We start from the raw sequence: 72,089 nt of genomic DNA on the forward strand, positions 1-72,089 counted from the left end.
TGTTCGGGATTTTAGATGGTTTTTCAGTTTCCACAGGGAGGTCAAAATGAGGAGTGTAGGAATAGGATTTGGGAACCTTGAAAGTGGGCTCCGGGGGGTAATACTAATTGTCGTGAGTCTAGAACATAGGCTCACTGGAGGATCGATGTAATGCAGCGGGTGGAGGTGCCACAAAAATAGGAGTGACTGGTGGAGAAGGGTGCGGGACTTGTTTGAGTGGTGGAGATTGTGATGTATGGGAAGTGGTGCCATAGCACTGTTGGTAGAGGGGAAAGGCCGGAGATGAGTTCACAGTGGGAGGTTCCTGGGTTTGAGCCAATGGCGGGATAAAAGCAGGGTTGGTGGGGTAAACTGGCGGTGGGTGCCCTTTTGCCCATGCTTGTACATTTCAGCCATCTGCTGCTTCAGCTTATACAACTCATCTTTCAGATTAACCTCTAATTCTCTACCTCTTTTGACGGATCGACAATACTTGCCTCAAGTTCCTGGTTGGCCATGTTCAGCTTGTTTTTGGACCGGGTGTTGTAGGAGTGAGTTGCCAAAATACCAATCAAACTAACCACCTGCCTGACTGGAATCTCATCAATAACAAACTTGTTAGCGATTAGGGCTTTAACAGATAGGCAACCACATATTTGAGGAGTGAATGCACCTAAGCAGTTAACCGTTTCTATTATACATTTGATCGGTTTCTTGCGTCATTCCGACTTTTTATTATTTCCATTTGCAACTTCTCTTTTCTCTCTCTTTTTCTATTCTCTTTTTCTTTTCTCTCTTTTTATCTTTTTCTTTCTTTTCCTTCATTTGATTGATTTCCTTTTTACTCTCTCATTTCCTTCTCTTGTTTTGTCATTGTTTCCTTCTCACAATTTCTTTTTCTCTCTTCCTTTTCTTTTCGCACTTATTTTTTCTCTCCTTTTCTTTTCTTCATATTTTTACTTATCACTCTTTTCTTTCTTTTGGGTTATGGTCTATTCCTATAGAGATTGCCTACGTATCATGACCCTGCATGAATCAGACTGAGCATAGTTTTGGAGAAATAAATAACAAAATATTTTGGGATTTTCAATTTTCATAAAAAGAAAAAGTTTTGATTATAAAGACTCAAAACTAATAGATTCCAAAAGCAACTAACAGACTCTGATGAAAAGACGCAATACAGACTCCAAAAATAAACTATCATAATCCAACAAAAGAAAATACAGACTTGAAAACAACTGACAGACTCTAGCGAAAAAGAAAATACAGACTCAAATGAAAATCATGAATACATTAATGCTCCTGGTGCCCGCGGGACATCATTCGGTCTTGCCGCGGGCCTATATGAAAGATCCTTTTGAAGTCTATCCAAGTCACTCATTATCTGTTTAACAAATGCCATCACTGCCGCGAAGAAGGTGGTGCGAGTCATATCCTCACAGGCTTGGTACTTCACAATAATGTAATCAGCAATGGTTCTAATTCTCTCTCTTATGACACGTTTTTCTTGCAACAAACGCCCAATCTGCTGGGCCCTGGCTTCCAAAGTTTGCTCGGGCACATGATTCTACTCCTGAAGTTGTTGCAAATCTATTTATAATTGTGCTAATGTTGTATAACAATGTTCTCTTTCAGCCTTGAAATCTTTTGCCTGTTTGATCATTTTGTTCTCCGTGGTAATGACCTTCTGTTTTAACCCTGCAACCTCATTGTCGTACTTTTCTTTCAATTGCTTAATCAGGCATGCTCGTTCATCCGCGTTCTTATCCAATTGCTTTCGAGCCCTGGCTAGTTCATTTTCTGCTTTGTTGAGATCAAAACTATATTCGCCCACTTTCTGCCTCAGGTTATCTATAAGTTTTTTATCTTTTGCACTTAGGGCGGGGTTTTCTACCCCTACTTTCATTTTCTGAATTTGGGCTCGAAGGGCCTCGTTTTCTTTGGCTGGCTTTTTCTTTTCACCTTCGTCCGCCGCGGCTTGCAAGCTATTCTCGAATTGAAGTTCTTTGACTTGTCTTTCCAACTTTCTGATTGTGGCCCTGTACTCATTCTCCTTGGCCAACCAAGTCCACTATTCTTGCGACGCCTCGACGAATTCCTGAATGAGGCTTTTTGGATGGTCTTTCTGGTTCGGCCCTCATAGTGTTTTTCTTTCTATACTAGGCAAGATAGGCGGGTGAGACCTTTCCTCTAGATAGGTCACGCACTCAAGTGTTACCGTCAAATACTGGCATTCATTCCAAATAGAGCGAACTGTTTCTTCATGAAATTGGCCGTCGGAACTAACCTCGATCGCATAAACACCAAGATCTTCATCTGGGTGCATCACCTGACACCTTCCCAACTATCTCATCACCCGGTAAGGAGTGTAGGGCTGAATACCTCGCAGACCCATTAGGAGGAAGTAAGGACCAGTGACGGGCATATACACAATTTCTTCAATAGGAAGCCAACCCAGTGTACATTCTATTTGTCTCGCAGTGATGGAATGAAGGCGGGATACCCAATCTCCAAACCCCTCTGGCAGCTTGAACCCTGAAATCCTTGTGTCAAACTCTTCAATGCAACTTTTCTCTATGGATCCGTAACTCATATACTGAGGGTAATGACACAGGTGTTCTATCATCCACATCTGTAATAGCAAATTGCATCCCTCGAAGAAATCTGCCCCAGCTTTACAAGCTGTGAGAGCTCGTTATATCTCAGACACTATCATAGGGGCAAAAGTGCTCTTGGCATTGGTAATCAGGACCTTGACGACTCCAGCCACCCACAAATCGATATTCTCATCTTTTTGGGGAAACACCACAAGGCCTAAGTAAGCTACCATGAAGGCGAAACGCCTATGCTCATCCCATTTTGTTCGGTTCCCTATGCTACAAACCCCACTTTCCATATTGTTGAACCCTCCTACATGCCCGTACCTCTGGTATATAAAACGTAGAGTGGAAAAACCAACCTTCAACTTGGAGTACGGGACTCCCTTGCTTATCTTTAGCAAATCCATGAATTTGTGAGAGTTAACGGCTCTTGGAGCGATCAGATACTTATGCCTCAGCGTTCAGTACTTTCCATATAACCTGCTATCTCTTCCAAGGTTGGGGTGAGTTCAAAATCCGAGAAGTGAAATACGTTATGGGTCGGGTTCCAAAATGTAACCAAAGTCTTTATGATATCTCCTCTAGGTCTGATCTTTAACAACCCGGTGAGACCTCCCAAATGTAGACTGACCTTATCTTGCTCCGTTTTTCCCAGATCCTCCCACCACATATGCAACTCCAAAGGGATCTTGTTCCTAATTATTATCGGCAAACTTGGACTCGTGCTCATTCTGCACATTTACTAGGGTGATTAAGTAAAAAAAATCAAGACTCATTTGACTCAAAGACAATGTTGACCCTTTTTTTCTTTTCTTTTTTTCAAATTAAAAATAAAATCTGATTTTGCAAATACGGCATTTCAGCACCTCGAAGACGAAGATTTTAAGGCTGTGTTGGCTAACCGGCGAAAACCTTGAAAAATGACCACAGGCGGTTGTTCTTGCAAAAGCAGCCTTCCAGCGCCCTTTTAGGGATATTCGGCTATTTTTGACAAGAATGGCATCACCCTAATTATTTTTAAATAAAAGTAAATTTTTTGTTCTTTTGGGCTATTTTTGCAAAAAGGGAAGTTGGACCCGATGAGGGTTGCCTACGTATCCCACACCCTGTGAGAATCAAATTGGCGTAGTTCGGGCAATTTTAAAACAAAAACCAACTTTTTTTTCTTTTCTCTTTTTTTTCCAAAATAAAACATTTTTTTTCTTTTCAAAATTTCGGCAGAGTTTCAGTACCATTTGGACATTGGTTTTTCAAAACAGGTGATTATCTCACTTATCCCTCACACTGCTATTCTCTCTTTTTCAACTTTCTCCTATTATTCAAAAATCAGTCAGCATACGACTCCGAAGCAAATAAATGCACAAGTAGCAAGTAAGATGCATCAGGATGGTCTTTTCATTTCAGGTACACCTGTCCTAGACAGACCCAACCCGTGTGTTGAGTCTCCAAACTCAAAATGCACATGATGCAAACAAACGTTCCTACTAGGGATCCGGCATGAGGTATTATTATACTAGGTTTAAAAATCTGTGTTTACTTGTTCTAGACCTTGCTTACCCGAGCGGACAACTCGAGCCGAGGGGGGGCTGCGTACCGGTAACCAAAAGATCATCCGGCTTTACAACTTGTTTGAACCTCGTTCTATTTGGGATATGACACTAACAGAAAGAAGTCACGACTAGCGTGCACTCCTCGGGAGAGAGAAGATAGGGGTTTCGTAGCAGTTTATATATACAGTTCAGATAATATCAAAGCGGTAAAAAGCAACATTTAGCACATTAGGCCCAAACATGTAATAAAATCAGATAATAAATAAAGCCAAATATAACAATTCATCTAAGCTAGAATTTTGAACCCTGAACTAGAGATTCTGTGTTCGATCCCCAGCAGAGTCGCCAGAGCTGTCACACCTCCTTCTTTACTATACCTCCCGAGAAAGGTGTATAAGGGAGTTTTTCCAATTAAAGTGACAATCGAAATTGGATATTTATTTAAAAATTTAGAGTCGTCACTTGGGATAATTTTATGGTGTCCCAAGTCACCGGTTCAAATCCCGAATCGAGGAAAAGATTGACTCTGTATTACAGTCCGCGAACACAGAAATTCGGGCAAGGAATTCTGTTAACCCGGGAGAAGGTGTTTGGCATTCCCGGATTCTGTGGTTCTAGCACGGTCACTCAACTATTATAATTGTCCTATTATCTGATTTTAGTACATGTTTTAACCTATGGTTCAATGTTAACTTTATAACCACTTTTATTTACATAATTTTAAGAAGATTCAACGTCACATAAAATGCGTCTTAAACCACGTCACATAAATGCACTTGCGGTCCACGACACATTTTATATAACGTTGTTGAGATTTGGATTTGGGTCACATAAATGCACACCCGAGTTTAAGAAAATTAATTTAAATTAAGCACCTAAAGCAACTACGCACTTTCAAGTTTGTGAGGGCCATGGAAGTTCAACTAAATGGCATGCCTCGAATTCTAAAAGATTAAAATTAATTAAACGAGGGCCATGCAATTATCATTTTGTTCGGCATGGCGCGCCTCAATTCTAATTTAAAAGGGAATTGAAACTATATTTGGAGGGCTATAAACTATTTATTATCTAGTATGGCTCACCCCCACTAATTATAGTAGCTAAATTACCCAAACAATAATGGGCAAGGATCCTACTATGGTTCAAGCTAACAGAATGTATTTTTTATAAAAGAAAGGAGCTAATGGTTTGAAGTTAAAATTTGGGCCCAGTGTGGAGCCTAGTAGACCACAGACGTAAGGCCATTCTGAATTACAAATTAGCATCAGTCCAGGCCGGGCCCAAGAGAGAGCCCAAATTGAACAAAGACCAGCTTCAGCAAGCGATGGGGTATTTAGTTCGAGTCCACACTTCAACACAGGAAGTCAATCCTTTTCGAGCCAACTTTGCCATGAAAATGCAGCAATCATATTAGACTAGTTATTTGTTTAAAGGGCAACCTTAAATGATCATTAATTGTCTGAAAAAACTAACTGGACACGGAATAATAATAAGAATTCACATCCCAATTTTGAACAAGTTATATCATCAACATAGTACATGAAATTCGAATCCTAATCGTGATCCTGCCAATGACAATGCAATTCCCACATAATTTATTAGGTTTCGTGACTTGTCAAACCGTAAATTCATTGTTTGAATCATAGTTTTTTAAGAACACAAATGCCTCGCTTGAATTTTACAGGACAACGCACTAGAAAGATGTGATACAAAACTCAGATTCTGAAAGAAGAACTAAGCTAAACATGAAACTGATTTAAACTAGTTCTAAAGAAAATTAATGAGGCATACCTTGATCTTTTCTCTAAGGAAGCAGACATTTTACAGTACATGTTTAACAACCTAAAAACAGGACCTTAAATCGACTACATTTAAACCAGTCCAGATATTGACCTTAAAACAAACAAGTAGTGCAAATGACTACCTATAAAGGGCTATACTAAGATGGACATTCGACCAAGCTACCATGTCATATGATATTCAGAGGCTTAGTCTTTGATCACATATCCATAGTTTGAAAGGCAGTAAATGAAATTTTCTAAACAAAAACAAAATAGACAAGTAAGCTAGACTATGAATCCAACTAAGGGTGAATACAACTCAAAGCTCCGGATTTCTATTGTTTGATTCTCAATCAAGCTTTACATTTAGGTGGAATGCAGAAATATACCTGAATAACAGCAAAAGATACCAAAATTATCTTGAAACTTAAGAGGAAGCAACAGTAATAGATTAGTAGCAACAGAAACAAGTCCCAACTCTTAATACAAACCACTTTTCAGCCCAGATGAATCAGAATAGCCTTCAGAAAACGAAAAACTTTAAGAATTGCAAAAGATTTTAATGGAGCAGTAACTTTCAGTATTTTCTAGCCGTTTTTGCTTTTTGCTAAATCTGATACCCTCAAGAATTTCAGCAAATGTGGCTTTTATAGAGGGGTGTTAGGGCAGCATAAAGATTTTAGACTTTGCTCTTTAATCCATTTCCAATTTTTATTTTTGCTACTGTGCCCTTAGTGTAAGACACACATTTTTAGTTTAATCCCCATTCCCCTTTCCTAGAAGCTTCTCACAACAGTTACTAAAGATTCCCTGCCCTAATTTCCCCAAACACCCTTTTAAACCTCCATTATTTACCTTCTAAAAAACAAAAATGGATCCAAATACCCCACATCCAGTCCTAAATCATGGGTTGGTTAAAAAAATTTCCCTTCCCCACTTTGGGCTTCTACTTTACATAGCCCACATGTATTTTAAAACCAACGCAACTTCACAAAAACCTTCAACACTACCAAAGCTATGAATGAATAAAACAGAAAAAGGAAAAGAAATAAAGGAAAAGGAAAACAAGTAACATGAACGAATAATCTTTGTACTAAACTATTGATTCTGACTTAATCAACCAAGAGCTAATGTGACTAAAACTAAACTAGGATGACGAACAGCAAAAGAAGAGAAAAACAAAAATTAAAATAAACAAAAAGGAGAGCAATATACCAGGGTCTGCCAAAAGGATCGATGACTCAGAAAGATCGATGACTGATAGGAGTTTTCGGTGAATGACGAGAATTGTAACATGAGCACTAACCGAAATTTCTTCAACGGCTAGTGCTCCATATCACAATCCTCAACATCTACTTTGAAGTGAGGTGAAATAGAAGCTCGAAACGCGGGTTGCTTGACCAAAAGCTGGCTGCCATGACATGCCTTGAAATTGAGTGAATAAACAGCTAATCACGCGTGATATTACCAAAAAGAAGCAAATAAAGAAGAAACACAAAAAAATCAGGAAAGATAGAACAACTCGAATTTTCTGCCTTCAGAGATTTAGAATTCGCGAGGACTGGGCGATTTTTGGAGAAAACTAATGAGGGATTTGGAATGAGGAAGCAACGAGGATTATATGGTCAAAATTTGGCTGAGTTTGGAGACTCGTCGTCGGTAGAAAATGGTGAAGAATTTCAGGGCGGCGGGTCTTAGGGTTAGGGATGAGGGAGTCGAAGTACAGAGATACGAGGTTTGTCTGTGAGTTTCGGACATGTATATCAAAAAAGGGGGCGTTCCTTGGCCATTGGATTGAAAGAGATTAACGACCCAGATCTATTACCTTATGAACGACGTCGTTTGGTTGGGAAGCGGGGCTTGACCGGGTATTGGAGCGGAACACGGGCTGGACTGAACGGGTTATGCACTGGGCTGAGTGAATTAACCTAAATGACCCAAAATCAGCTCCTCTCCATTCTTTCCTTTTCTTATCAATTCATTTTTCTTCAAAATTCTTTTTTTTTTCTTTTTTTTTTCAAAATTAAAATTAAAACCTAAATTAAATCCTAAAACTAAATTAACCTATCAAAAACACTAATTAAACCTAAATACTAATTATCATAACTAATTAAAAACCAAATTTAAGGAAAATCTACCAAAATTCAAAACTAAAATTAAAAAGTGCAAAAATAAGTTATTTTTTGTGACTTTTCCATTTCTTAAAACAACTAATTTGCTAATTAATCTGAAAAATATCAAATTAAATCCTAAATGCAAATACAAAATATTTTTTGTCTTTTTCATGATTTAAATAAAACTTAAACATGCAAGAAAAATGCAAACAATTAATAAAAATCCACGAATTTGCGAATAATGGGAAAAATTTATATTTCTTGAATTTATGGGAGTACTTCATATAGGGCGAAAATCACGTGCTCACAAGTGCGATGCCCGCAGAAGCGGAAGGCAAGCCGCAGATGCGGCCAAGAGGAAGGTCAGGAAGAGCCACAGAAGCACACATCTGGGTGCACCTGCGATGGTGCAGGTGCGAGAGAGTGACCGCAAGTGCGGTCCTAAGGATTTTAAGTCATTTTCGCAGGTGCGCACCTGGGACCGCAGGTGCGGGTCTGTAGGTGCAACCATTGAACTGCATGTGCGGTTTGCTGGGCCAAAAAGTATATAAATTGTCCTTCGCTATTTTCAGCCTTTTTCACCATTTTAAATCAATTTTGGAGCTTTTTCGGAGATTTTGAAGAGGGAATCCAAGGGACCATCATTGAGGTAAGATTTTTGAACATAAAACTCGTCTCTATAGTGTTATTTCATTGATTAGACTTGAAATTTATGGAAATTTGTGGGTAAATATTGAAGAAACTAGGGCTTGAGATTGGAGGCTTTTGATTAAGGATTTGAGGGGCCATTTGTGGTCAGATTTTGGTAATCTTGGTATGTATGGACTCATGGGAGGATAAGGAGTTTATTGATGTAATTTTTATCGGATTTTGAGACGTGGTCTCGGGGGTCGGATTTGGTTAATTTCGGGATTTGTGTTGTAATTTGATTATTATTGCATGGGCTTCATTCCCTTAGCATATTTTGATGTCATGATTCTGATTTTGGATAGATTCGACGCGAGTTGAGGCCGAGGCGAGAGGCAAAGGCATCGCGGGCTAGATTTTGGACCGGATATAGGTAAGTAATGATTGTAAATGATGTCCTGAGGGTATGAAACCCCGTATTTCACATTGTTGTGCTACTTTGAGGTGACGCACATGCTAGATGATGAGCGTTGGGTCATGCACCATTGGAGATTATGACTTAGTCCGTCCCATATGACTGTTTAACCGCATATTTTATTGAAAATTGTTTGCTATCATCAGCTATCATCATGTTTGGGCTCAATGCCATATTTGGGCATCGTGCCAATTGTTTGGACCCTTAGGGTATTTTACTACTATTCCTCACTATTTTAACTTCGTATTTGTAACCAGTCATGCTATATTCTACTGTTTTTGTAACTCAGCCATCTTTACTCGTTTTTGATATTTTAAATGATATTTTGGGCTGAGCATTATGTTTTACCGTTGCACGTGTGGTTGCTGAGATTCTGAATGAGTAAGGCCGAGAGCCTGTGTTGTGAGGATACTATGGGATCAGGCTGCGTGCCGCAGCAGTATTATAGTGATTCATGATTATGAGTCTGAGGGCCTGAGTTGTTATGTCACAAGGTGGCTTGATATGAGGCCGATAACCTGTTTGATTATGCCATGAGATGGCTTATTATTGCGCTTGGGCCGTAAGGGGCCCCTCCCGGAGTTTGTACACCCCCAGTGAGTGCAGGTACCCAATGTGATATGTTATATAGCCCGAGGGGCTGATGTTGATTCATGTTATTGCCCGAGGGGCCGATACGAGTGATTGTGAGATAGTCCAAGGGGCTGATTCTGTTGATATTTTGCCCGAGGGGTTGATTTGTGTATCTATCTTTTCTCCCTATTTTCATTCACTTGTTTGAACTATTAAAAGAGGTTTTAAAGAGGTTTTCACCGAACTAAGGTGTTTTTACGAGCTTTCACTATTTTATTGCATTGTATTGATTTTATACTACTTCGTTGTAGCATTTTGTTGTATTTTACGTGTTTTCTTATCGCTCAGCTGCCTTTACTTTTATTACTTACTGAGTTGGTGTACTCACATTACTCCTTGCACCTTGTATGCAGATTTAGGAGCCTTGGGTCACGCTAGCGAGGGCTGATTGCTTTCCAGTAGGCTGTTTGGAGTTGACTAGGTAGTTGCTCGGCTTTTGCAGCCCAGTGCTTCTCCCTCCTATCTTTACTTTCCTTTGTACTAGCTCTATAATAGACTATGTAGTCCTTTTTCATACTCTTATATGGATGTTTAGATGCTCATGACTGGTGACACCCCGATATCGGGCTATGTTGTTTCCGCAATTGTTCTATTTCACTCTTTATTTTGGGATTTATAGTTTATTTATGACTTAAAATCAATTATTATAACTGTCTTAAATAGTTTGAGGGTTTGTGTTGGCTGGGCTTGTTTCACTAGAGGGGCCATCACAACCTGGTCTAGTGTGGGGGTCATGACAAGTTGGTATCAGAGCCTAGGTTACATAGGTCTCGCGAGTCATGAGCAGGTTTAGTAGAGTCTCGCGGATCGGTACGGAGACGTCTGTATTTATCCTCGGGAGGATGTAGAACCTTTAGGAAAACTTCATATTCTTGAAATTCTTATCGTGCGAATCTGTTGATCCGAGTACTAAACTTCTGTTATCCTATTCTCTCACAAATGGTGAGGACACGTGCTACCGATCAGGATAGACGGCCACTAATACAACCAGTTGGGGCCACTAGAGGTCGAGGACGCGGTCGAGGCCGTGGTAGGGGCAGGGGTGTAGCCCGTACAACAGCTAGGGCAGCACTCGCAGATCCACCAGCCGCCTCAGTTCATGATCAGGTCCCAGTTGTGGACGCTCCAGCAGCACCATCTCAGGCACTAGCTATGCCTATTGTGATTCTAGGTCTTCAGGAGGTCGTGGCTCAGATTCTATCAGTATGCACTGGCCTAGATCAGGCGGTCTCAGTTACTATAATCGCAGCTACTTCTCAGGTCGGGGGAGGCACTCAGTCTCCCATCGCTCGCACACCTGAGCAGGTCGTGCAGGGACTTCAGACACCAGGGGCACCTCCAGTCCAGCCGGTTGTAGTTGTTCAAGACTACGCAGCTCCTACTATGCCAGAGGACGAGCAACGCAGGTTGGAGAGGTTTGGTAGACTTCAGCCTCCAACTTTCAGTGGTACAGAGGGCGAGGATGCCCATGGTTTCTTGGATAAGTGTCAGAGGATTCTTTGTACAGCGGGTATTCTGGAGAACAACGGGGTCGCATTTACTACTTTTTAGTTTTTTGGAGCTGCCTTCACTTGGTGGGAGGCTTATAAAAGGCATAGGCATGATTGTGCAGCACCCCTTACCTGGCATCAGTTCTCCGTTCTCTTTTTGGAGAAGTATGTGCCACATTCTTGCAGAGAGGAGCTGCGTAGGTAGTTCGAGTGGTTGCGTCAGGGAGATATGACTGTGACGCAGTATGAGATAAGGTTCTCGGAGTTAGCTCGTCATGCGGTTTGGTTGGTTCCTACGGAGAGAGAGAAGATTAGGAGGTTCGTTGATGGCCTCACATATCAACTTCGTATTCTCATGAGCAGGGAGAGGGTGTCTAGTGCTACTTTTGAGGAGGTTGTTGACATTGCTCGCAAAATTGAGTTAGTTCGTCGCTAGAAATGAGATGAGAGGGAGGCCAAGAGGCCTCGGGGATCCGGTAGTTACGATGGTGCTCCTTCGAGAGGTTAGTTTTAGCACGGTAGAGGTCGTCCATTCATACATGCTCAATCAGCTCGCCCAGGTTATCGTGGGGTGTCATCTGGTCATGGTTCTCATAGTTCTCATCAAGGACATTCATCACTCAGTGCTCTTCTAGCCCAGAGTTCGTCCTGTGCTCCATCAATTTAGGGATCTTCTATGCTAGGTGCATCTGCTAGTCATTCTGGTGCTAGGGGTTCCCTTTAGTCCCCGTCTCCAGCAACGAGAGTTGCTGAGAGTGTAGAGAGTTGGGTCATATGTGGAGGCAGTATCCTCATCTCCTTAGGAGTTCATCTCAATAGAGGAGTCAGCCATCGGCTTCAGCGCCAGTTACTTCACCACCACCCACCCAGCTAGGGGTGGAGGTCAATCAGCTAGGGGCCGCCCTCAAGGGGGAGGTCGACCAGGTGGTGGTCTGTCCCATTTCTATGCACTCCCACCTAGACCCAATGTTATTGCTTCAGATGTTGTGATTATAGGTATTGTCTTAGTCTGCCATAGAGATGCCTCTATATTATTTGATCTCGGTTCCACTTTTTCATATGTGTCATTTTATTTTGCTCGTTATTTGGATGCACCCCGTGAGTCTCTTGTTTCATCTATTCGTGTATATACTCCAGTGGGAGATACTATTATTGTGCACCGTGTGTACCGATCGTGTGTGATGACTATTGGGGGTCTGGAGACTAGAGTGGATCTGTTATTACTTTGTATGGTAGACTTTGATGTGATATTGGGCATGGATTAGCTACCTCTGTATCACGCTATTTTGGACTATCATGCTAAAACAGTGACACTGGCTATACCGGGTGTGCCACGGATTGAGGGGCGAGGTTCGACTGATTTTGTCCCCAGTAGCGTGATTTCATTCTTGAAGGCCCAACAGATGGTTGGGAAAATTGTTTTTCATACTAAGCCTTTGTGAGGGATATCGGTGCAGAAACTCCTAGTATTGATTATGTCCTTGTTGTGAGGGATTTTCCCGATATGTTTCCTGCAGACCTGCCGGCATGCCACTGGACAGGGATATTGATTTTGGTATTGATCAGGTGTCGGGCACTCAGCCCATTTCTATCCCATAGTATCGCATGGCACTAGCGGAGTTGAAGGAGTTAATGGAGCGGCTTCAGGAACTCCTTGATAAGGGGTTTATTCAGCCTAGTGTGTCGCCTTGGGGTGCACCTGTTCTATTTGTGAAGAAGAAGGATGGCACGATGAGGATGTGCATTGATTACATGCAGTTGAACAAAGAAACAATCAAGAACAAGTATCCTTTGGCTCGTATCGATGATTTGTTTGACTAGCTTTAGGGAGCGAGAGTATTCTCCAAGATTGATCTTCGTTTAGGTTGTCACCAGTTAAAGATCAGGGTCTTGGATATTCTTAAGACGGTTTTTAGGACTCGATATGGTCATTATGAGTTCTTGGTGATGTCTTTTGGGCTGACCAATGCCTCAACAACGTTCATACATTTGATGAACATCGTGTTTCGTCCTTATCTCAACTCATTTGTCATAGTTTTCATTGATGATATTCTGGTGTACTCGCGTAGTCAAGAGGAGCACGCGGAGCATTTGAGAGTTGTGCTGCAGAGATTGAGGGAGGAAAAGCTTTATGCAAAGTTCTCCAAGTGTGTATTTTGGCTCAGTTCAGTGACGTTCTTGGGGCACGTGGTGTCCAGCGAGGGTATTTGGGTTTATCCAAAGAAGATAGAGGCGGTTCAGAGTTCGCCCAGACCGTCCTCAGCCACAGAGATTCGCAGCTTTCTTGGTTTGGCGGGATATTACCATCGATTTGTTCAGGGATTTTCATCTATCACATCACCCTTGGCCAAGTTGACTCAAAAGGGTGCTCCATTCAGGTGGTCAGATAAGTGTGAGGACAGCTTTCAGAAGCACAAGACTGCCTTGACCACAGCTCCAGTATTAGTTTTGCCATCAACTTCATATACCATGTATTATGATGCTTCGAGAGTTGGTATTGGGTGTCTATTGATGCAGGAGGGTAGAGTTATTGCTTATGCTTCTTGTCAGTTGAATACCCATGAGAAGAACTACCATGTTCATGATTTGGAGTTGGCTGCCATTGTCCACGCGTTGAAGATTTGGAGGCATTATTTGTATGATGTGTCTTGTGAGGTGGTTACTGATCATCGTAGCCTCCGGCACTTGTTCAAGCAGAAGGATCTCAATTTATAGCAGCGGAGATGATTGGAGTTGCTAAAGGACTATGATATCACTATTTTGTACCATTCGGGGAAGGTCAATGTGGTGGCTGATGCTTTGAGTAGGAAGGCGGTGAGTATGGGGAGTTTGCCATATATTCTAGTTAGGGAGAGATGTCTTGCAGTTGATGTTCAGGCCTTGGCCAATTGATTCGTAAGGTTGGATATTTCGGAGCCCAGTCGGGTATTGGCTTGCGTGATTTCTCAGTCTTCCTTATTTGATTACATTAGAGAGCGCCAGTATGATGATCCTCATTTGCTTGTCCTTAAGGACAGAGTTCAACACGATGATGCCAGAGATGTGACTATTGGTGATGACAGGGTGTTGAGGATGCAGGGCCAAATATGCGTGCCCAATGTTGATGGACTTCGGGAGTTGATTCTAGAGGAGGCTCATAGCTTGCGATATTCTATTAATTCGGGTGTTGCGAAGATGTATCAGGATCTGAGGTAGCATTATTGGTGGAGGAGAATGAAGAAGGACATTGTGGGATTTGTAGCTCGGTGTTTCAATTGTCAGCAGGTGAAATATGAGCATCAGAGACCAGGTGGCTTGTTTCAACAGATGGATATTCTAGAGTGGAAGTGAGAGCGAATTACCATGGACTTTGTAGTTGGGCTCCCACGGACTTTGAAGAAGTTCGATGCTATTTGGGTGATTGTGGATCAGCTGACCAAGTCCGCGCACTTTATTTCTGTGTGTACTGCCTATTTGTTAGAGCGGTTAGCAGAGATCTATATCCGGGAGATTGTTCGTTTGCATGGTGTCCTAGTTTCCATCATTTCAGATAAGGCACTCAATTTAATTCACAGTTTTAGAGGTCTGTACAGTAAGAGTTGGGTACTCAAGTTGAGTTGAGCACAGCTTTTCACCCTCAGACGGATGGGCAGTCCGAATGCACTATTCAGATATTGGGGGACATGTTGCACGCTTGTGTCATTGATTTTGGAGGGTCATGGGATCAGTTTCTACCACTTGCAGAGTTTGCTTATAACAACAGTTACCAGTCAAGTATTTAGATGACTCCATATAAGGCTTTGTATGGGAGGCGGTGTAGATCTCCAGTTAGTTGGTTTGAGCCAGGTGAGGCTAGGCTATTGGGTATAGGCTTGGTGCAGGATTCTTTAGACAAGGTGAATTTGATTTAGGAGAGGCTTCGTACAGCGCAGTCGAGACAAAAGAGGTATGCCGATAGGAAGGTTCAGGATGCAGGATGTGTCCTACATGGTTGGTGAGAAGGTTCTATTGAAAGTTTCGCCCATGAAGGGTGTTATGAGATTTGGGATGAAGGGTAAATTGATTCCTTGGTTCATTGGGCATTTTGAGGTGCTTTAGAGGATTGGGGAGGTGGCATATGAGCTTGCTTTGCCACCCAGCTTATCGAGTGTCCATCCGGTATTTCATGTTTCTATGCTTTGGAAGTATATTGGTGATCCGTCTCATGTTTTGGATTTCAGTACGGTTCAGTTAGATGATGATTTGACTTATGATGTGGAGCCAATAGCTATTTTGGAGCGTCAGGTTCGAAGGTTGAGGTCAAAGGATATAGCTTCAGTGAAAGTGCAGTGGATAGGTCGGCCCATAAAGGAGGCTACCTGGGAGACCGAGCGGGAGATGTGGAGCAGATATCCTCACCTGTTTGATGCTTCAAGTACGTTTCTTGACTCGATCGAGGATGAACATTTATTTAAGAGGGGGAGGATGTAACGACTCAACCGGTCGTTTCATGAGTTACCGCTCTGTTTCCCCATTTCTGCTTCTTATTGTCTTATTCAGTTGTATTATGTGTTATCGGGTTGGTTGGCTCGGGTGCGGAGAGGTTTTAGTAAGGTTTGAGACATTTAGTCTTTTTTAAGTAAGCTCAAGTTGGAAAAGTCAACCGGATGTTGACTTACGTGAAAAAGGGCTCGGATGTAAACTCTTATGGCTCGAATAGTTTCAGGAGGTGATTTGGGACTTAGGAGTGTGATCAAAATGTGTTTTGGAGGTCCGAAGTGGATTTAGGCTTGAATTGGCGAAACTGAAATTTTGGCATTTTCCGGTTGGTAGGTGAGATTTTGATATAAGGGTCGGAATAAAATTTCGAGAGTTGCAATAGGTTTGTTGTGTCTTTTGGGATGTGTGTGCAAAATTTCAGGTCATTCGAACGTGGTTTGATAGATTTTTTATCAAAAGCGGAATTCGAAAGTTTTTTGGAACCTTAGGCTTGAATCCGATGTTATTTGGTTGATTCGATGTTGTTTGAGATGTTTTGAAGATTGGTATAAGTTTCGATAGTAGTATATGACTTGTTCGTGCTTTTGGTTGACGTCCCGGGGGCCTCGGGGTGATTTCGAATGGTTGACCGGAGAATTCGGAGTTGAGTTTGGCAGCTGAAGTTTATTGTTGTTGTCATAACCGCACCTGCGGTTGGGAGGCTACAGGTGCGATACCCGCAGAATCGAAAGGCAAGCCGCAGAAGCGGCCAAGAGGAAGATCAGGCGGAACCACAGAAGCACACATCTGGGCGCACTTGCGATGGCATAGGTGGGAGAGAGTGATCACAGGTGCGGTCGTGAAGATTTTAAGTCCTTTTCGCAGGTGCAGGTCTGTAGGTGCGGCCATTTAACCGAAGGTGCAGTTTTGCTGGTCCAGAAAGTATATAAACCCTCCTTCGCAATTTTCAGCCTTTCTTCACCATTTTAAATCGATTTTGCAGCTTTTGGGTGGATTTTGAAGAGGAAATCCAAGGGAACTTCGTTGAGGTAAGATTTTTGAACATAAATCTTGTCCCTATGGTGTTATTTCATTGATTAGACTTGAAATTTATGGGTAAATATTGAAGAAACTAGGGCTTGAGATTGGAGATCTTTGATTAAGGATTTGAGAGGTCATTTGTGGTCGGATTTTGGTATTCTTAGTATGTATGGACTCGTGGGAGGATAAAGAGTTTATTGATACAATTTTTATCGGATTCCGAGACACAGGCTTGGGAGTCGGGTTTGGTTAGTTTTCGGGATTTGTGTTGTAATTTGATTATTTTCGCATGGGCTTCGTTCCCTTAGCATATTTTAACATCATGATTCTGATTTTTGATAGATTCGATGCGAGTTGAGGCCGAGGCGAGAGGCAAAAGCATCGCGGGCTAGAGTTTGGACCGGATAGAGGTAAGTAATGATTGTAAATGTTGTCCTGAGGGTATGAAACCCCGGATTTCATATCGTTGTGCTACTTTGAGGTGACGTAATGCTTGATGAAGAGCGTGAGATCGTGCACCGTTAGAAATTGTGACTTAGTCTGTCCTGTATGACTGTTTAACCGCATATTTGATTGAAAAATGTTTTCTATCATCATGTTTCGACTGAATGTAATATTTGGGCCTCGTGCCAACTGTTTGGAACCTTAGGGGATTTTACTATTATTCCTCACTGTTTTGACTTCATATTTGTACTCAATCATGCTATATTCTACTATTTTCACAACTCAGCCATCTTTACTCATTTTTGATATTTAGGGCTGAGCATCATGTTTTACTGTTGCCCGTGTGGCTTGTGAGATTCTGACTGAGTAAGGACGGGGGCCTACTATGGGATCGGGTTGTGTGATGCAGTAGTATTATATTGATTCATGATTATGAGGCTGACGGCCTGAGTTGTTACGCCATAAGGTGGTTTGATATGAGGCCGAGAGCATGTTTGATTATGCCACGAGATGGCTTGTTATTGCGCTTGGGCCGTAAGGGGCCCCTCCCGGAGTGTGTATACCCCCAGTGAGCACGGGTACCCGGTGTGATATGTGATATAGCCCGAGGGGCTGATGTTGATCTATGTTATTGCCCGAGGGGATGATACGAGTGATTGTGAGATAGCCCGATGGGCTGATTCTGTTGGTATTTTGCCTGAGGGGATGATTTGTGTATCTATCTTTTCTCCCTATTTTCATTCACTCGTTTGAACTATTAAAAGATGTTTTAAAGAGGTTTTCACTGAACTAAAGTGTTTTTACGAGCTTTCACTATTTTATTGCATTGTATTGGTTTTATACTACCTCGTTGTAGCATTTTGCTGTATTTTACATGTTTTCTTATCGCTCAGATGCCTTTAATTTTATTACTTACTGAGTTGGCGTACTCACATTACTTCCTGCACCTTGTGTGCAGATTCAGGAGCCTCAAGTCACGCTAGCGAGGGCTGATTGCTTTCCAGCAGGCTGTTTTGAGTTGACTGGGTAGCTGCTCGGCGTTTGCAGCCCAGTGCTTCTCCCTCCTATCTTTACTTTTCTTTATACTAGCTCTGTAATAGACTATGTAGTCCTTTTTCATACTCTTAGATGGATGTTTAGATGCTCATGACTAGTAACACCCCGATGTCCGGATGTGTTGTTTTCGAAATTGTTCTATTTCATTCTTTATTTTGGGATTTATAGTTTACTTATTACTTAAAATTAATTATTATAACTGTCTTAAATGGTTTGAGGGTTAGTGTCAGCTGGTCTTGTTTCACGAGAGGCACCATCACGACCGGGTCCGGTTTGGAGGTCATGACACTATGGTCGTACCCAGAAGGTGTAATAACAACGAGCACCTTGTCCACTGCCGAGATCGATCCATCGAAAAGCTTGTATGGAAAAGTAAATGTCATGATACTTGAGGGAAGTGAAGCGAAATACATTCTAGGGATGAAGGCATTCTGGTTAAGGACCGTTGGACAAAAGGGAATACCAATAATATATATAGGAGGTAAGAAGACAAGAAAAGGGGGCTTCTCTCCTAGAGAGAGCGATAAGAGGTAGAGTAAACCAAGAAAAGGCTTAGATAGCAAATAAAAATCTCTATAATCGTGATTATTGAATCAACAAAGATAGATCTCGTTACTGTCGATGACATTCCATCTTTTCCGTCTTTACCACTACGTTACGGGATAATATGTCAAGAATGTAAGCCTATCATCTTTATTTGATATCTTATAAAACTCCAGAAAATTTATGAACTTGATTATATCTTATTCTCTTATTTGACATGCTTAGATTTAGAGTTAATTATCCTTGGATAAGATTTATCCTCTATTTTCTCATTAATTAGTTTAACAAAAAGTTTAATTCTTTTTGGTCAAATAATTTGGCGCCGTTTGTGGAGATTTCTTAGCCAAATTTTTAGTTTCCTTTAGATCTAATACCAACCAAGTATCACTTCCAAGCTGTCATAGCCTCACCATCTCTGTATAAACACCAACTCAAAAAACGTGGTAGATAAACTTTTGAGATAACCAAACCAATCTAGGTCAGATCTCTCCATAAAATACAAATTATATTTGATGTCTATGCAAAACCCATGCCCCATCTGTAGCGATGGGTTTGGCACGTCATACGTATGTTTAAAGTAGGATCACGGTCACTATGCACTTAGCATGACTGCAATCCCATTTGATGTATTCACCTTATATATCGGCTTGTACTTCCACCTCTTGGGAAGGGACGATAGCCTACTATGTGATTCTTTGAAATAACTGGCATATCCTGCCTTATTTTCGTACCCACATGCACTATGTGATTTATGAACAAAGTATGACATGTTTCCCTTATTGTTTGCCCATATCGGACGGGATTGGATTGGGACTCAATCTCGATATCCCAACGGGCAAGGTAAGTCCAACCCACAAGAAGCCTAGATGCGACTAACGACGAAGCCAAACACGGCTGCCAAATCTAAAACCGTCATTCGAGCATGGGGCGAAGCGAGCGACCCTACAATGTCGTTACCCCTTTCACCTATTTACCAGGCCAAGGTAACATGCAATTTCGTTTAGGTTTAACTTATCATGCTCATTTTTGGTTTAGAATAGGAACACGAGAACTCTCACATGTACACGAACAAGGAACGAACGCCACCAAGACATATCAGAAAATGTTCCATACCATACCATCTCGCAAGCAATGACCGAGCAAGGTCCTCTAAGCCGTACCGTACTTTAAATAATAGAAATGGCTCAGAACATGTTGACATTATTAAGAAACAATCTCCGAAACCGGGGCTGAGCGATGGGACCATGAAATGCATGGTACTCTCCAATGAAAGCAAAATTAAACCAACTGGGACTCACCCCAACACATAGTACTCTCCAATGAAAGTAAAATTAAACAAAAAAGGACTCACTCCAACACACAGTATTCTCCAATGAAAGCAAAGTTAAATAAATCGGGACTCACCCCGACACATGGTACTCTCCAATGAAAAAAGTTAAGCAAATCGGTACTCACCCCGACGCACGCATAAACAATACGGCAACGAGTAATGTTCTCCAATAAAAGTAATACAACAGGTTACAATTTCGACCTCGCTATAATTAACACCCTACGGCCATCGGCCATCACCAAATGAAAGGAAAGTTTGACCTCGCTCGAATTTACAATGGGTTACTACTTCAACCTCGCTCGAATAAACACCTTATGGCCATCGGCCATTGCCAAATGAAAGGAAAGTTCGACCTCGCTCGAATTTACAATGGGTTACAACTTTGACCTCGCTCGAATCAACACCCTACAGCCATTGGCCATCGCTAAATGAAAGGAAAGTTCAACCTCGCTCGAATTTTCCATGGGTTACAACTTCGTCCTCGCTCGAATTAACACCTTATGGCCATTGTTCATCGCCAAATGATAGGCAAGTTCGACCTCACTCTTTTTTACAACGGGTTACAACTTTGACCTTGCTCGAATTAACACCCTACGACCATCGGCCATCGCCAAATGAAAGGAAAGTTCAACCTCGCTCGAATTTGCCACGAGTTACAACTTTGAACTCGCTCAAATTAACACCCTATGGCTATTGTCCATCGCCAAATGAAAGGAAAGTTCGACCTCACTCGAATATATAAGTCAAAACTGACTTCGCCCAAGTTGGAAACTCTAAGTTCGACCTCGCTCGAATATATAAGTCAAAACTGACTTCGCCTAAGTTGGCAACTCTGAGTTCGACCTCGCTCGAATATATAAGTCAAAACTGACTTCACTGAAGTTGGCAACTCTAAGTTCGACCTCGCTCGAATATATAAGTCAAAACTGACTTCGCCTGTTGGCAACTCTAAGTTCGACCTCACTCGAATATATAAGTCAAAACTGACTTCGCCCAAGTTTGAAACTCTAAGTTCGACCTCGCTCGAATATATAAGTCAAAACTGACTTCGCCCAAGTTGGCAAGTCTAAATTCGACTCCATTTGAATACATAAGTCAAGATTGACTTCACCCAAGTTGGAAAGTCGATTTGACCTCATTCGAATATATAAATCAAGGTTTCCGCCCAAGTTGGCAAATCCAAAGTCAACCTCGTCCGAACTTGCAGATCCGAAGTGACTTCGCTCGAACTCACACAATGAAATCTGACTTCAATCGGATCAAGCAAACTAAATCCGCCCTCATTCGAATTTCCAATTAAAAATTCAGGTACTCGTCACGGAAAAATCCGAAGATCTTCACCCCAAGACAGAAAAAACAAAGAAACGGGAGAGAAGGAAAAAGAGAGTCAAAAGATACACAAACAAAGGTGAAGCAACTATTTTATTCAAATGTACATGCACAACAGCCGCACCTACAAAAGGCCAAAACAGGCCCTCAAGAAAAAGATGAAAATAAACAACAAAAGAGCAAAAACAAAAAAGTACAAAAGTTGCAACAAAGTTTCACTCAGCATCATTCCCATCGTCGTTCTCCCCAGCATCATCATCATTAAAAGGAAGCCCATCCTCAATATCAATGCCCTCACCAGCCTCCGATGTCACAGGGTCGTAACTATAGGCAATACGAGCCTCGTGTGCCTTCGCCCGAGCATCTTCAAATACAGCCTCTAGAACACTCCCCGCCTCCCACAAACCCTTGTATATATCACATTGGGCCTCAGCATGGACCCACAGCTCATACATACCGCAGAGAACAGTAGCCAATGCAGAATCTTGAAGGGGATCTTGAGCCAATAATTGCACCTTCTCAGCTTCAAGAGCCGCAACTTGGTCTCCCAAGCTCGAAGCATCCCGATCAAGTTCATCAATTCGCTCCTCAAGTCATGCCTCCATCAGCGTGGTTGTTGCCCTCTTAGACTCTTACTCAGACTTGAGGACGCGGCTAGTATCTTCTAGTGCCGATGCCCTCGCTAAAGCCGACACTCGAGCACCCTCGGCTCTCTCCAACTCGGCCATTTTCTTTTCTAGCTCGGCTAACTTTTCCGCCTATTCTGCACCGAGAGCGTTGACTCTAGTAGCATTTTGCTCAAGCTCTGCTTGTAAAGATAGCACCTTCGCCTGAAGGTCCTCACACTCCGCGGCAACCCTTTTGCTCACCTCAAGCTCCTCGTCTTTGGCGTGAAGTAGCTCCTCAAGCTCACTGCATCTGCGGATAGACCGCATAAGTTCCTAATCTTTTTTCTGCAACTCCTCCATGGGGAATTAGGTACTAGCGCCCGCTCTAAGATGCTCGCACATCTCATGGCACCTGTTGCGATACTATTGATACTTCTCAACCATCTTCAGAAAAATCTCCACCCACGTCTTAGCCCTACGAGCGCTCTCGATCTCCAGAATGTAAGTCTAAAAAAAGAGAGGGAAAAAAGAGTTTTTAAAGACAAAGGTCGCAAAACAAAGAAAACAAAAGGGAACTCACCCTTAGGCCCATCACGGCCACACCACGCGACAATCTGGAGTCGTTGATATCCTGAAGAGATCCACTTTCGGTGGCGGAGCATAGAAGATCGAACTACAACAGCAAATCTACTGTGTCCTGTAGCAGGTTGAAATCCGACGAAATTTCAAGTATGCAAGAAGAGCCTTCCTCTCTTACCTTAGTCTTGGTAAAGCCCTCCTCGAGCAGCCACATGTCCTAAGGGTCGATGTCGGAGTCAGATTCATAATCCTCAACCACGGCGCCCTTCCCCCTCTTATTGGCCGAAGAAGGGGCGTGGTTCTGTCAAAATGTCAACGGGCCACCCGAAACAGTAACGGTAGCCTCGGAACTCCGTACCTCTACCATAATAGCCCCTTGAACGCTTGCAACGGGTGTCTTCTCCACGTCCAGGTTGGCACCATCACCGGTTTTGGGTACCATCGAGGCAAGGTCGACCCTTCGGCTACAGAATACCCTTCCAATACTACCATTCATCTCTTCGACGGGGCCTCTCCACTACCGACGCGAGAAGATTTGCTTGTTAAATGGACTACAGGAACCGGAGTCTTCGATTGAGGAGTAACCTCCAAGCGTATGGCTTCGGCCACAGGCGCAGTTTGACGAACAGCCAGACTCCCTACGCCATCGCATGCAGTAGTTCTCAGTGCAGGCTGGGTAGAAGGCACCGGTTGACAAAATGCGAGTGGAGGAGCCCTCATCCTTCTCACTCCTCTCCGACCTGTCAACAAGAAGGGATCTGATCATATGACAACAAAGTTAAAGAAACTATGAAGCAAAGAACAAAGTAAAACCACGATGAGCCAACTCACCAGTAAGAGGCTTACGCCCAAACTTCTCCTAGAAAGGTGCCCACTCACGAATCCCCATTGTGTGGAAGAGAATTACGCTCACCTATTCGCAGATATCAGCAACTAGCGGGGGAGGTAGTCTCTCGGCTGTAAAAACAAAAGCAAATCCTTAGTGAAGTCGTTAGAAGGAGACGACTGATGACCGTCTTAAGAAAAAATTGCATAAAGTAAACAGGAAAACTCACAAGCGAAGCTCCACATCTCAGGAAACCCTATTTGGTTCGACACGACATGCCTTGTTCGAACATAGAAGTATCTCTCCCAAAAGCGGCAGTTGGCCTTATCGTCTATCTTTACTACCAAACTCTTGGTCCCTCCACGACGTACATGAATCATCGTACCCCGAAGAAAATGGGGGGCGAAGAGGTGGAGCGTGTGCCCTAGGGAGATTCCTCGGCTGGACACATTTGCATACTTGATGAGCATAAGGAAGAGCTTGTACGCATACGGAGAGAGTTGGGTCGGGCACACCTCATAGTAGCGGCAACAATCCACCACCAAGGAAGGAAGGGGAAGCGTGTACCCAATAACAAAGGGATACGCATAAAACGCGTAGTAGCTCAGGCGGTGTAAATGCAATATATCCTTATCTGCCGGCACCATTTCAATATGATAAGGGATCCCTCATTTGGCTTTAAACATCGTGATCGCCTTAGCATCTATCATGGAAGGAACAAGCTTCGGTTCATCTCCGACGGGGCTATTGAAATTGGTCCTCGCCTTCCCCGGGCTGGGAACCACCTCATCCACCAACGGAAACCCCTCATCTTCCACCACTTCCACTCCCTCTTTGAGTAGGGATACATCATTCTTCAGCACCGGAGCACCTACAGCTCTGTCAGAGTGGGAAGAAATACTAGCCATTTGTTTTCTTTGATCAAAAGAAATGAAGATGATGAAAGAAAAAGATAATGGTCACAGTGAATCCTAGTAGAAGCACAAATATGAGAGGTTAAGGAAAGAGGAGAGGACTTATGAAATTCTCTCTTAAGTAATTGGAAAAACGTAACATTCAAATGAGAGGCTCCCCCTATTTATAGGGATATAAATGCCCTTAACGGGAAAACCAAGAGTCGCCAGTTAGAAAGCGAAAGGGCACATGAAATGACACAATACCTAGGAAACATGCTCCATAATGATGCATGGGGGATCTTGATGACATCCTAAACTGATGTGACAGTCTAAATTTGAACTGACGTAACAACCCGAAGCGGTTCTCGAAGCGTCACGTTGCCACCTTGACATGAGGTTCTCTCCCCCCACATAAAACATTCAGATTTCTCCCAATTTTTGAATCAACAGAGTCCGCCCATCGAGCTCACCAAGAGGCGACCTCAACGGGCAGATGGACTAACTGTATAGATCAAAATCTAACCATATGTGGATTAGTGCTGAAAAGAATGGAAAGAGGTCGACTAAGTCGTGGTCGTACCCACAAGCTATAATAACAACGCGCACCTCGGCCATTGTCGATATCGAGCCATCAAGAAGCTTGTATGGCAAAGTAAATGTCGTGATACTTGAGGGAGGCGAAGCGAAATACAATCAAGGGATGAAGGCATTCTGGTTAAGGACCGTTAGACAAAAGGGAATATTGAAAATATATATAGGAGGTAAGAAGACAAGAAAAATGGGGCTTCTCTCCTAGAGAGAGAGAGAGAGAAGAGGTAAAGTAAACCAAGAAAAGGCTTAGATAGCAAATACAAATCTATGTAATCGTGATTATTGAATCAACGAAGATAGATCTCGTTACTGTCGATGGCATTCCATCTTTTTTGTCTTTACCACCACGTTACGGGATAATATGTCAAGAATATAAGCGTATCATCTATATTTGATATCTTATATAATACCAGAAAATTTATGAACTTGATTGGAGTATATCCTATTCTCTTATTTGATGTGCTTAGATCTAGAGTTAATTATCCTTGGCTAAGATTTATCCTCTATTTCTTTATTAATTAGTTTAACAAAAAGTTTAATTCCTTTTGGTCAAACAAGATGGAGTTAAAAAGAAAAAGTAAAGTAAAAGGTAAAATAATAGTAATGGCAAGAAGAAAAAAAAGATACTAATAATCCTACAATACTAAATTAGTTATACTACTATTTTTTAAGTAACAACCATAACAAACGTGTTTAACCAAAAAGTAGAACTTCTATCAAAACTTTAATTTAGAAGAACACAGGTTACTGATAATCAAAACTGAATAAAGGAAAGTGATTTTGCCAACAATAAGATAGACAGAAGAAAACAAAGTAAACCAGTATATTCAAATGATCTTTTGTGTACTTATAAATGTCCAGTTTTCTCATTTTTATAGCTATCTCTAAGATATACGTTTTTCCTTTGTCATAATCAGGCCATTATAGACAATTAAAGACATTAAATGTTACGTTACATAATCATTGTAATTTAATACAGATTGTCTAACGTTTTTAGTATTTAATGTTTATTAAATACTGTATTTGTACTCTCTTGTGCTATCAGATTCATTCTCCTTAATTTGTGGATCTAAATAGGTATGAGCATCGAGTCTTTTGAGTAATTGCTCGTGCCTCTACTTGTGCCTCTGCTCGTATCTGTTGCAACTCGTGCCTCTTTGCTAATCATCATTCTTTGACCAGCCTTCATGTCATGACACATTATCTTTCAATCACTTCAATATGTAAACTCAATTTTTCCCAATACAGATAGTCACCCCACTTGCCATTTATTCATCAATTGAATATTTGGGAAGTGAATTTTATTAAAGCGGGAATTTTTTCCGCCACTAATGCTATTGTAGAATCGACGCTTCAATTGTCACTTTCATTTAATGATTATTACACGTGGCATCTTTTTATTGGTTCTACGACTTTGCAACGCTTTTTAAGGCTCTTTTACAATTTCACCAATTACGAAGCGGCAGTTCTCATTATGACTTTTCCATCATTGCACCTTTTCATTTGACGATTGCTTCTTAATATAAATATAGTTTTTTGCCTTTGTCCTTATCACATAAAGTTCTCTGAATATTCAATTCTTCAATTTTTGTTTGCTTCTTCCTCGTACTATCATGTCTTCATCAAACTCTAACCCTAGAAGAGTCCCCATAGTTGATAACTTTCCTCTTGCCCCTAGCAGAAGCAGAAGTGGAGGTAGACTTCGTAATTTAGGTTCTTCATCCATACGAGATTCTTCTTTTTTCATCTAGTTCCAGTCTTTCTTTTAGAACTAGAGGTTCTTTTTCTCAAAGGTCTTCTTCTAGAGATAAGGAACCCTCTGAACCTGTTCGTGAACCTACAGTAGAAGAAATAGTTCCTGCGAAACTATCTTTCTATAATGATAGAGAGTCCCTTAGGAACCAAGTGTCTTCTTTAGATCGTGCTGATATCTATCCAACTCAGATCATAAAGGGTCTGATTTCTTTAGTTCGTAAAGACTGTCATTGGAGTCATGACTTCCCTATCATATTTCCCAACGCGAATCAAAGAATCACCTCCTATTTAGTTGAATTTTCCTTTGTTTATACGTATCCTTTCACATTTGGATTCAAACCTGCTATTGATCCTGTTATTCTCGAATTTTGTCGTTTTTTCGATGTTTGTTTAAGTCAAATTGGCCCTATAGTGTGGAGGGTTGTTGCCTGCTTGAGGCATTTGACTAACATGGCATGTGTGCCTTTCACTTTTGCCCATTTAATTCACCTTTACTCCCAGACTCTTTTGCCAAGGTGTTTTTACTTTAGTAGCAAGGAGCAAAAGGGTTCTGATCAGTCCAGAAGATGACAGAGACCGTGGCTGGTATGCCAGGTTTGTTGCTGCCCCCACTGTTGGTTTAGTGGGTGATGAAAATGTTCCCTTCCCTGAGAAGTAGAATTTTGCACGTGATTTTTCCTTTTAATAACTCTCTCGTACCTTTTTCTTCAATTTTGATGATCATTATTCAAATTTTCCTTTTCTTTTTCAGCAACCGTGGGAATTGTTGACGAAATTCCCAATTTTCGTGGTTGGTAGGAAAGTTGTTAAACACAGCCCCAATGGAGGGAAGATCTTAGAAGAATATTTCCCAACGATTTGGTTCAAAAGTGAAAACTCATGGTAAGAGTTTTTTTTATTAAACTCTTTATTTTTTTCAGAACTTATTTTAATCCTTCTTTTTATCAGGATTTTCCGTTCGAGGGATTAGTGCTGAGGCGGTCAGAGCTTCATGTATTTCTTTGGAAAGAGCCCATAAGATAATCTTGGGTTCTTCATCGAAAAGGAAAGCTGCAAGTGACCAAGACTCTGAAAAAGAGGAAGATGGGGGTTCCTTGGTAAAGGCCACGAGCTCGTAGGCGAATCATTTCTGATGATGAAGCATCCCCCCTCATTTTGTTCCTCTTACCGAGTTTATTGAAGCCTCGGTGACGATCCCTGATGATAAAGTTCCCGTTTCTGCTCATGATTCAGTTGAGCAACTTTTTAATCGCGGGTTTAGTGGTGAAAATTTAGGTCTGATTTCTGATGAAGCACCTCTTACTTCTTTTCTACTCCCATTCCTGTGATTCCTCCTTTGTTGGTCGTGGCTGTTACCGTTCCTCCCCAGGCTATTATGATTGCTTCCATAATTCCTCCCTCGACTACTCCTTCTTCAACTGTCCCTTACTCAAAAGTTGGTTCTTCAAGTAGGAGTGGTGCTATGAGGCGAGTTACCATTGAAGTCCCCACTGAAGGTAACCTTTTAAGGAAATCAGGTCAAGCTGACGTGTGGCTAAAGACTTTGATTGGTCCAGTTGAGAGAGCTAAGCTTGATAGCCATAGTTCTGTGACCTTGATGAATGATATAGTGCATGCTTCTTTAAAGGTATTCCTTTTTCAAGCTTTAATTTGTCATTTTTCTATCTTCAGGATTCTCATTTTTTTCCCCTCTTTTTTTAGGTCAATCTAATTGGAACGAAGATGATGAAAAGGGTTACCCTCTTAGAGCAATTAGTGCGTGACTACCAAGTGGAGGCAGATAATTGGAAGGAACAGTGTGAAAGTCTTCAAATCGACGTGAAAACATTAGAAGAAAGTAAATTTACCTTAGAGCAGCAAGTACGGTCTTTGAATTCAGAGTTGGCAGTTGAAAAAGCTTCTTCAAATCAAGCAGATAAGGAAAAGGCTCACCTGGAAACCTCTTTTTCTAAGCAATTGTACAAGGAAAGTGATGAAATTAGAGAGTTGAGGGATCTCTTGGGTGAAAAAGAAGCATATGCTGGTGAACTCATGCAGAATTTGACTCAAACTCAAGAAGACCTCCGGATATCTTCTGATAAGGTTTGTTCTTTAGAAAATTCTCACGCTTCTCTTCAAGCTTCTTATGAATCTACCTTGGCTGAAAATAAAAAGTTAAGAAATGAAATTGCTGACTGGGAAAGAGATTACGAGATCCTTGAAGATAAACTGTCATTGAAGTGAGTTGGGCTTTTTTAAATTCTCACTATGATACCCTCGTTGAAGTTAGCCGGGAGAATTTTAACTTGAAATCTGAGTTAGCCAAGATCAAAGAGACTATTGATAAGACTCAGCAGAACCAAGATTTTTCTTCTCCCGTGGCTTAAGTTTCTGAAAATGTTGAAGATGATACGGGTATCCCCACTCCTTTAAGTCAAGTTGAGCCTGCTGTTGTGGATGTCCCTGCTTCAGTTCCTTCATCTTCTCAGTGAAACGTTTATGTTGTTTGAATTCCTTTGTGTTTTTTTTCTTTTGGTGGTATGTGATTGTGACCCTTGGTCTTTTTAAGGGTTTATTGAAAACGTTAAGTCCCTAGACGTTTTATAGGGCACTTTGTATAAACAACTTTTAGTTTATGACTAAGTTCATACTTAGTCTAAACTTTTTAATATTAAGAAGTTTCCGTTGCTGTTTGAACTTCTATTTTGTTTATTCTTGCCTTTATTTTTAAGGACTTACTGAATAACTTGCATTTTTATTCTTCAAAAATGCTTTTGTTAACTTCATGAATACTTGAATTAAGCATGAATTTTATAACATAGGGCCCTTTTATATTCGACACTTAATGAAGAAGACGTCTCAACTTCATAATGGTGTTAATGTACGACAAAAGAAATAGGAATACACATGTTTCTTGAAATAACTTTGACGAGTTTTTATTTTAACTTTTGTCAAGTTTTAAATAACACTTTACATGTATTTGAATTACTTTTATAACTTTCTCACAACTGTTTTCCTTATAACAGATTTCAAAAAAGAAAATGAACACAAGGTTTTTCCTTATAACCCATTTCAGTACATTGCCTTTACCCTAACTATGATAAGGTTTGGCCTTAGCTCGTGACTTTGCTCTGCACTTGACTCATTCAATGAGTGAATTTATCAGGCTTGAACTTTGATTATTTCCCAATCTTCTTTGCCTTCTTTATACACATGTCTATGCATATTATATAGTCCCCCAAGTGTTTGAGCTTTGAAGTATGAAGTCTCGAGCACTTGATTGTTCCGCTCATTTGGTCCTTTCCCTGAAAAGGAAAAACACACAGGACTTGGAGGTGTAATTATAGATGAAGACTGCTTAACCCGTCTGAATATCTATCAGAATAGTTGTAACCCTAGACCAGGAATTTTAATTTATTCCACGTGCCTTGCAGGCCGTGATTCATCATTTAGTACGGGCTAGCTTTTTGCCTATCATCTAAAATCGTTAGTAAAATTTTAACAATTCAAAAATAAAATTTTAAAATATGGATACCTGACCGTGGGTATTCCTTAGAAATAGTATCTCTTTAGGTGAACAGCATTCCAGTGTGAAGGTAGTATCTTGTCATCCATCGTTTCCAGCTTGTATGCTCCTTTTCCTGCGATACCATGAATTCTGTAGGGTCCTTCCCAGGTTGGACTCAATTTTCCCGCATTAGCCGCCTTCGTAGATTGAAAAACTTTTTTGAGCACGAAGTCTCCAATCTTGAAGTATCTTAGACGCGTTTTTCGATTGTAGTATCATTCCATGACCTGCTTTTATGTTGTCATTCTTATTAATGCAGCTTCCCTTTTTCCTTCAAGTAGATCAAGGTTTATGCGCATTTCTTCGTTATTGGATTCTTCTAACGCTTGTGTAAACCTCGTGCTTGGCTCTCCTATCTCAGATGAAATTAAGTCTTTAGATCCATAAACCAATGAGAATGGTGTTTCTCCCGTACTTGTTTTTGTTGTTGTGCGATACGCCCATAAAATACCAAGTAGCAATTCTGTCCATTTACCTTTGGATTCCTCCATACGCTTCTTTAAATTGTTGATAATGACTGTTTGTTGACTCAGCTTGTCCATTACCCACCAGATGATAAGGTGTGGATGTAATCCTTTTGATATGCCAACTTTGAAAAAACTCTGTGATTTGTGCGCCTATAAATTGAGGGCCATTATCACAATCGATTTCCTATGGCACACCGAATCAACATATGATATTTTGCCAAATAAAATCTCTAACTTCTTGTTCTTGCACCTGTTTGAATGCTCATGCTTCCACCCATTTAGTAAAATAGTCAGTAAGTACAAGCAAGAATTTTACATGTCCTTTTGCTTGTGGTAATGGACCCATGATATCCATTTCTCATTTCATAAATGGCCACGGTACAATGACCGGATGTAACAACTCTGCAGGTCTATGCATGTTATTACCATATCTTTAGCATTTATCACATTTAGCCACGAAATTTTCCGCTTCTTCTTCCATTTTAGGCCAATAATAACCTGCCCTAATCATGGTTCTTACCAATGATCTTCCTCCGGCGTGATTCCCACAATGCTCCTCGTGTATTTCTCTCATTACATATTCTGTCTGAGAAGGCCCGAGGCACCTTGCTAAGGGACCACCGAACATTTTTCGATAAAGATTGCCTTTCTTTAAACAATATCGAGCAGCCTTTTTTCGAAGCGCGTGGGCTTTTTTCTTGTCTTCAGGGACGGTTCTATACTACAAAAAAGCAACAGTCTTATTCCTCCAATCCCAGATTAAGTTATTAAAATTTACCTCATTTTGTCTGGATCGAGTACTGAATGAAACAAATGAATTACGGAAGCATTTTCATTGCTTGCCACATCTGATGCAGATGTGAGATTGGCTAAGGCATCCGCCTCGACATTTTCATCTCTTGGTATTTGCATAACTTTCCAGGTTTGGAATTGCCTGATCAGATCCAGTACCTTCTCTAAGTACTGCTGCATCCGTGCTTCCTTGGTCGTATAAGTCCCCAACATTTGATTAACTACGAGCTGCGAATCGCTTTTGATCACAATCTGATTAATGTCGAGTTTTCATGCTAGTTCTAAACCTGCAATCACAACTTCATACTCTACCTCATTGTTAGTTATAGAATGACATTTAGTGGCTTGTCGAATGGTTTCACCCGTAGGTGGTACCAAAATAATTCCCAAGCCTGCACCTTTCACATTAGATGAACCATCAGTAAATAAGGTCCAAATTCCGGGATTAGATCCGTTGAACACTTGTAATTCTTTTTCTGCTTCCAATTGCATTCCTTGGCTAAAATCAGCCATAAAATCTGCTAACACTTGAGATTTTATCGTGGTTCTAGGCTGGTATATGATGTCATATTCACTTAATTCTATAGCCCATTTGGCTAACCTACCTGACAACTCATGCTTGTGTAATATATTGCGTAATGGATAAGCAGTTACTACAGCAATAGGGTGACATTGAAGATAAGGCCTTAATTTTCTAGATGTCATGATTAGTGCAAGTGCAAGCTTTTCCAATTGAGGATACCGCGCCTCCGCATCTAATAAAGATTTGCTGACATAATAAATCGGAGATTGTTTACCTTGATCTTCATGAACTAACACAACACTTACCGCTACTTCGGAGACAGCAAGGTAAATGAGCAATCTTTCCTCAACTTTTGGTTTTGCGAGCAACGGCGTATTTGATAAGTATGTCTTCAAATTTTTGAGTGCCTGTTGACATTCCTCAGTCCATTCGAACAGATCTTGCTTTTTAAGAGTTGAAAAGAATTTAAAGCACTTTTCTGATGATTTGGAAATGAATCTCTCCAAGGCTACAATTCTTCCTATCAACCTCTGCACTTCCTTTTTACTTGTAAACATGTCAGGGATCTCTTCAATGGCCTTAATCTGTGCGGGATTCACTTTAATACCATGGTTAGAAATAAGAAAACCCAAAAACTTACCTGATGCAACACCGAATGCACATTTCTCAAGATTTAATTTCATATTAAATTTTGCAAGATCTTAAATGTATCAGACAAGTGTGATATATGACCCCCTAATTGTTAAGTTTTAATGAGCATATCGTCTATATAGACCTCCATAGTTTCTCCCAAATGTTCTTGAAACATTTTGGTCACTATTCTTTGATATGTTGCACCAGTATTTTGAGACCAAAAGGCATTATTTTATAACAGTAAGTCCCCCTATCTGTTATAAATGAAGTTTTTTCTTCATCTATAGGATCCCTTTTGATCTGGTTGTATCCTGAATACGCATCTAAAAAGCTTAACAGTTCATGTCCTGCAGTAGCATCAATTAGTTGATCTATATGTGGTAATGAAAAAGAATCTTTAGGACAAGCTTTGTTAAGGTCTGTGTAATCTACACAAACTCGCCATTTACCATTCTTTTTCGGTACCACAATAGTATTGGCTAACCAATTAGGATACTTTACCTCGCGGATAGACCCAATTATTAGTAATTTTTGGACCTCATCTTGAATCACCTAATTTTTGAAAGTTACTTGCTTTCTCTTCTTTTGTTTGACAGGCGGATATGATGGGTCTTCATTTAATTTGTGAGTCATTACCTCTGGTGGTATCCCTATCATATCAGAATGGGACCAAGCAAAACAATCCACGTTAGTTTTCAAAAATTCAATCAACTTACCTTTCATGTCCTGGCTTAGATTAGCCCCTACATAGACTTTCTTTCAGGCCATTGTATGGATAATACTATAGCCTCCAGTTCTTCAATTATTGTTTTGATATTTTCGTTTTCCTCTGGTTCTTGAATGGCATCAGGCCTTGAGTCCACATTTGTTCGCCCTTGTTCAGTTGAGGTTTGCGTTGTGGTACCCTCAACTGGATTCTGTAACTGCTATTTTTCTTCGTTTCTCGTACTTGAATCTGTTACAGAGTTGATGCTCCTGGATGTTTGTTGATCCTCACGGATTTGACATATTCCCCATGGTGATGGAAATTTAATTACTTGGTGTAAGGTCGACGGAATGGCATCCATCTCGTGGATCCATGGTCTCCCGAGAATCATATTGTAAGTCATCTCCATATCTACCACCTGAAACTTTATATCTTTGACAACTCCTTCTGTGAATGTAGTAAGTATTACCACCCTTTTCGTCACGACGCTGGAATTGTCAAATCCCGACAAAGTATGCGCCTTTGGTATTAATTTATCTTCAACTTGCATCTCGCGTAGTACTCTTAGCTGAATAATGTTCATCGAACTACCTGGATCAATCAAAACTAGTTTCACATTAGTATCATGTACAAGTAGAGATATTACAGTGCATCGTTATGTGGAGATAATACGCCATCCGCATCTGCATCATCAAACATAATACTTTCTTCCTCTAAGACATGTCGCACCCGCTTCCCGTGGGTAATTGTGACTTTGGAAACTTTATTGGCTACTGTGTACGTCACACCATTGATGTCTTCACCTCCGCTTATAACATTAACGGTCCTTTTGGGAGAAGGTGGTTTAGGGGGCTCCTGCCTATTCTTCATGTATGCTTGCTTACCTTTCTCACTGAATAATTCGGTGAGATGCCCTTGTTTTAATAGGTGATCAACTTCGCCTTGTAACAACCTACAGTCTGCCTTTTTATGACCATGATCGTTGTGGAATTCGCACCAGTGATAAGGATTGCGCCTGTTTGGATTTGATCTCATTTCTTTTGGCCACCGTACCTTGTCACCCATGCTTCTTAAAACAGCTACGAGCTCGGAAGTGCTCACATTAAAATTATAACCACCGAATCTTGCCTTCAAGTTTCTATCATCATCCCGCGACTCTCACATGTTTCGATCATTCCCAAATCTTGATGATGAGCCCGACTCCCTATTCCTCGATCTATGATCGTACCTTGAACTGTCCTGTTTTGATTGTGAATCTTTTTCCACTGGGCCCATATACGGTTCGTACCTGTTTTAACCGGACCTTTTTTCGGTTTTTTCCCATCTCGAACTTACCTTTTCCTCTTTTTGAGACCGTGAGATAATATCATCTTCTATCCTTAGCTTCGTGTTATACTTGTTGTAAATGTCATTCCACGTTGTTGTTGGGAATTCACGAAAACTTTCTTTGAGTCACCTCGTGGCTTCTGAACTTTTTTCATTCAAATTACTAGTGAAGGCTATAGCTGCCCAATTGTCAGGTACACGCGGTAACATCATTCTTTCACGCTGGAACCTATCCACGAACTCTCTAAGCAACTCTGAGTCCCCTTGCTTGATTTTGAAAATATCTTCCATTCTTTTTTCAACTTTTTGAGCTCCGGAATGTGCTTTGATAAATGAATCTGCAAGCTCAGCAAAAGAATTTATGAAATTTTCGGTTAAAAGAGAATACCATGTTAATGCTCCCTTAGTGAGTGTTTCACCGAATTTTTTTGACCAATACTGATTCAATTTCATGTTTGGTCAAGTAGTTGCCTTTTATGCCTGCTGTGTATGCAGTCACGTGATCTAGTGGATCAGTTGTTCCATTGTATTTTGGAATATCGGCATTTTGAACTTCTTTGGAATTAGGAGGGGAGCAACACTTGGCTTCCAAGGTTGTTGTGAATATTTATCCATATCTATCCCTTTGATTATGGGTGGTACTCTAGGTATTTTCTCTATGCGGTCACTTTGCTCCTTGAGCTGTTTCTGCAATGTTAGTACTAAATTTTGTAAATTGGAATTGACTAAGTTACCCGGTTCTCCTTCTCGTGACTCGCTGGGGATTCCACCACTGCCTGAATTAGCAAGCCCAGAACGAGAGTTTTTCAAAGTGTTGTTATTTGGAGTGGGTGTGGGTGGTGTAACAGGTAACTAGCTGACAAAGGCCTCAAGAGCTTTATTGACCTGTTGAGCGATTAGCTCTTGCAAAGCTTCATTGATAGCTTCATCATTTTCAAATTGAGCATTTCCATTTGCATGAGATCCATCAGGAGTGCCTTCTCGAGACCGTCGAGGGGAGCTTTGTGGAGAAGGGATTGGGGTGTGACCATCCTGTGGATTCTCCTGGAGTTGTTGGTTTCCTTGGTTTCCTTCGGTGTTGTCATTGATGTTCGACATAGTTGATGCAACAAAAAAAGGTTAGGCTAAGAAAGAGTAGATTATCAGATTCTCGGCAACAGAACCAATTTGTTTAACCAAAAGTAGAACTTCGGTCAAAGCTTTAAATTAGAAGAACACAGGTTACTGATAATCAAAACTGAATAAAGGAAAGTGATTTTGCTAACAATAAGATAGAGAGAAGAAAACAAAGTAAACCAGTATATTCAGATGATCTTTTGTGTACTTACAAATGACCAGTTTTCCCATTTTTATAGCTATGTCTAATATATACGTTTTGCCTTTGTCATAATCAGGCCATTATAGACAATTAAAGACATTAAATACAGATTGTCTAACGTTTTTAGTATTTAATGCTTATTAAATATTGTATTTGTACTCTCTTGTGCTGTCAGATTCATTCTCCTTAATTTGCGGATCTAAATAGGTATGAGCGTCGAATCTTTTGAGTAATTGTCCGTGCCTCTACTTGTGCCTCTGCTCGTATCTGTTGCAACTCGTGTCTCTTTGCTAATCATCATTCTTTGACCAATTTTCGTGTCATGACACGTCATCTTTCAATTACTTCAATATGTAAACTCAATTTTTTCCAATGCAAAACGTTAGAGAGTACTACTTAAATAACAGCACAAAGAATACAACATGAGCACACAATTCAAACAACAAAGGTGAAGAAATGGCAAACAGAATATTTTCTATTAACTGAGCAATAACTCAGATAAAATAAAACAAATAAATAAACAGATAAGCCTTTCTGCATTATATTTTGTTGATAGGACATTAGGACGGCCAAGGGATAAACCATTTACTAAAAAGATTCTTGTTTGACTGAGTTCTTCTATTTCATTTCTGATTAATTTACTTTACGTGATATTTTTTTTTTCCCTGGTGTCGATTTCCTTCTCTAGCGCATCAAAGTCATACCTATTTATTTACGCCGCTCCAATTAGTACTTGACCTTTTCATCTTTGTTTTTCTTTTTTATGGGAATTAGACACGACTCACATAGGAATTATTAATAAAGCATCCATAAAGTTAACCAATAAAGACAGCCAAAAGTAAAATATACTCATCATATTTACTTGCACGTGAAATCCAATATCCACAAAAATTCCACATGTTATAGGACGGCTGGTAAATGCCGTAGGAGAAACCAATGCAGTTTTGTCAGATATTACTAGACTTTTGCTTATTAACAATTCTTGAATTTTGACGTCATTCTCTATGTATATATAGAGTGAACTTAGTTGATCATAGTTCTAAGAGAAACCATAGTTGGGTTTCAAAATGGGAACTATTGCTGGTCCAGCTTCAGTTCTGCTGTTCATTTTCTATAGTGTTTGTGCTTTTTGGAGCATTGGAGTAAATGGGTACGTAAAATACAATACTGGGAGTGGAATTGTAGAAGGCAAATTGAATGTCCATTTGGTTCCTCATTCACACGATGATGTTGGCTGGTTAAAGACCGTTGATCAGTACTATGTTGGCTCAAATAATACCATTCAGGTCATACATCTTTCTTATGTAGAAATCGGAAATTATGTTTATGTATAGCTGCTAATAAAAATGATTGTTGATGCAGGTTGCCTGTGTTGAAAATGTGCTGGACTCTGTTGTTATGTCATTACGACGTGACCCTAATAGGAAGTTTGTCTTTGCTGAAATGGTAAAGCTGTTTTATTTTTATTTCTTAGTCACAAGTGCATTATATTCTTTTGTACAAATTTTGATAAGGTTAGTGAAGAGGAGCGTTGGAGCAACGGTAAACTTGTTTTTGTGTGACCTATAGGTCATGAGTTCAAGCTGTGAAAGCAGCCACTAATGCTTGTTTATGCTTGCATTAGGCTACATCACACCCCAAGAGGTGCGGTCCTTCCCCGGACCCTGCTTGAACCACGATACTTTGTGCACCGGGTTGCCCCTTTGATAAGGTTAGTAAAAGTAAAATCCTACTGTAGGCATTTTTCCATCGGTGGTGGATACGGCAAAGCCCAGAAATTCAAGAAGAAGTGAGAAATCTTGTAGCTTCTGGTCAGCTGGAATTCATGTACGTAGCTCGCAATATAATGAACTTTCTAATTTTTCTATTCTTTGGTGGTTTTTGATAAAAAAGGAAAACCTGAAACAGAAATGGTGGTTGGTGTATGCACGATGAAGCAACTTGCCATTACGTTGATATGATTGACCAAACAACACTAGGACATCAACTGATAAAGAATGAATTCAATATCACTCCTCGTGCGGGATGGCAAATCGATCCATTTGGCCACTCTGCTGTTCAAGCTTACCTTCTTGGGGCTGAGGTATTTAAGCTTCTTAGCGTTGCTAGAGAGTGTTCCGAAGATGTAGTTTAGAGTTTAATTCTACGCATGATGATATTTATACAATCAAGTCACTTATAAGGTACATTAATTGGTAACTTGACAAAAATGATAACTGAATTGGTATCACTTGTTAAACAACACTACTGATGGTGTAATAAACCTTTATACTGTTAGTGTATACTTAAGTTCTTAGTAAAGTTATGTATTTTGAAGTTTATCATCCTAGTCTGACACTAAATATTGATCCTCCTTTCACTTCTCCCTGATAACTTTCAAAGGTAGGGTTTGATTCTGTTCATTTTGCGCGTATTGATTATCAAGACAGAGCAAAACGTAAGGGGGATAAATCTCTTGAGGTTATATGGCGTGCTTCTAAAACATTTGGTTCTTCTTCCCAGGTTCATGAAGCATTCTTGAGCTTTGTCCATATATTTTATATAATTGTTCGTTGTGGTTACATGATATGTGGGTGATTTGCAGATATTTACCAATGCATTTCCTGTACATTATAGTCCACCAAATGGTTTCCATTTTGAAGTGGACGATGATTTTGTTCCAGTCCAGGTTCTATCAGAATGCAAAAATTAGTCTGTCTTATGGTGTGCTTTATAAAGGGAGAACTAATTTCATATATTTTCCATATGAATTGCAGGATGATCCTTTTATCTTTGATTTCAATGTTGACATACGCGTTAATGACTTTATCAATGCCGCAATCACTCAAGTACACCCCTAAATTGCAGTTCTTTTCAGTTATCATAACAAGTATTTCTCATAGAACCATAATAAGTGGCGAAGGAAATAGGTTTTCATGTAATTTGATGCAATCGGTGATAACCTGGATCATGTGATGTGCAGGCAAATGTGACACGTACAAATCACATCATGTGGACCATGGGAGATGACTTTCAGTACCAATATGCTGAGTCTTGGTTCAAGGAAATGGATAAATTAATTCACTACGTCAACAAGGTATAATTCATGCTCTTCAGAAATAGATAATAAAATCCTTAACAAAATCTATAGACATGTTTCTTCAACTTTAAGAGTGGTTGCTTCAATATTCTAACAACTTTATTCGAAAGAGGCAAGTCTTAATCCAAAATGAGATTCTTAGCCTGCTTTTTTGGTCTTTACTCTTTGTCCAGTATATTTATCGGCAAGCTAGAGGGCTTCATGAAGTTAGATTTACTATAGATTCAGTGAAGTTATACATATTTTTTTACGAGGCCTGCTGCTTTAAGTTGAATGTCAAGTAAGCAAATTACCTAGAATGTGATAGTCAGGTAATATTAGACTTCTAATTAGTCTTATGGATGTAGTACATTCTGCCTCCCCTGGCAACCAGATATCAGTTTACTTATCGAAGATGCTGATGTTTTTACACTTCGGATATTTGCAAAATCATAGAGAATCTAGAAAGAAGACTCACTTGCTTTTATTTTTTTTCAACAGGATGGTCGAGTTCATGCATTGTACTCCACTCCATCAATTTATGTAGATGCAAAACACGCCACCAATGAATCCTGGCCTCTAAAAACTGATGATTATTTTCCGTGAGCACTTGTTTGATATTCTCTGGCTTTTGGTTTATCTTGAACGTTTTATGAGTTCATCTGACCTCTATAACTAATTTCAGATATGCAGATGGTGCAAATTCTTATTGGACTGGTTTCTTTACCAGTCGACCAGCTTTTAAGCGATATGTTCGTATGCTAAGTGGATATTATCTGGTGAGCCAGCTTAATTTCTTTATTCAGGTTCCATGGTTGCATATTATAGCTTTCATGTTCCCCTTATATAACCAACCCGAACTTGATTGGGATTGAGGCGCAGTTGTTATTGTTGGGTTTCAGTATCCGGTGTTATTCACATAGTACTGGCACTGAAATCCAAAAGGTGCATATAGGTCACAGATTCAAACCGTGGAAGAAGCCAGCCAGCCACTAATGCTTGCATTAGAGTAGGCTGTCTGCATCACACCCTTGGGTGCGACCCTTACCCGGACCCTGCGTGAACGTGGGATGCTTTGTGCACCACGCTTCCCTTTTGCCCTTTTACTGGCACTGAAATGATGGTTAGTGGTTACAGACTTGTGCACTCATGCAGTTATCTCACAAAGAACCTGAATGTAGTATAAGAAATTGTGCAACTATGACCTCCAAGTTGAAATAATCCTGTTCTTGTCCTAATATCCACCAGTTTCTGTGAGAAACTTATTTGGATATCCTAGTTAAGGTCGTAGTTCACTGTATACAATGATTGGTAAATGTTCTTAATCTTGAAAAGATTGGATTCTTTGTGGTCCCTTATTGCACTTCAATTAGGATACAAATTGACGTTAGAACTGATTTGAAGCAAAACATGCTGCATATACAGATGCAGTATGGATTCAACAGGTTGAATTGAACCCAACATTTTTCGTGGGAGCACAGATATATACGCGAAAGTACTAAGTTTCATCAAATATTAAATTTTTCATAATTGCAAAAGAGCAATGGGTTCCGCGGGGCGAACATAAAAGTTGAACTCATCAAACTTAAATCTTGGATTTGTCTCTGATAGGCTGCTCGCCAGCTTGAGTTCTTAACTGGGAGGAAATCAGAGGGCTTCAACACTTTTAGCTTAGGAGATGCTCTGGGTGTTACACAGCACCATGATGCTGTGACTGGTACTGCAAAACAGCATACAACTAATGACTATGCAAAACGCTTGACTATTGGAGCTTCTGAGGTGGGCTCCTCTTATTCTTTGAACTTAATCTTTTTCCTTAAACTTTAATTTCAGATTTTTTTGGCTATGTTATATTCTCAGTTCTTTTCATATGCCCGATTTTTCAGTCAGAAACTGTGGTCAATTCTGCTCTATCATGCCTGGTTAATTCCACATCAGGTCCCTGTTCTACCATTTCGTCATTATTCAACCAGGTGAATTTTCAGTCACTTGAGCTTCCTTTCACTATCCCTAAAAGAAAGAAGCTTCAGGGGAAGCTGGAAATCAGGCATGAACTCTTATGTAACTAGGAGGTCCTATCTGACACATCCTTCTTTTCCATTTTCTTTCAATTCATAAACAGTGTCGACTGCTCAATATAAGTTATTGTCCACCAACTGAAAAAGATATTACTGAGGGGAAGAATTTGGTAATTTTTCCTTCTACCTATTAACCTGATTCATACATTATGAGTATGCCGGGAAAACTGTCTTTAAACCAATGCTCCCACTTTCAGGTTATTGTGGCATACAATCCTCTTGGATGGAATCGAACTGATATCATCAAGATCCCGGTGAATGAATAATCCTTTCTGTTTTTCTTTCCTTTTCTCCGTTTATGATTACTAGGACCTGAATATAGGTAGTTGTACATGAATATGGCCTCTTTAATACAATAGCTGGTTAGCAACCGAATGCTATGTATATTCTTGATCAGTGTGATGACCATATATCCAACCATCCTTTATAAGGTTCCCTATACCACATATTTGTATTGCACTTTCCGTTCTAATATCCTAAACCATGTCCACTTCAAGTAATCAGATTTTTTTGAATTTTAGCTTTTATCAGTATGCTTACTGGTAACTTACAAATCACTGTGGCTGCTGAATAGCCTGTTGAAGAAACTCACTAAACATTCTGATTAGTGAAGGAAGAATTACATATTGAGAAGTTACCTTGTTAGATGGCTGTGTAATTAGATAAAATTCATGTCCATGCTGATTTTGAGTAATCAGAAATTACAGAAAGGGTCAGCCAATGAGAATGAATAGGAAATCAAAACAATGATTGTTTGTTAAGTTAGATCCATTGAACTATATCGGTCCATAATGGCCATGAGAATTTTGGAAGAAATAGACCGGATTACGTGTGGAATCACTTAAGCACTCAAGCACCGCAAAATGAAAAAACAAAAAACAAAAATCAGCATTTTCTTTCTCTTATGCTTTTTGGAAATAGCTTATTCGTTGTTGATGGGTATCCAATTGTATTTGCTTTTACAGGTCAATGATGCTAATCTTATTGTACAAGATTCCGCTGGAAATCTGGTTGAAGCACAATTTATAGAGTTGGATAATATTACCAGCAACTTGAGAAAGTTCTATGTTGAGGCGTATCTAGGAATATCACCCAAACAAGCTCCCAAATATTGGCTCATCTTTCGAGTGTCAGTGCCGCCTCTTGGCTGGAACACTTATTTTGTTTCTAAAGCATCGCAGAAGGGTATTACCAAATGCTCTTTCTCCACGTCTTTTTTCATCACTAATGTGCTCTATAGATGACTCAAAGATCAGAAGGCATTGCCTGTTTTCAAAAAGTAAAATGATCACAAAGTCATCCTTCATCTGTTTGCTGAAATTGTACAGGGAGCTCCACTGGCTATGTCTCAAAGATGGAAATTCCACTGAACGAAACTGTTGAAATTGGACCAGGGAATTTAAAGGTGTCCTTTTCCTCAAATTCCGGACAACTTAAACGTCTATATAATTCTAAAACAGGGGTAAGTTCTTAATATATCAGAATGTCAACACTGCACATATGTTGCATGCATTATGCTGGTGTTACGATCTTACTAATTCAAATGACTTCTATCAGGTTGATATACCTGTACAACAAAGCTATCTTTGGTACGGCTCAACTCAGAAGTCAGATCAGGTACTTGCTGATGTTCTTGTATGTATAATTAAATGTTAGAGCGCATTATTAAAGGGGATACAATAAATCTGAATGTTAATTGTTTACCATTGCAGAATTCTGGTGCCTACATTTTCAGACCTGATGGGTCACCCCCAGTTATAGTTGCAAGATCAGTGAGTAACCTTTTCTCTCTTCAATTCCTGTTATTTAACAACTTCAAAATGATAAGAGAAAATATGCTTCATCATCTCTTGCTAAATCAATCAATAAGTTTTACTTGTTCCTCTATGTACTTGCAGGATGCTAAAGTTTTGATAGCATAATCTCGCACGTTATCAAGTTTTCTTCATAGCAGCGACTAATTTTCTCTTTGCTATCAGGTTCCAATAAAGGTTATTCGTGGACTCCTCGTCGATGAAATTCACCAGCAATTCAACTCATGGATATCTCAGGTGTGGTGCATGGTTCCTTGACCAAACTCATTCTTATCCTAGACAGCGTAGAGTTTAAACTCTTACTTCAAAATCCATTTTGTTATCTGTCTGTGCTATGTTTACTACTGCTTTTTGTTTGCACATAGTTCTTTAATCAGCCTTTTCACTGAAGTAAAATGGCATCCTGAAGAAATCGCAATACATGCGCAACCAGCATTTAAAGACTAGTAATACCTATTCAAGATGTATTAATAAAGGGCATTATCTGTTTCAGGGAATAAAGTTTTAAGTTACAACTAGATAAAGTTCTGAAAGTTCGGTCACCCTATTCACTTATAAGATTTTTATAAAAAGGTGCTGTAAATTTATATGCCCAACTAATGCTGATTATTACAATTAGACTCCTTCTAATATTTTTATGGTGTTAAAATAATCGATCTTGGCCCTAATTGAACCCCAAAGCATAGCTCATGCGGTGAGGATTGTCCAAACTTTATATAAAGAAGCTACAACCTACACTCACAACCAATGTGCCTCTTAACATATGGGAAGATTGATTTCCTTTTCTTTTTTTTCGATAACCATGGTGTCCGGGCCAGCTTGCGCGCACCTCGACTAATTGCACGGGATACCTGCCACCTCCCACCAGCAACAGGTACCAGGTAACTCTATCCACCAAGGCTTGGATAGTTGGGAAGAAATCACCTAGTGTGCCTCCACTGGGATTTGAACCTGAGACCTCATGGTTCTCACCCACTTCATTGAGGGAAGATTGATTTCTTTACAAATAAAAAGTTTGAATTAAGTACAAACTAGGGTGAAACACTGAGATTGGATGGTATCAGATAAAATGACATGGCAGGTAACAAAAAAGGGGCATCTCTGCACCTTCATGCCATTTCTACTATTTTTTCCAATTTGTTGTGTTATAAACTGTATGCATTGGTTTGTATTATGTCTTGATATGTCAATGTTTCAGGTAATTAGGATTTACAAAGACAAAGAACATGTTGAGTTTGAATTCACTGTAAGTCAACTCCGCCCTTTTCTTGCCTCAGTCTGTTCTTCTCTCGAACTTCAAGTGTGTCATTTCACATTGAAGGGTAGTCTAATACTGTATATCTAATACACCTCTTTAATTGAAGATTGGTCCCATACCGACTGAAGATAGTGTTGGAAAAGAGGTCATTACCAGAATGACAGCAAATATGGCTACTGATAAAGTGTTCTACACTGACTCTAATGGGAGGGACTTTCTTAAAAGAGTAAGTTTGACATTTCATTCCTCTTTAAGTACAGTAAAGCTCTAGAAAACTGAAGGAGACATAAAAATGCTCTTTTCTTGTGTTTTTCAGTAATATAATCTCTTTTTTCTTGCGTGCATATATCTTGTCAATACACTTTTTCTCCTTCTATAGTTCACGCACGCTGTCTTTACATCTTGATGTCTGACACTTACATAGACAAAGTTACTTCAGCTTACACTAGAAATACTATAAAATAAAACTCTAATAAATAACAAAATGTATTAAATCCTCATATCCATGCAAGGAGTTCTCAGTTGTATTCCCATCTATTCAATCTGAAATTGATAATCCTTTGATGCTGGCTATCTTGCTGACCGTGCTTTTCTACCTGTTCTATTTCCTCGATATAAGTGTTGCTTGGAACAGCAATGTTCTTAGTCATTTTATTTTGGCAATTTATCAACTAGGAAAATGATTACCAGGATTTCAATCCTACATCTTAAGATTAAAACTGGACTTCATCTCTTATTCAACTGACCAAAAATTTTGTGTTTTTTTAACAGCTAGCTTGAGTGATAATTTGTTTACTTATCAGGTTAGAGATTACCGGGCTGATTGGGACCTCCAAGTTACTCAACCTGTTGCGGGGAACTATTATCCAGTTAGTTTCCCAACACAAACTCTGTTGAATTGAAATTGCAATTCTTTTATCGAACTCGGTGAAGTCTTATATGAAATGTTGTTGAATATCAATTACACTGGACTTAGTTCAACTCAATTTGTGACTAATGTTGGGTTGAGATTGAAAATGATGCATTGTGCTCGAGTCCACAGTATCTGTTTGAAATCATCTGTTGCTTCTATGGTCTTCTTTTGTTTGAAAAATTGAATAAGCATCATCTTCAACAGAAAGGCAAAACTGGAATGTACTTAAATAATGGATGTTGGAGTTAACATATATTTCTGTTACTGTGAAAACAAGGCCTAGGTTTGCTCAATCAGTTTATGTAATTTTTTTTTGTTTATAATTTGCGTGTGCCATTCGCTAGTGCGTACGGTAAAATTTTTCCACAAGTGAATGAAATGGTCTAATCAGTTGCATTTTCCTTTAGAATCCAATACATTAGTCTTCTTTTAGTTATCTATATAGCTTTTATATATGGTCATAATGTGTGTAGTTTAAGCTGTGGTTGCACATTTTTTGGACTATTGTAAGTTCTCGCATTTTGTCACTTTTTAATCCTAAGAAGTTGTTTAATCATAATTTTCAGGTGAATCTTGGAATGTACATAGCAGATAACAGATCAGAATTGTCCGTCTTGGTGGATCGTGCAACAGGTGGAGCCAGCAATAATGATGGAGAAATAGAACTCATGCTGCATAGGTTCAATAGCATTTGAAGTTTTTTCTTTTAATTTGCTTATAAAGATTTTTTGCTTAATATAATTGTGGCCTTAGAAAGTTAATAGATTTTACTTTTAACAAGGCGCTTGCTCTATGATGATGCTAGAGGGGTGGGTGAAGCCCTTGATGAGACTGTCTGTGTGGGGACTGCATGTGAGGGACTTACGGTATGTTTATTATGGCATTCCAAAGCAGTAGGCCTATAGTTTTTTCTGCTTTTTCAGTGAAATTTTCTGTATATGCAATACAACTCTAAATCAGAAAATCTCTAAACTCACGGTTGACTTGGATGCACCTAAACAGCTAATTAAGGAATTTGTCCTTCTGAAATATAAAATGTAGCAACCTCTGGCTTGAATTCTTCTTTTTAACTGCTCCGTTGTCGTATCACTTGGCCAGGTTCGAGGGAATTACTATCTGGGCATTCATAAAAATGGTGATGGTTCACGTTGGCGCAGAACAACTGGCCAAGAAATTTATTCACCTCTTGTTTTAGCTTTTGGACATGAGGTAATTTCAACATATTATGAAGAGGACCAAATACTGCAGACCCCATATTTCTTGAAATTAAATGATCAACATTACTGCTTGATGTCTGGAAATTGCACGACTTGATCTTGCAGAGTCAGGAAGAATGGAGAGCTTCTCATTTAACCAAAGCCACCATCATGAATCCCAATTATAGTCTACCTCCTAATGTTGCATTGATTACTCTCCAGGTTGTTAAATAGATCTAGCAGTGATTAGAGTGATTTCTTTCCTTCGATGAATTAATGAAGTCATTTATATATTTATTTTTTCTCTCTAGGAGTTGGATAATGGAGGTGTACTTCTCCGTTTGGCTCATCTATATGAGGTAAAAATAAACTACCTGTTGTTCTTAAACAGACATGAGCATATACATTATAGATGAATTAGAAGTTGATGAAAGTCTTATCTCATTTCCTTGTTTGAGCTGGACTTTGACAAAGAAACAGCAACTTTACTTCTGAAAAATCATGAACTGCTTGCATTTATTTGAATTCTGAAACAGAAACTGTAAAATTAAGAGTGTGATACATGACATCATTATAGGTTGTGTTGAGATCGAAATAATATGGTGCATGCGGAAACTAACAATACAAAGCTTGGTGGACGATAAATAAGACGACAAAAGAAAAATATACTAAACTAAGCATAATAATTTATAATGGTTTGGTCAATTAATCTACATATGATAAAACTAATATAAATGAAGAAAAATTATCGAGAGAAAAATCTCCCCCTAAACAAAACTGTTGAATGACTATATTGTGTATATTTTTTGTTGTACTCTTGTGAGAAGTAGAGATCCTTAATTTATAGATGTGCAAAACTTGTCTTCCAAGAAAAGGATAAGACGTATTAAGGAGATTTAATCCTTTTAGGAGTCTTTTTCCATTCCTTCAACAAAAAGAGTCCTAATAGATTAGAAATTCAAGGCAAAATCCTAACAGGTTGGACCTCTATGCTTGTCCCTTGCTAACTGATATCACTACTTACCCTTGTGGTTTATATGTGTTGTGGATGTGGATAGGCTGGTGAAGACGCTGATTATTCGACAATAACCAAAGTTCAACTGAAAGAGATGTTTGCTGGAAAAACGGTATAACAGCTTTAAAATCATACTGATATTGGGGGCTTCTCTCTTGTCTGTGCTGGTTTAACTTATGAATATTAAGATATTAACCTGGACAGTCTGCTCATCTTGGTCTGAAATAATTGACACATCTTTGCACTGTATTCAGATAAAGGCAATCAAGGAAACAAGCTTATCGGCGAATCAAGGCAAGAAAGAGATGAAGAAGATGAATTGGAATATAGAACATGACACTGGTAGTGAGCCTGCACCAGTTAGAGGGGGTCCAGTAGACATCTCTAGTCTCGTAGTAGAGCTTGGTCCAATGGAGATACGGACTTTCGTTGTTAAATTTTGAATAGAAAATTGCTTATTTTCTACCCAGGAAGTTGAAAAGAACTGCTCCATAGAGCCACTAATAGTTCTTTTAGTCAAATTTATTACTAATAAATTTGATGCCTGCCAAACAAAGCAAATGTATATTCAGGAAAATAATTGGAGGAAAATGTTTTTCACCTCCCACTAGTGATTGTACCACTCTGCCAATAAAGATGATCAAATGGATCATATCCTTGGACCTTGATTTCCTCTATATCAATTCTACAGCGTTCTCTTCGGTCAATTAACTATTTATAGATTTATTTTCTAATAAGAAATACCCAATTCTTTGTCCAAAACATAAAATGAGTGCTAAGACCAGAAGGGATTTTTTTTTTTTTTTTTTTTTGCTGAATAAGGAATTTTTTTTTTTTTTTAGTCTATGACGATGGGATGTCAATGGAGGGATAAGAAAAGAAAACATTACTTCCTTTGTCCCATTTTTATATGATATTGCTACTATTATTGGATTTACACAATTTTCTTTTGATAATAATTTTTCAAATATATTTTGTCTAAAAAATTTATGATTTATAATTTTTTTTAAATATAGCTTCTAACGAAATTAGAAGAAGAAGAAAAAAACATCCAAATGGACTTGCGCGGGAAATCCGACAGTTATAGCAGTTATTCATGCAAACAAATCTTCCACGTGTCTCTTCATGTTCCCCTGCTATTCCTCCAAAACATCCATCTTCTTCTTCTCTTTTCCTCCATCCTCAACATTTTTTTCTCAGCTCTTCAATGGCTTCTCAGAACCCTAATCAACACAAAGCCCCATTGTATCCACAGGTCATTCACAATGATCCAAATCTCCAATCAACCTCTTCTTCTCGTCCCAATCTTTATCCAACCATAGACGAAAAGGACCTCACTGAAAAACTCATCCCTGACGATTACCAAACTACCCCTTGGCCTTCTACTCCATCTGCCCCTCCTGAGTCCCTCGAGGAAACACTTCTCGTTATCCCTGGTGTCCTCATCCATTTAATCGATAAGCATTACTCCGTTGAGCTAGCCACCGGAGATTTATCCCTGGTTCGTCTGCTGCAAGATAAAAATACTGTTGCTATCCTTGCTCGTGTGGCTGACGAGATCCAATGGCCGTTGACTAAGGACCTGGCCGCGGTGAAATTGGATGATTCGCATTACTTTTTCTCGTTTCAAGCTATGAAAGAGGATGATTCGGATTCCAGTGATGATGAGAAAGAAAAGGGTAAAAAAAAGAAAGATAAGGGTAAAAAAGAGAAAGATAAGGAAAAGGTGAACGAGTCACTGAATTATGGTTTGACGATTGCTTCCAAGGGTCAGGAGGCATTGTTGAAAGAGTTGGATGCTATTTTGAAAAGTTACAGCACATTTGCTGTTCAGAAAGTGGAGGAAAAGGCGGCCTTGGCTATGGGAGGAACAGTGGCAAGGGAGTTGTCTCCAGCTGACTTGAAATCGGAAAAGAAGAAGGAAGTGTTGGAAGAACGTTGCGCTCAATACTGGACCACGTTGGCACCCAATGTGGAGGAATACAGTGGATCAGCTGCAAAGTTAGTTGCTGCAGGATCAGGGCAGCTGATCAAGGGGATTTTGTGGTGTGGAGATGTGTCAATGGAACGATTGAAGCGCGGAAATGAAGTTTTAAAGCAGAGGATGACTTCAGGGACTAAGGCCGAGATTAGGCCTGAGACATTGATGAGGATCAAAAGGTATGATACTATGATGAATTCTTGTGATGGACAAAGTAGCCAAAATACAAAGGAAAATCTTTTCTTTTTGTTATCCACATTGACTAGTAGGCAAGAAATACAGGAGAATTTTCTTATTGTGTGGTTTCCCGCTGGCCACACTATTGATTGCATTCCGAAATTTTTCCATACATGATTTGAGTTACCTTTCTCCCTAGGAAGATTCAACTCTTTCTTCTTTGTTTCTACTTTATTTTCTTTTTGCGTCTATCAATTGAGCTGGGATTTTAAAGGAGTAGAGTAGCAAAGTTTGACATTAGGGCACTCTACTTTGTTAAACTGATTACCGGGTAATCACCATGATTCGTTTACATATCATTTGAGTTAGGCATCGAACAAAAATAAGAGGATGAACAGTTGTATGTTACTGAATGAGAAAAAGAATACTATTATGACAAATGCTTGCAGTGTCTCGTTTTTTGAGAGAGTGCAGATTATCCCTACTTAACTGTCTGACTATAAAAATTTCTCTTTGACAGATTTGGCTAAAAAGTGTATTGATACTGTTTTTTCAGTTTGAAATGTTACTGGATCTTTCCTTGTTGTTTCATTGAATAGCTTCAACAACTGAGATAATCTTTCTATTTCGGTACATAAAGTTTATAGAGGAGCTACCACTTTCAGATGCTAGTTAGAGTTTATGGTACAAGATAAATTAAATCCCTCAATACCTAGCCTTCTGTCTTGTTTCCCCACATGGGAAATAGGAAGTATGTCAAACAAGGCATCTATGTTTGAGCTAGCTGTTGCTGATGTACATGTACATTCAATAAGATTATCAGGGATACTCATATGCCTAGCTGTAAATCATTTAGGAGAAGAATAAACTTTTTACTCAGGTTGGGGTGTGTTTTTCAGGGTTAAGAGAGTAACTAAGATGACTGAGAAAGTGGCAATTGGAGTCCTTTCTGGAGTTCTCCAGGTTTCAGGATTCTTCACTAGTTCAGTTGCAAATTCCATAGTTGGAAAAAAGTTCTTCAGCATGCTGCCAGGGGAGATGGTCCTTGCTACGTTGGATGGATTTTGTAAGTCAAAAGTCTTCCCTTTTCCTGACCGATTTGATTGTATGTCCATGTACCATTTGCTTCTTAGCGACTTTTACTTAGTTTTATTTTTAATATCGCTTCAGGACACAAAGAATTGAATGTATATCTTAAATGCGGCATATAGTCTCTGTGCTATCACATTCACAGGCACTTACATTTATCAGATAAGACAGTTTTAGAGAATGTAAAAATTGAAGCATCAAGGACATGTCTGCCAATTACAACGACCCAGTAAAGTCCCACTAAGTGGGGTCTGGGAAGGGTAGTGTGTACGCAGACCTTACCCCTACCCCGATAGGGCAGAGAGGATGTTTCTGATAGACCCTCGGCTCAGGAAGATGAAAATAAAACAAGAAAACAAGAAAAGACAATTCATCAGTAACGTCAGCATAACCATAGAAATAATGACAGCATCCCAAAAACCATAAAATAGATGACATGCAATAACCATAACCCACAACTAAGGTCTAAAGCTATGGAAAACAGTAAGGTTAGTGTGAACTCTATATTAACCACAAGCCTGTCTAGGACCAACCTACTCAAACTCGCTTCACCCCCGGAATGGAGGAGGAAAAGCTCGACTACCACCCTATCCTACAACCCTAATGCTCGACCTCCAAACTTTCCTATCAAGGGTCATGTCCTCGAAAATCTGCAATCGTGTCAGGTCCTGCCTGATCATCTCTCCCCAATACTTCTTAGGCCGTCCTCTACCTCTTCTCGAACCCACTAAAGCCAGCAGCTCACACCTCCTCACCGGAGCATCCAGGCTTCTCCTGCGCACGTGCCCGAACCATCTGAGCCTCGCTTCCCGCATCTTGTCTTCCAAAGAGGCCACACCCACCTTCTTCCGAATATCGTCATTCCTAATCTTATCTATCCTAGTGTGCCCGCACATCCACCTCAACATCCTCATCTCAGCTACCTTCATCTTCTGGATATGAGAGTTCTTAACTGGTCAGCACTCTGCCCCATACAACATGGCCGGTCTAACCACCGCCCTATAAATGGTTACATACTTTTCCATATCTACGGCTTGCTTTATGGCGCCAATCCCACTGTGTTTTGTTTTAACTGTCAAATAACAACTTTAACTTTGAGTATTTGTTCCCATATTTTGAGTGTAGGAGAAGCACTACAAGTAGTTCCTGCATTCAGATAGAGGCTCCTGCTTCTGACCACTCTTGCGCGGAGGCCTTGTAACATTAGGGGAGGGTAGTAACTTCTTTATGTGTCTTGCTGATGTTCTAGTTGGAGTTCAAATGTATACCAGGACTCCAAAGATGTTTTTTTCCCCACATTGCATTTACTATAGCAAATTGCAATTGGTCTGTTGTCTACATATATATAGTATTTTCTTATGACAGGAGCCTAATATTTGTCTTTGTTATAGGCAGAATATGTGATGCTGTTGAAGTAGCTGGAAAAAATGTAATGTCAACATCGTCCGCTGTGACGACTGAGCTTGTTTCGCACAGGTAAAGCTCTACTAGTGTAGACACGCATGGACTATGCTGAAGAAAACTGGAAAATCTTTCAAATGTACAACATAGGAAACATTGAGGAAAAGCAAAATGTTTCCCCCCTCCTTAACTTTGGTGGCACTTATGCTTCAGTATGTGATGACTTCTCCTGGCTATATGCCTTTTTTCCTAAGTCTAGTCTTACCATTAAAATACATTGCAACTTGTTTTGTCATGTGTCATCAACAGATCCTCAACTAATGGAAATCACACTATGTTACAGTTAGATAAATATATGCTGCTTAGATCTTTTGAAGTTAATTTAGAAGTGAATGTGTTTTGTAGGTATGGAGAAGAGGCAGCAAAAGTGGCAACCGAAGGGCTTGACGCGGCAGGGCACGCTGTTGGGACTGCATGGACTGTATTTAAGATCAGAAAGGCTCTTAACCCCAAAAGTTCCTTTAATAGCGCTACCCAACTTAAGTCTAGTGCTAAAGCTGCTACTGTTAAGAAGGCCAAGAGCTCAAAGTACTGACCTTGTTTATTTTTTTTTGCTGGAGGATCTGTCAATTGAGGCCCTCTTGTAGAGTTTTCAGATTTCATATATGTTAAGTATATGTTATTTTAAATGATAAGATTATAGTCTTTGTAGTACGTAGATTGAATTTCCACACCAATCCACCTCTTTTCACCCTCTAGCATTTATGTGTTTTCATAGAGGAGGCAATAGACGCCAGAAAACAATTCTTGTTCTGATAGTAGCTTTATTCATTGGCTAAAAACACATGTGATTTGTATTTGACTGTATATTTAGTTGCAATCATGCATATAATGATATTCTCCCTGCTTTTATTCATTTCTGCACATTTTGTTACTACTGCTGTTGTTCAGATTCATTACCTCTGACTCTGAGAATGTTGTTCTGAAAGCAGGATATGTTCATAGCATTAAACTGGAAAATAAAGATACACTAAATACTGGTACATATGATGGTAACAGAACGAGGGCGCTAGGGCAGAGGGTACTTTTTTGGTGATAGCTGTGAATAATAAGGCTTAACGAATACATTTACTGTACATTTTAGTAGGAACAAGTGGTATGGAAAGTGACTTATTCCCATGGGCAGATTTATAGGCAAATATATGGGGCACGTGAATTCATGGTCTTTCTGTCAAACTGGGTATTTTATATACATATTTTTTAGAATTGATCTAGTATTATCTGCTGGCACAAAGAGGTTAAATAGTAATCTTGGTTGAATGTTGAGTTATTTATCGAGGGCTAGGGATCAAATCCCACTTAATACTTCTTTCATTTTTCTAGTGGTACATCCATATTATAAAAATCCTAGATTCGCCTCCGTTTATTCCAATAAAGGACACATGAGTTGCTTTCACCTATTTGAAGAAAGCAAACAATTTAAGACAATGAGACATTGAAAAAATCAGGAAAATTATTCTGAATCATACCAAACACACCTAAAAGAAGAACTGATACAAATAAGTGGACTTTTTTCTATGAAAGATTTTGGTAATTTCTAGCTGTCCAGTTTTATGCTGCACAATTGGCTATAAGAAAAACTACCACTGTTCTCATATTCAGGGGGCTTTGGACTAATCATTCGAATATTATATTTGCACCATCACATAAAGTTAAAACGACTTTACTATGTTCTCATCTCCATATTAAATTATTAACTTTAGTGCGATTATGAAGATTTGCGGCTATCTAATGCTTATTTTGCTCAAAGTAAGATTACCTTTTCTTAAAATAAACACAACTATACTCGTCCCTCAGCGTCTACTAGTTATTAGCTTATCTGGGCTATCACAATATATATACTTGGCTTAGACTTTAGAGCATGGATATTATGTCACAAATCACTCTCCTTTTTAAAATGTACGTCTCTCATCAGTTTGGTAAACATCGTTTTCTGTATTATCATTTAGAAACTTCTTAATTACTTGACATGTGGGTACGAAGATAATATGCAATTGCATGCTATAGAGCCCCATTTGATGTTATTTAATGGATGAAATAGACTCCATTAATGTTCTTGGTTAGTTTTCCACGTTGTCATTTCGATCTTACTATGTTAATTACTTTTGGGTCCCAGATGACTAAAACCATGTTATGTTGTGTGGATTCTTGGAAACATGGTACTATATGTTTGATTTTCTACTTATGAAGCCAGTGCTGTTAATCGTGTCAAGGACTAAAACTTTGGTGAGGGTCTGATCAGCAAATTAGGCCATTGTTTGTTTGCACTATATATATGTACGTTGTCAAAAAGGATTGGAGATAATGTGTTTGGTATGACATCAACTATTTTTTTTGAATTTTTTTTTTTCGAAAAATAAGTTCAATACTTTTACGTGTTTGAGTGTAAAAAAAATAAAATTTAAGAAAACTTTTTCACCGAAAGGTAGAAATATAACTCTGGTTATCTATTGGTTGATGTTACTTTCTTTTACAATTCTCTCAACTCTTAACAACGTATTAGTGTTCCAACCAGCGTTTAAATATTATAATTAATCTTTAATACTCAAAAAAAAAAATTGAAAATACTATACTGCTAAAATTATTAGTCCTGTCAATATTTGATAAATATTTATTCCGAATTTTTTTTTACAAAATGAGAATATTTTCTTAATTTTTTTTCCAGAATATGACTTCCTGTTGTACTAAACAATGGCAACTAATAAGAGATGGAGACCGAGAAGCAGCTCTTAGAGATGGCCATTGGGCAACCAAAAGAAAACTTTGAAGAGAGAAAGACGTTCTTAATTTATTTTATCTTTCCCTCTGGATAGTGCGGGTACCAACCCTAAAATGCATAGAATTTAAAGTTTCCACTAGCTAAGCTCCGAATGGCCACAAAAAGAATTATACTTTATTCAACTACCAAAGTAGCGAATCAAATACTCAATTAGTGTCAAACAATTGACATTGACGTTGTTGCCAAACTTTTTTGTGGGTTTCGAAGCTTCTTTTCTGTCCTTTCCGGTGGTAGATTTTTGTACGGGTAAAATCAGGGGTAACGTCTATCCCGATTTCCCGGTGAGTAAACGGAGGAAAGGCATGAATGCACGAGAGGTTAAAGACCCTACGTATCGAGATCCAGGGAGAATGAACAATGTGCTTGTCATCGGATATGGTTAAGTGACGCAACTCGGGTCAAGAATGAGTTATAAGACTTCGGGAAAGACGATAAACAGTTACGCATGACGGATAGATGGTCGTGATATTTTCGCACCCAACCGGATATCACGGCGTGGATCTCGCTCGATATTGATTATGAATTAGTAATTACTGGGAAGGGAAGATTTTTACCTTTTTTTAGACTTAATACTTGGGAAGAAACTCTCCTACTATATAAATGAGAAGTTTTTCTTTTGTAAGACATATTGTAACACGCGAATCAAAGCAATACAAGTTGATTTTCTGCTTTTTAGCTATTTTTAAAGTTTAGCTCACTTGTTCTGTTCTTCATTCACGGCCAGGCTTGAACGGAGAGTCTGTCCGAGGATGAGGTCATTTATCAGTCTAAATTCAGGCGCGATCATAGTATTGCAACTCGTTTGAACGTTTATTTCAATTCCAACTCATTCATTTGATATTCTTAATTGTTCGTATTAGATTAAATAACATATCCTTAAAACCACATACAGATTTAATTGTTATCCAAATTTGGGATAAACAAGATTCATTCATGATTTGTTTAACGATCAAAAGTATCGCAAACTTTGTTTCTTGATTATCATTGTCTATGTACCTCCTTAGATATCACTTAAAACTGGACACGGGACTCAAAGGGAGATCTTTCGTTGATTATGGTTAAATAAATTAATGTCATTAAGCCTACACTCTTTTTTTTCTTTTGGTAAAACTTTTGTAATTAACAGTTGCTTAGTGAATAATTGTGCAGTCGACGATGATATGCCCTAGAGAACACTTTGAGCCGTAGCACTATAGATGTTTATTTTGCTGGAGAGTGGAAACTGATTGTATCAAAGGGAAGCCACAAATCCGACCACTATTGATTAGTGAGTGTTAATTAAGAGGGAAGCAAAACTATAGGAATTGGGGGATGATGATGAATGCACAAAGTGGAGTCATTGGTATACTGTTCTTAAGGATGAAACGCACAAAATCAAAGCCAAAATAGAAAAAAAGAGCATACTCCTTATGTAATTTTGATTAATTTATAGCCGCCTCAATTATATTTGAGGAACTTTATTTCCATTATCAGCTAACCACTCATCTATTGTGGTTAACTCTCACGCTTAACGGGCATTTGCATCTATACCCGTTTTTGTGTCACGTTTTAACTTGTGCCCACTTTGCAAAAAAAATTGCAAGCGTACCCGCTTTTTCGCATAACTTCAGCATACGGGGCTGAAGTAGCAAAGGCAATCACGCAAAACTTCAGCATTCTAGTAGACGGACCTGAAGTTCAGCTCTAGAGCTGAAGTTTTTATTTTGTAACTGGCGAACTTCAGCTCTAGAACTGAAGTTTTTGTTTTGTAACTGGCGAACTTCAGCTTTAGAACTGAAGTTCTTATCCTGGATAAGCTTTATAATGCTCCCCCTCTACCCATTTCAGCTTTGCTAGTTCATGAAGTCATATTTCAGCAATATGTGTGCGTATGCATTTTATTTATCTTATATTGAGAATTTCAACTCCCTCCCAATTGCCTTTCTTAGGCTTTCTGAGCATTAAATCTATGTGTTCCTACATAGGCTCCCTGGACTTTAGTTCCATTCAATTGCAAAGGTAATACAACATGGGATGTGTTGCAGGCCTATGTCACTAGTTTGAATTCTCTGTATTTAAAAGAAATGGGTAGAGAGAGCATTATAAACTGTATTCCGAAACTAAATTGTGATTGTCTTGTACCAGACAAAAGGAGAAGAGCAAGAAAAGCAAATGTATTTATGAATATCTGTATTACTGTATATTCACAGCAACAGAAGAAAGAAGAAGAAGAAGAAGAAGAAGAAGGAAACGAAGGAGGAGAAAGGGGGCTGAAGTTATTTAAAAAGTTGGTACAAGTTAAAACTTTAAAAAAAATGGGTATAGGTTAAATGGGGGCGACCAAATAGGGCGCCCCATGCAATTTTTACCGCTTAACGCCATTGGTCTCAGCTGAATTTTAATGTTTAATCCCAAGGAAGTAAAGGCCTAAAAATGCCACTCAACTTTCAGAAATAGTCTATTCATGTCGTCCGTTAAAAAAATGCTCATTCATGTCACTGCCGTTACACATTTGGCTCATCCATGTCATTATTGACTAACGGCTCAATTTTTATTTGGCCCATCCATGCCACTGTCATTAGTCAATAATGGCATGGATGAGCCAAATATGTAACGGCAGTGGCATGAAATAAGCATTTTTTTAACGGATGAGATGAATAGACCATTTCTGAAAGTTGAATGGCATTTTTAGATCTTTTCCATTTTTCTTTTATAGGTAGTCACTGATCGGACCGCTGGGTCAGAAAAAAGTCTTAAAAATGAGGACTAACTGTATATCAAGTTTCTTTGCTTGTCTGAAAAAATGAATCGAAAAATATAGCAAAAGACGACAAAACTGAAGAAAAAATAATTTAGCTTTATTTAATTAATTTGGTTTGATATGTATATATAGCCAAATATGTAACGGCAGTGGCATGAAATGAGCATTTTTTTAACGGATGAGATGAATAGACCATTTCTGAAAGTTGAGTGACATTTTTAGGTCTTTTCCGTCTTTCTTTTATAGGAAGTAGTCACTGATCGGACTGCTGGGTCAAAGAAAAGTCTTAAAAATGAGGACTAACTGTATATCAAGTTTCTTGCTTGTCTGAAAAAATGAATCGAAAAATATAGCAAAAGACGACAAAACTGAAGAAAAATAATTTAGCTTTATTTAATTAATTTGGTTTGATTTGTATATATAGCTAATTTACATAACTAGTTTGATTTCTTTTTAGGTAAATACTGAATCAATTCGCTACTTTGGCCTGTATGCTAAGGTAATGTATTTCTTTCTCCACCTATTGTGTTTCGTGGTATTTGACATGACAAGGGGTTTATAAAAAGAAATAAACTATTTTGATTTTAGAACTATGCCGAAATACTAAAAATCCTTTAATATCAAACAACCACTCTTGATTTTATAAAGTGGGCCTAAAGTAAGCGCAAAACAATAATATAACTAAAAATAGCACAGATATAGCCAGTTTTCGGACTGGTCATTCAAAAATAGTCAGCGTTTACGAAGTCAATGAAAAATAGTCACTATTTTGCTGCAACAAAGACCGGTCCAGCATAATATACTGGAGTTCGGTGCACTTGTGTATGAACTCCAGCATATTATGTTGGACCAGTATATTTTGCTGACTCCAATATAATATACTGGAGACTGGAGCACCGGTGCTCCAAACTCCAGTATATTATACTAATTATACTGCTGGAACTCCAATATATTATGCTGGAGTTCTAGTGTATTTATGCTGGAACTCCATCATATTATGTTGGAGTTCCAGCATACTTATCCTAGAACTCCAGTATAATATACTGGAGTTCAAGCATACATATGTTGGAACTCCAGTATAATATACTGGCGTATTTTTCGGGTTTTGAACAGTGTTTTCGCTCAGATTTATCTTTACATGAAAAATGGCTAAATTTTGATTACTTTTGAAACTGGACTATTTTTGAACGACCAGTTGTAAATCTGTTTAATTTCTCCCTGAAATATCTTAGTCCTCATATAATATGTACGATTAGAATTGAGTATGACGCCTTTTAGGCTTCTACTACTATTAAAATTTCTTGACAGATTCTGTCTACAAAACACGCAGTCTTGAGCATTATGAGTGTTTTAATATTCAGAGATGCCATTTGCCTTTTAGTGGTAGTAATTCCAGAAAAACACACGTGTTATGTCTCCTATATTTTGCAATCTTTCAAATCCATGGCGAATATTTGTATTCTTCAAAAGTTTGATTTCTGCGGTGAACCTATATATCTCTTTTAATTCTCTTTGTCTCTGGAATTCGGCTTAAATAATGCAAACTTTAGTATCATCAAAGTAGAGGGCCGGGTCCTTCTCCTGATAAGATAAATATGGTCTAAAATGGGTGGATGTGTAGGGTTGGACACCAATCCATCTATACCCTTAAGACTATTTTAAGAATATTGTATCTTTATGCAATTTCTTAAATATATAGATTTTAACAGCATTACAAAGTGTAGTCGTGTCGATTCACGCCAATCGTAATGAGATAATTAATGTAAAATGTATCCAATAGGAAATATGTAATATTCAAACTATTTTTAGAACTACTAGTCTTAGGATACGCGTTTTGTGCGTGTATTCTAATCAATGAATACACTCTTTTAAAACATTATATAAATAGTACTAAGCAGTATGTTGATTTATAAACTAAAACTTAATGCAATAAAACTCTAAAATAAAATATTCATGAAAAACATAATTAACCAACACATACACTTAACCCCGATTTTGATAAACCCATAACTTCTTCCTTCACATTTCACAAGAATGCTATAATCAATTTGAATACCAATATATATTATTTGTTGCTAATTAACCAAAATTTTCATTTGGCAAAAGTGACAAAATATTTATTATATGCTTTTATCACGATTTTTCAAATATTTGTCAAACAACACCAATTTAAAACTTGAACTTCTAGTTTTTTATAGATTCGGAAATGAAGGGATAAATTGGATAAGTATAAATGTAAAATATAAAAATGACTTATATTGAGTTAATATTTTACAATAAATGACATAATATTAAAAACTACAAAGAGTCATTTTTTGGCAACAAAAATCACAAAGAATCAGTTTCTTGAATGAATAAAAAATAAAAGAAAAATAATTAACGTCAACTCATTTGAATATAATTTGTCAACACTGTCTCAATCTCATTTTTCTTATGTTTGCACTTAACCAATATTCTTAATATTATATTATAATCAAGTTTAAATTTTCTGATTCCTTTTACCGCTCATGTTTTCTTATAGAAATAAATTCATGCACTCAAAAAGTTATGTCAACTTGAAAAATAACTTTACTTATACGAAGAATTTAGAAAATAATTGAATGAGATTCTTTTTCTAATTAGTTAATTTAAAGACTTAGTTATTTATATCTTTTGTTTGATTCAAATTTTTAATGTTAGCTCATCCTGAATTTAAAACATTTAATTTTAGTTATAGTTTTATCGATTCAATAAGCATTATATTTTCAAATAGTTGAAAATCCAATCACTATTTCACTTTTGGATCTTTGTGTTTGTAGAGTTGTTAGTGTTATTGACTTTCGCTAACCGCCTCTCTCTCTCACACACACACATTTTTTAATTTTTTTACTTATTTGTTCATATTGTTGAGTGTAGTTTTCAAATATTATACAAAAATTGATGAACTATTTGAGTAGGAAAGGAGTTCAAACATAATATAAAAATATATTATAGTTTATACATTAAATGTTTAAAAAAATATTAAAGAAATTATTGTTAATTTATATTGTTCAGTTAAAAATAATTTATATTAGGTAAAATTTTAGTTTATTTTAAAGTTCTAAATATTAAATTATAATTTTTACATAATTCAAATAGGAAGGATTGGATAATTTGTCATGATTTTGTGAATGACAAAACATAAAATCATACGATCTACATTATATAACTCAAAAAAGACGTAAAATCCTAATTTAATAAAATTGACATAATTCAAGAAAAACCTAGGGTTAATTAATCTTCATAACTTAGTGAAAATGTGTAATATAATGAAACATCATGTTTAGGAGAAACTTTAGTATAATAGTCATGAAAAGTTATAAAAAAAAGGAAATAATCATAAATTTACATTCTCAAATAAGATCAAAATAAGAAGGCGAAGTAGTAATATGGAACTCGACAGACAAACCGAGTCACATTTTATAACTATTTTAAAATCCTCATTATTTTGATTTTTTTTCCTAGCTGGTTGATGTTTTGATTTTTCCCTTACTTTTACTATAAATATGTTGCATTGTTCGATAATGAAAGAATTTATATATGGTAGAATTTTAATTGATTTGAAATCTTAAATATTAGAATTTTTTATAAAGTTAAAATAAGGAAAGATTTGATAAGCAATAATTTTAAACTCCTAAATATTAGGAAATAATTTAAATGACTATTTTGTCTAAAGTGAAATCTATTCTTAAAGGGTAAAAAAGGCGAACGATATTTCGCTAAGGACCTTCGTGCTTTTAATATAATAAAAATATATTACTATCAAATATGAAGTAACAGGAAAAACTTAACATATCTCGCGGATAACTAAATGGTGCAATTGCTAAAAATTCAGTAAATTTTGTTAAGATTCACAAGCACGGGATAAAAATGCACATTTCAATTAATGCAAAGTTAAATATGCTTAGCAGAGGTTTGGATTGGTTTGGTTTTTCGAATTTTTTGGGTTTTTTTGAATTTTTTATTACATGAATATTTTTCAATCTTACTTTGTTTAAGTTATAGATAAAGTTTTGATAAGCCAATATATGTTTAGTAAAAAATAAAAAATTAACAAACATATATGTTCTGTTAAAATATTCTTATGGGAAAACTTTTTAGGAACACATGATAGTTATTTTCTTAATTGTGTAACAATAATTTTTCGTTAATATACAATTTCACGGTTAACCGAATTTAGTAATTAACCATTAAAATCAAGATGATACCTAAATAATGATATATTCTATTTAATTTTAAATTATCGAAATACCATTTCAAATGCGAAAAAGAAATAAGAAATCTTGACATATGAATATGGAAGAACAAATAGATGATTGACGCACTTTAGTAGCACTTTATAAGAAAGTGATACAATTCATTATTTATAGTAGCTAAAAATGAATGCATTTCATAGTTCTATTAAATATTACATCTCATGAGAGGATCTCAAATATGACTATTATTTTTTTTAAAGAAAATTCAATATAAAATCTTAAAAATATATATTTATATGTCGGTTTGGTTCATTTTTTTTTACTCAATACCAAACCAAGTCAAACTAAACTTAATCGGGCTTTTTAATCGGTTTGGTGCGATTTTCCGTTTCAGTTTGAATACCCCTAATGCTTAGTCAGATACATAAGGACCAAAATTGAAAATTCATTACGGACTAAAAACGCAAACTTCTCATTATTAAATTGAGCTTTAAATTAATTACTATTTAATCGAACCTATTGGATAGATTTTACTTTTAAAGTACAACCGAGCTAACCGAGTTGAGATGAATTTTGACTAAATTAAGCGAGGTGAGCTTATCAGCTGAATCCCAGCTATAACGCAAGTAGCGGCCAGACCTATATCATATTTATATGCAGCGTGAAATTTCAACATTATTGCAAGGGAAAGCATTTGGGCAAGTTACAAAAGGTATAAAAAAATTTAGAACAGCTATATTGTATATTTTTTCCAAAGTATTTAAGACCAATGCCAAATGCGATGTTGCACGTCGACTGGTAAGTCCGTAACACACACACACAAAAAAAAAAAAAAAAAAAAAAAAAAAACACGGACTCCAGTTCAACACAGCAAGGCGGTGTAGTCGATATAAGGATCCATAAGAGATAATGTCGATGTCCCCCCTTACATTTGGATATTTTGTGACCTCAAATATCAATAATAGGTCGTCAATGACAACTACATTTTGCCTAGCTATTGCCAGTACAAGGTTTCGATGGTGACCACTGACTGATTAGTCTATATCTATTCAATGGTAATTTTCAGCAATGTGAATCACAATATCAAACCCCTTATCCCAGAAACATCAAAAAAGAAAAAGAAAAAGAAAAAGAAAGAGAAAAAGAAAAAGAAAATAGCCTTAATAACAAATGCCTACAAAACCTTTTGTTTTTTCAAGTCACATTTGTAAAGTTAATAAGAAGCTGCTTATGATAAAAGTAGAAAATTAAACTTCAAGTGGTGGGTTCAATGTGTATGGGTCCAAATTTGAACAACCACGACCGTTGATGAGTACGACAAACGACGAGATCCTCGTAGTTCAACATCCTGCAGGGGACGACCTACAGGCGAACAAGAGACTGTACGACTTTTGGTGCAGTGTAGGCCCCTTAGGGGACATTAGGAATATTCTTTCAAATATTCCCTATGATTTGTCTTTTAGGGCTTAGAAGGGGTTTGTCCCTTATATATAGAGCATAAAACAACCCTGTAAGCCCTCTGGGCATTTTCCTAACTTATAACACTTGCTTACATAAACGATTGATGTCATTATTGTTTAAGGGTTCGTCTTGACAAGATAAAGAAATCTTATCCTCTGTATTCTCCTTGTATATCTTTTGTTCTAGAGATTATTATGCTTAGCTAAGATTTATCCCTTCATTTTCTTTAATTAATTTATTCAAAAAGGTTCCGATATCTTTTGAGTCAAACAATTTGGTGCCGTCTGTGGGGATTTCTATAGATGAGATCTTAGTTTCGTCTAGATCTTTGAAAGAAATAATCACCTCTTCTTAGCCTCGCAAAGACCAACAATGGCAGGAAAGGGAGAAGCAAGATTAAAGGCAATAGTAGGTGTCATGAACAACCTCCTGAATTCCCTCAATGAAGCAGGTAGGGAAGACAACGAAAACGCAATTCCAAGTGTTACTCCTGAGGGAGAGATCTCACCCCCCCTCCGCACGAGGGCGTGAGTGTCTCGTGCGAGAAGGAAACCTCAACATCCGCAGCTGGAGAAGAACCACCGGCTATGAAAAGGCTATTAGAAGAGTGGTTGACAAACACCTTCTGCAATATACTCGACAAACCCGTTCAAAAGGATATCGAAGGCATAATACCCGTAGAAATCGCAATTGTCACCGACGAGCCAGAAACTCCACGAACAGGTAACACTCATAATGTCATTGATGCAGATAACGATGCACTTGCGGCCATCTTGAAGAAAATGGAAGAGATGGAAAATGAGAAAAAAAACACTCCGCGATTAGATGAAAGAGCATCAGGAAAGGGTTGATAAAATACCGGGCGCTCCGAAGTTGCTACCAAAACGTGACGTGGGCCGATTCGTCGAACAACCATACAGTGAAGGGGTGTCTCCCCACTCTATTCCGAAAACCTTCAAAATGCCGCCATATTTGAAAATATATGATGGCACCACGGACCCGGAAGATCACTTAATCCATTACATTACTGCAGTAAAAAGTAACAATCTATCAAAAGAATAGGTGCCATTGGTGCTGCTAAAAACGTTCGGCAAAACTCTGACAGGGGGAGTGTTGACATGGTATTACCAACTACCAACACGTTCGATATCAACGTTCGAAGAAATGGCAGATAAGTTCGTCACCGCTCACGCGGGAGCGAAAAAGGCAAAGTCTAGGGTAAATGACATATTCGTCGTCAGGCAGACGACAGGCGAGGGACTTCAAAATTTCCTAGCCCGATTCAATAGGGTAAGAATGAGCCTACCAAACGTGTCGGAAGGGATGTCGGTAGCAGCCTTCCAAAATGGGTTAAACAGAAACGGGTCAAAAGCAACCAAAAAACTGCTAAGTAGACTCATGAAGTAACCCCCCACCACCACGTGGGGAGAAATCCATAATGCCTATTGCGTCGAAGTAAGGGTAGACGAGGATGACCTAAATAGCCCGATCCAACAGCTAACATCGGTCCAAATCGAGACAAGGAAAGATCGCTGCAACAACGGCAGAAGGGACTAACTACCCTATTTCAATCAAGAAAGGCACCAGCCCTATATCCGAACATCCAACCCACCTCGTCCTCGACATACAGACATCACGCCTTGACACACCGCACCACTCTGAAATGAAAGAGGTATGCCTCCACTGTTATCTGCTCATAACTTTTGTGTTTCTCCATCATAAATAGTGTATGCACTGGAAAAGCTCGGCGCAAAGGTGCAGTGGCCGCAAAAGATGAAGTCATATTCGAGCACCCAGAGATCGAACGTTCTATGTGAATTTCACCAGGAAAGGGGACACAAGACCGAAGACTCCATAGGTTTACGACAGGAAGTGGTAAGAATGCTAAACCAGGGACACCTGAAAGAACTGAAGAGCGATCGAGGAAGGGTTAACTTCGCTCGTGGACGCGATCAACCTCAAGGACCCCCAAAACCACCATCATCAGCTCGTACCATATAAATGATCATTGGTGGAGGCGATGATACAGTAATCAACCCTATGAAATTCACCACCACACACAAACTCAAACGGATAGTCGCCCACGAATAGTATGATGACCTCGAAGATAGTATCATCTTCGATAAGTCGGATATTAACGGTTTGTCTTTCCCTCATTATAATGCTTTGGTTATAACTTTACGCATCGTGAATACCATGTAAAGAGAATAATGGTGGATGACGGAAGCAACACGTGTATTATTCACCCCACGAGTCCTCATACAGATGAGGCTCGAGGATAAAATAGTACAGCATTGCATAACACTAACGGGTTTTAATAATGTAGTGGAACGAACCTTTGGAGAGATAGTGCTACCCGTTCTGGCAGAAGGAGCCACCCTGGAAATGACGTTCCACGTCATGAACCAGGAAACAACCTATAATGCCATCATAGGGCATCCATGGATACACGCTATGTGAGCCGTCCCGTCAAGTTTCTGTCAAGTAATCAAATTTCCTACCCCATGGGGGATATTCAGCATTCGAGGCGAGCAGTGCACCGCCCAAGAATGCTACTGAATCATCCAAGATTGCACACACACCCAAAAAGTAAAGGGGGCAAGTGCGGAAGCATAACAATCAGCTATATCGGGAACCAAACCTGACATACAAATAGAGGCTATCAAAGACCCGAATGTCGTAGAAGCTTGCAAGGAAACCGTAAAAGACCTTGAACCCGTTCAACTAGACAACACCGATAGCACGAAAAAGGCTTATATCAGACACAACCTCTCAGAACTAGGTAAGTACCATGAGTTCTTAACTAACAATGTTGATTTGTTTGCCTTTTCCTATTCAGATATGCCAGGAATCCCAAGGGACATTGCCACACACAGGTTGAATGTCGACCCTCTTTACCCGCCAGTACGGTAAATGAGGAGAAAGTTCAATGCCACCAACAATGAGGCGGTCAGCGAAGAAGTTGATAAGTTAGTCGTTAATGGTTCCATCCGAGTATCAAAATATCCCCAATGGGTCGCCATTGTGGTCATGGTATAAAATAAGAACGAGAAATGGCAGATGTGTGTCGACTTCACCGACCTAAACAAAGCATGCCCGAAAGATTCCTTTCCGTTACTACATATCGACCAGCTCATCGATGCAACGGTGGGACGTGAAATACCGAGCTTCTTAGACGTTTATTCTGGTTACAACCAAATTCTAATGGCTGAAGAAGATCAAGAAAAGACCATTTTCATCACTCACCGAGGAACGTACTGCTATAAAGTCATGTCGTTCGGACTCAAGAACGTAGGGGCGATGTATCAAAGGTTAGTCACCAAGATGTTCAAAGAACAACTCGGTAAGACCATGGAGGTTTACATTGACGACATGCTAGTGAAGTCGAAAAAGATAGAGGATCACATTAGTCATCTGAAGGAAGCCTTCGAGATATTGAGGCAATATGGAATGAAACTGAATCCTGAAAAATGCGCCTTCGACGTAACCTTAGGAAAGTTCCTTGGTTTTCTGGTGTCACAAAGGGGTATCGAAGTCAACCCGGATCAGATCAGAGCTATCGAAGGAATACCGGAGACATTCACCAGCAAGAAGCAGGTGCAAAAATTAACAGGACGAATAGCCGCCCTATCGAGGTTTATTTCACGATCGTCGGACAGATGCCATAAATTCTTCAATGTGCTAAGGAAAGACCACGGACTATAGTGGAATTCAAAATGCGTCGATGCCTTGAGAAAGCTGAAAGTGTACCTATCCTCGCCACTACTACTCGTCAAGGCAGACCCAGGTGAATGCCTACTGGTGTACCTAGAATTCTCCGAAGTTGCGGTAAGTGCAGTCTTGATCCGTGAAAATAAAGGTACGCAATCTCCGATTTAATATATCGGAAAAATCTTAATTGATGCCGAAACAAGGTACCCTCACCTTGAGAAACTAGCTCTGGCATTAGTCGTAGCTTCACGAAAGCTTAGACCATATTTTCAATGTCACCCCATAAAAGTGGTGACAACCGTCCCCCTTAAGGGTATCCTACACAAACCCAAACTATCGGGTAGGTTGGCCAAATGGGCCATAGAATTAAGCGAGCACGATATAACATACCAATCGCAAACTGCTATTAAGTCGCAGGTTCTCGTCGAATTTGTCGCCGATTTCAGCGCATAAATATTGCCTGAAATAGAGCAGGAGGCGCTCCGCGCTTCTGCGCATTCTGACCTCTGGGTCCTCTACACCGATGACGCATCTAATGCATCGAGATTAGGATTAGGACTCATCTTTGAAGTTCCTACGGGCGAAGTAATTCGCCAGTCCATACAATGCCCTGAGATGACTAACAACGAGGCCGAGTATGAAACTGTGATTGCAGGATTGAAATTAGCCCTCAAATATGGCGCTCGATGACTCGTCCTCCAGTTCGATTCTCAACTCGTGGTGAACCAAGTCACTGGGACTTTTCAAATCAAAGAACAGAGACTACAAAAGTACCAGTCAGAAATTCACAAACTGCTGCCAGAATTTGATGAATGCCACCTCGACCAAATACCCAGGGCATAGAATATCAAAGCAGATGATCTCGCCAAGCTAGTGGCAACCACCAAAAATATCAACAAGGAAAACATGGTCACTCTTCTTCATTCCACAATAGACCAGGTCGAGGTACATTTTGTAAACCTAACTTGGGACTGGCCCAACTGCATCGTAACATATCTGCAGGATGGAATGCTCCCACAAGATAAGAAAGAAGCCAAAAAGCTTTGAATACAGGCAACCAGATACAACATCGTAAACTGTGATCTTTACAAAAGAACGTTCGGCGGCCCCCTAGCCAAGTGTCGGGGGCTAAATCAAACAATGTGAGTACTAGAAGAAGTACACGAGGGGCACTGAGGCACCCATATGGGAAACCACACCCTCATCTGATGTCTTATCCGCGCCGGATACTACTAGCCTACCATGAAAAAAGAAGCTGCGGATTACGTCAAGAAGTGTGAACAGTGTCAAAAGTACGCCCCTATGATACACCAAGCAGAAGAACTCCTGCATTCCATCACTTTGCCATGGCCATTCATAAAGTGGGGGATGGATATTGTCGGACCCCTCCCGGTAGGACGAGGTAAGGTACACTTCCTTTTGGTTTTAACTGACTATTTTTCTAAATGGATGGAAGCATGTGCAAACACTGAAATACGTGAGCAAAAAGTTATCGTGTTCATATGGAAAAATATAATATGTTGCTTCGACATCCCCAAAGAAATCATCTGTGACAACGGACCTCAGTTCGTCGAAAAGAAAACGACCGAGTTTTTTGAAAAAAGGCACATCAAGCAAATACTCTCCACACCATACCATCCCGCCGGCAATGGCCAAGCTAAATTCTCCAATAAAGTGATACTGAATATATTGGAAAAGAAGCTTGAGGATGCCAAAGGGCTATGGCATAAACTAATACCAGAAGTACTATGGGCATACCGCACTACGCCAAAAACTAGAACAGGCGAGATGCCATATTCACTAGTCTACGGGACTGATGCAGTTATACCCGTCGAAGTCAGAGAACCTAGCTTGAGATACTCAAGCAAAAGCGGACCAAACAACAACGAAAGTAGGCTACAAAATCTGGATGACGTCGAAGAACGAAGGGATATGGCCCAAGTAAGAATGGTAGCCCAAAAGCAACAAGTAGTAAGGTACTATAACAAGAAGGCCAAAGTACAACCGCTCAAGGTCGGAGACTACGTCCTCAAAGCTAAAACACAAGCAGCGAAAGACCCTAACGAGGGAAAACTGGGAACAAACTAGGACGGACCATACAAAATCATGGTGGCAGCAAACAAATGAGCATTCCAGTTTGAGACAATGGAAGGAAAACTACTCCAAAACAATTGGAATGTCGCCCTTATCAAATACTTCCACTTCTCAAAGGAGGCGCCACCTAAATCGTACTCTCTTTCCCTCATCTAGGTTTTGTCCCAATCGGGTTTTCTCGGTGAGGTTTTTAATGAGGCGACAAGGGGGACGTCTCGAGGTCCAAAGTATTGTTCATTACCCCGCCCGTTGACGTGATCTTCAGGCCGAGTAATGAATGGACTGGATATAGATGATCAAAGCTCCATTGTATGCACAAAGTCGACATGTATTTCCTACAAAAATATAATCAAATCTCCATTGTATGTTTGACGATCCGGCCAGTCGTCTTATGAATTACTACTCTGTTCCCCCATTTATGCTTCTTTATTCTTTGTTTATATGTGTTATGTGGTATCAGGTCGGTCGTATCGAGTTCGGAAAGGATTTGGTAAGGTTTGAGACACTTAGTCTCCTTAGAGTGAATTTAAGTTGGAAAAGTCAACCGGATATTGACTTGTATGTTAAAGGGATCGGATGTGAGTTATGATGGTTCGGTTATCTTCGGGAGTTGATTTGGGACTTAGGAGTGTGATCAGGATGAGTTTTGGAAGCTCGGAGTAGATTTAGGCTTGAATTGCAAAATCGGATTTTTGGCGATTTCCGATTGATAGGTGAGATTTTTATGTAGGGGTCAGAATGGAATTCTGAGAGTTGAAATAGTTTCATTGTGTCATTTGGGATGTGTGTACAAAATTTTAGGTCATTTGGACGTGGTTTGGTTGGGTTTTTTATCAAAAGCAGAATTCAGAAGATTTTAGAAACTTAGGCTTGAATCCCATGTGTTTATGTTGATTTGATGTTGTTTGAGGTGTTTTGAAGGTTTGTACAAGTTTGAATGAGGTTTTGGAATAAGTTGGTGCCTTTGTTTGAGGTCCCGAGGGCCTCGGGTGAGTTTCCGAGGGTTGAACAGATCATTTTGAGTTGAAGAAAATTTCAGCTGTTGCAGGTATTTTACTATTCGCGTTCACGAGTGGACCCTTGCGTTCGCGAAGAGTCAGTTGATCAAGGTGGAATGTAAACCTACGCGTTCGCGAGGAAGCTACGCGTTCGCGAAGGGCTAAGGGTTTGTGCATCGCATTCGCGGGGGAGGAGTTGCGTTAGCATAGAGCAAAAAAGGCATCTAAGCTTCTGTGGATTTTATTCATCGCGTTTGCGAGAGGCAGAACGCGATTGCGAAGGTTGGTCTGAGCAAAGAATCATGTTTGTGATGGGGATGTCGCGATCGAGAAAGAGGAAAAGTGGTCAAAGTTAATTTGTGCTTCCCGAACGCGAGGCTTTGACCGCGTTCGTGAAGAAGGATTTCAGGCCTGGGCAGAAGGTTTAAAAAGTCATCTTGTCCACGAATGTGGGGTTTATTTCTTCCATTGTTGGTCCATTTTGGAGCTATTTAAAGGATATTGAAGAGGTATTCAAGGGGAATCACTTGGAGGTAAGAATTTTGGACTTAAAACTCGATTGTATTGTGAAATCTACCTAATAAATCACAGAATCTAAGCTTAAAATTGAGGAATTAGGGCTTGAGATTAAGAGACTTTAAAATGAAAATTTGAAGGGCCGTTTGGACTCCGATTTCGGTGTTCTTGGTATGTATGGACTCGTGGTAGGATAAGGATTCTGTTGATGTGATTTTTATCAAGTTTCGAGATGTGGGCCTGGGTATCGGGTTTGGTCAATTTTGGGGTTTTTGGTATAATTTGATTATTTTCGCTCGGGCTTCATTCCCTTAGCAAATTTTGACGTCGTGATTCTGATTTTGAATAGATTCGACGCGAGTGGAGGACAATTCAAGGGGAAAAGGCATTGTGTAGTAGTATTTTCACTGGTTTGAGGTAAGTAACCATTGTAAATCTGGAACTGAGGGTACAAAACCCCATTATTTGACTTGTTTTGAAAAGTGCGGTGACGCACATGCTAGGTGACGAGCGTGTGGGCGTGCACCGATAGGGATTGTGAATTTGTCCACCCGTAGCGACTATTGAGCCTCGTATTTGATTTAAAACCTTATGATATTTCGTACTTTAGTCATTTATACGGTATTATGGGTTGTATGCCACGTCTGGGGCCTTGTGCCGACCTGTTGATACCCTTAGGGGCATTTTTACTGTTTTCCTCACTTTATTTGTTGAAAGCATATCCTTAGTCATGTTTTACCTGTTTAAAAATTTAAAAACTAGTTTTATCACTCCACTTCTAATTGTGAAGACTATTTGGGCTGAGATCCCTAAGTTCTATTGTTGTGCCCGAGAGGTTGTGAGGTTAATGACTGAGAGAGGTTGAGAACCAAATAGTGAGGATATTATATGTATATATTATGGATCGGGATGCACGCCACAACAATACTTATATGGATCGGGTTGCACGCCATATCAATATATATATATATTGGATCAGGCTGCACGCCGCAACGATATATATATTGGATCGGGCTGCGCGCCGCAGTGATATGACATTTGGGCGGGAAGAGCCCTTCCGGAGTCTGTACACCCCAGTGAGCGTAGTTGACTATAAATTATGGATGGGGCTGCACGCCGCAGCGGTTACTATGATTTCTTTTACTATGAGATATTAATGAGCCTGAGTGTTGAGAGTGAGTATTTAGTGACGAGAGTTAAATCACGAGTGACTGAGAGGCTGCCCGAGGGGCCATATTCTGAGTGATACCTTGCCGAGGGGCCCAGTTATGATATTTTCACTGATTTTACTCTTCTTTTGAAATAAGCCTCTGTGGTAAGAAATTGCTAAGTATATGATTTCCAGGATTTTAACTGAAATTGATGATTTTTCAACGAAAATCGGTTTTAAACTGTGGAATTTGATCTTTTATTCTGTTGTCTATTCATTCATATGATTTTTAACTGCTCGTCACTGCTTTCAAACCTTATTTACTTTAGTTAATTACTGAGTTGGCGTACTCATGTTACTCCCTGCACCTTGTGTGCAGATCTAGGTACC

General features: G+C 39.1%; 2 protein-coding genes across 5 annotated transcripts; both read left to right on the plus strand.

Annotated features, from left to right (window-relative positions):
- The first annotated feature begins 36,745 nt into the window (after positions 1 to 36,745).
- Positions 36,746 to 48,005, plus strand: LOC107779906 (alpha-mannosidase). 4 transcript variants are annotated; one of them, XM_016600407.2, is made up of 29 exons: positions 36,746 to 37,282; positions 37,359 to 37,442; positions 37,735 to 37,823; positions 37,905 to 38,079; positions 38,379 to 38,498; positions 38,581 to 38,664; positions 38,753 to 38,824; positions 38,959 to 39,072; positions 39,556 to 39,656; positions 39,740 to 39,833; positions 40,666 to 40,833; positions 40,941 to 41,027; positions 41,177 to 41,242; positions 41,330 to 41,386; positions 42,098 to 42,317; positions 42,461 to 42,594; positions 42,690 to 42,749; positions 42,845 to 42,904; positions 43,112 to 43,183; positions 44,145 to 44,192; positions 44,311 to 44,430; positions 45,008 to 45,073; positions 45,684 to 45,796; positions 45,899 to 45,983; positions 46,216 to 46,326; positions 46,440 to 46,535; positions 46,625 to 46,672; positions 47,372 to 47,440; positions 47,583 to 48,005. In XM_016600407.2, the coding sequence occupies exons 1-29, from the start codon at positions 37,064 to 37,066 to the stop codon at positions 47,769 to 47,771; spliced, it is 3,021 nt and encodes a 1,006-aa protein (XP_016455893.2). In that variant the 5' UTR covers positions 36,746 to 37,063; the 3' UTR covers positions 47,772 to 48,005. The 4 variants fall into 4 exon arrangements, with proteins under 4 accessions (XP_016455893.2, XP_016455895.2, XP_016455894.2 ...); XM_016600408.2 differs by having other exon boundaries at positions 36,910 to 37,282; positions 45,923 to 45,983; XM_075249989.1 differs by having other exon boundaries at positions 37,265 to 37,282; positions 37,621 to 37,823.
- A 119-nt stretch (positions 48,006 to 48,124) lies between these two features.
- On the plus strand, positions 48,125 to 52,890 carry LOC107779907 (protein EARLY-RESPONSIVE TO DEHYDRATION 7, chloroplastic-like). The gene is made up of 4 exons (XM_075249990.1): positions 48,125 to 49,488; positions 50,386 to 50,552; positions 51,967 to 52,051; positions 52,382 to 52,890. Exons 1-4 carry the CDS (start codon positions 48,425 to 48,427, stop codon positions 52,569 to 52,571), a joined length of 1,506 nt encoding a protein of 501 aa, XP_075106091.1. The 5' UTR covers positions 48,125 to 48,424; the 3' UTR covers positions 52,572 to 52,890.
- The last annotated feature ends 19,199 nt before the right edge of the window (positions 52,891 to 72,089 follow it).

The sequence above is a fragment of the Nicotiana tabacum genome, chromosome 3, assembly GCF_000715075.1.
Source record: "Nicotiana tabacum cultivar K326 chromosome 3, ASM71507v2, whole genome shotgun sequence".
Classification (NCBI taxonomy): domain Eukaryota; kingdom Viridiplantae; phylum Streptophyta; class Magnoliopsida; order Solanales; family Solanaceae; genus Nicotiana; species Nicotiana tabacum.

Coding starts and splice junctions, on each gene's coding strand:
- LOC107779907 (XM_075249990.1), top strand. CDS start 48,425: ATGCAAACAAATCTTCCACGTGTCTCTTCATGTTCCCCTGCTATTCCT. Junction 49,489..50,385: donor ACATTGATGAGGATCAAAAG/GTATGATACTAT, acceptor TGTGTTTTTCAG/GGTTAAGAGAGTAACTAAGA. Junction 50,553..51,966: donor TGCTACGTTGGATGGATTTT/GTAAGTCAAAAG, acceptor TCTTTGTTATAG/GCAGAATATGTGATGCTGTT.
- LOC107779906 (XM_016600407.2), top strand. CDS start 37,064: ATGGGAACTATTGCTGGTCCAGCTTCAGTTCTGCTGTTCATTTTCTAT. Junction 41,028..41,176: donor TTTCGTCATTATTCAACCAG/GTGAATTTTCAG, acceptor ATTCATAAACAG/TGTCGACTGCTCAATATAAG. Junction 45,074..45,683: donor TTGCGGGGAACTATTATCCA/GTTAGTTTCCCA, acceptor CATAATTTTCAG/GTGAATCTTGGAATGTACAT.